Source organism: Pseudopodoces humilis, chromosome 8, assembly GCF_049639895.1.
Source record: "Pseudopodoces humilis isolate 2021_Gansu_Grassland_sample_001 chromosome 8, ASM4963989v1, whole genome shotgun sequence".
In the NCBI taxonomy this organism is placed as follows: Eukaryota; Metazoa; Chordata; class Aves; order Passeriformes; family Paridae; genus Pseudopodoces; species Pseudopodoces humilis.
Window position 1 is genome coordinate 21,032,878 of NC_142207.1, and position 58,654 is coordinate 21,091,531.

Consider the following 58,654-nt stretch of genomic DNA (forward strand, 5'->3'; position numbering starts at 1 on the left):
TTTATATGAAAGATGTATGAACAGATGCCAGAGTTCTTACTAAATCAAATCAACATTTTTATTTGAATTAGCATATCTTAATAAACAAATAATCAGAATAAACGTTTTAAAAGTATACCTGCAAAAATATGATAAAAGTTGTACTTCAGTACTAATTAGTTACATTAGTTATATCAAATCCATGATGAAAACCAAAAGTGTAAAGACATTTAAACATCAGTTCACCAATTTGAACAATGGAAATATTTAATATGCCATAATGTAAATTGGAGTAAAAATAGGAATCAAAATATTCTAAAATATTTCCTACCTTATTTGATAGTAGTGGCAGAGTAACTTAGTCCACAAAGTGCTTTAGTGGTTTTAAAAGGGGGAAAAATATTAATTACAAAACACTAACCAAGTATGTCAGTGATTTCAGCATTACTTTTTTTTTTTTTTTTATTAACATACTCTGTAGAACTATATCCATTAGTATTTCATTTTGGATAACAGATGGAAATCTTGAAGGTCTTAAGGATCTGGAGAGGTTTGCAAAAGTAGACCATCAATTCCAAAAACATTTATAACAGTATTTACAATTGGCTACAGTCTCTCCCACCAAAATAAATGTGTCTTGTGGTATTAATTAGAGGAAATCTGGTTCCTATGTGTCCTGCTTCCTTCCATTTGAAACACAAGTATTGAAATTCCTTGAAGTTCTTCTCTAAGGAAGCCAAGTGAGAAATGTACCTGTTGGTGGCTCCAGCTAACCGCCCAGGGGCTGGAAACACTGTCCCCTTCTCACCAGGGCAGCTGGTGGCCTGGAGCAGGTGAGCCATCCACAGAACTCCAACCAGGCACAAAGGGTGACAGCAAGACCAGTGGGAACAAGTTCACCATAATACCCGAGCAAAAAGAGCAAAGCAGGTTTGGCAATGGCAACCAAGATTAGCCAGAAATCATTCACTGCCAGAAAAATCAGTAGTGACAAAACAGGTGTGTGGTCAAGCCAGGTAGCCAAGTGACAACAGACTGGAGATTAGACCACGTGATCTTCACAGGTCACAGAACTAGGAGCTGGCACACCTGCAACCTCACATCTGAGTGTGAACATACCTCTCAACAGACAAGAAGCCCCCAGTGGGAATGTCCCACAGGCCTATTTCACAGCATCTGATCCCAGGTGACAGTACTGCCCCGAGCACAGGCAGCCAAGCTCCTCAACAGGTGGACAAAGGTTGTCATGACATAAGTGACCCCTTATGCTTCACTCAGGGTCCTGACTCAAGCAGCTTTCAATAATTGGCACTCCTTACCTTGGTGCCTTGATACAACTGAGAATGCTTGTATGTCCCTCTCAGTTTATCTTCCAAAGAGTCAATAACTGTTTAATAATTTTTGTATTAATGATTTCTTCTTACTCCATTTCCTTACAGTATGAGCATAGTGCCCCGGTGACAGCTATTTAGCTGCGCTGTTGGTTCAGTGAAAAGCCTTGGGAAGATCGCTAATTTATGATATGTATCTGCCAAATGATGATCCCACTTCAATTTTCTTCCCTCACAGTGTTTTGTAGATTGGAATGCGTAGGTAGGTGGCCAAGTATGAATAGCTGTGTTATGTTAGTTCAGTAACAATGAAGTGTCATTATTTTTGGCAAATGTTAATGTGTAACCGGTGTATGGCCTCTCAGATGCATCTGAAACATTTACAGACTCTTGAAAAGAAATCTATAGTCACTCACAGAACTGTCTCCAGACATTTTAATGAGAAGATGAGATTGTTTTGCAGGACAAAATGGGAGAGGACTTACTAGAATCAGCCACAGTTTTAGTGGTGCCTCTGCTTCAATAGCCAATTCATATCAATTTATACCCAATTTTCTTAAGTAGATGGTTGAGAAAAATATTACTTTTTTTTTGGTCTTCCAGGTAAAAGGTACTACTCTTTTCATTTTATCTGGGGTAAGTTATGAAGTGATTTCCCAAATGCAAGTTTCAGTCTATCATTAAATACTAACTCAAATGATTCTGACTGATTGATTGCTTCTCTTTTCTTAACTCTTAGACTGGAAACTTACTTGCCTTCTCTGAATCTGCAATTCCAGTCCTCATCTTTCTTTGTTTCAGAATAGTACTAGGACAAAGAGTATGCCCTGATCAGCCTTAATTCCTATTACAGAAAACAAAAGTTATAAATTGTTTCAATGTATCCAAGTTGTTTTCCCTAATTCAGCAGACTCCAGATGACATTCTTGATTTTACTATGCAAAGAGACAAACCATGTCTTGTTCTCAAAGCAAAAGAAGGATTAAAATACACAAATTCACACTGCAAAAACTAAGCTAAAAATGAAGAAAATACACTTCAAAACAAAAATAGGGGCTCACACATTCATTTTGCATGTTTCACTGAAAAAAAATCTAGATGACTTCTCAGATGAATCTGAGATAAAGTTAGCCATTTTCACTGCAATTATCTGTGTTACTTCTTATGTTAGCTAATGTTTTATTCATGATCCCAGCAGAAACATGGGCTACTTTTAAAGGCATTCAACAATCAAGGAAGATTCTGAAGCACTGAAAGTCCACCCAACGCAAACCTCAACACACTTACCAACTCAGATTTCCTCATAGGAAAATAGTAATCATACTTTGCCTATATCTTCTACATATTTTTGAGTTATTCATGTGTGGCAACACAGGAAACATCCTATCAGTTCACTTTCAGTCTCATGGGTCAGGTATTCAAGGTAATTGACAACAGCAGCAGCATCATTTGAGAACTCACCTATCTGCAGAGCAGGGTAAGAACTCCTATTGATTCAGGTGATTTCAAGTCTCTCCTGTTATTTCTTCTGTAATTTCTGGGGGGTTTTTGTTCAGTGCTTGGTGCCTCTCTGGATTTCAATGAGACTGAAATACCATTTGCCTCAGGAGTCTTTCAAGCTTAAGATTCCCACTTCTCTGGAGAGGTGTACTGTGAAGCACAAAATGCCTAAGAACAGCATTCAGTCAGGAAAGAGATGACGGTCACCAGTGCGAGTATTCACCTCATTGCTGTGATAACACGGGGGGTAAATGACCTCCACAGAACTGAAGCTATGTCTGCTGTTAGACTGACAGCTGTGCTAGCCACAGAACTACCTTTAATAGACATATTTATTAAAAAGAACATGTTGTTTGTAATATACACAAATCCCGGCCACCTTCCTGGTCTGTACCTGAAAGTATGAACAGCAGAGTAATCATGATACACTATCCACTTCCTAAAACTAGGAGAGGAATAAGGCAATTAAAAACATGACTGGTCTCTTATCTAGACTTACTACACTTAGTATCTGCTTGAATGCCTTCTGCCCAGCTGAGGAACATCAAGTTGTCTTAGAAACATCCAAGTGAGGTCTTTCAGGAAACAAAGCTCAAGAGATCTTTGGCCTAGAAAAGAAAATCAAGGAAGCTTCTCTAGTGTTTCAGGAAACTACAAAATGAATGAAAACCATTAATTGTGAAAGTGATGTTCTGTGGATGAACCTAGTTTTTCAGAAAATTTCCGGAGATTCTTTTAGAAATAATCAGCAGTCTGTGAATCACAAATAGTGCCTGGGACACACTATGTCCAAGAGTATAAAGTGAATAAATGCAATCATTATATTTATCAAATATTTTCTGGCTGGACCTTTTTCTTACTTCAGAGGTCAGTTTCACATAAATACTTTCTAGTGCACAACATAGTATTATATGTAATGCACTCAGTTTATAAATTAATTTCAAAAGTAGTTTTACTTCTTTCACTTTCTCTGCTTTAAATTGAATATATATATATATATGCAGTCCATATTCAACTATCACAGAATTCAAAAATCCCCCTGAATTGTGACTGCAACTTGAAAATAATAAGAACATGTAGCATTTTGAAGGAGGGAAGAAAGGTAAACCAATTACTTAATTTTTGATTTTTGATATCTCTAAGGAGATCTGATAGCTCCTCTTTAAAAATTTCTGCCTTCAATGAATTTGTAAATATGCCTGGCTGCAGCTACAAGTGGGATGCAGAAGCTGCAGGATACCGAAGCCACTCCCATAACATTTAAGCGAGGGTGTACATCAAACCGGGAGATTTATAGTAATCCCCTGCTATTAGACACACTTTTCTTGAAAGTGTGAGTTCCCCTATTAGCTACTCAGCAGGGGACTCCATTTACCCTGCAAGTGGTCTGAGGCATGCAAAATGTTTAAATTTTGAGAGAATCACAAGCAGCAATATCTCCAGAGTACAACATATGACCTATTTTTTTAATTGCTCACAAAACAAGACACGTCCAAAGTGACATGGATACAAATGGCTTAACTTGAACTTGCCTAGAGCCAGCTCTCTAACTCACACACCGTGAGGATTTGGTTGTGAAGCCTCATCAACAAACCATCAGGTGAAAAAACGATGCCTCAGTATCTCAGAGACCAGTCTTTCTGGAAAGATGAAATTGGAACAGCAAGGGTGCCTCAGACTTTGATTAGCCTTCCCATACATGACAAAGAACTCAGTACTAAAAAGCATTTTATCAGAAACTTCACTACAGCAGTTTTAAACTTCTGTAATTCCCGGAGACTGCATGAGTTAAGCACCTTGAAAATATTTGATATTTTAATGTTTTTAGGGTTTTCCTCCTTTTTCAGCATGTACTTTTCAGCATTATTGACTAAAGAAATACCAGCCTACTTAGTTTTGAAATTTGAAATTGCAATAGACTGTGAGCTGTGGTAGGTATGTGCATCAACAGATTGGAAATTCACCCACAGAAACTATTTAAGAAAAAAACCCCAAAACTAACTAAAATGTATTTGTGCTTAAGAATTTTGAGAGACTATCTTCTGTTTACTTGAGATTAAAGATGGTAATCTACAATCTCAAAATCTTTAGGATTAATCCATTAATCCTAATCTCACAAAGATTTGTCATATTCCTGTTTACTAAAATGTTCTTTTAAATTTTTTATTAAATTATATCTATGGTGGGGTGAATGAACACTAAAAAAGAAGTTCTGTAATGATTCTGAAGTTGGATTCCAGTCATTAGATAATAATTTGGCTATAAGACTCTTACTTACTATTTACATTTTACTTTTGTAACATTTAGCTTCAACTCTTCTGAAAGAGATTAAATTGAGACTGTTTTTAATGTTAATTCCAACAACTGCAAAATAATCCTTAAGATTTAGTAATACAAATCCACAATTAAACAATTTGTAAATATAAGCTAGACATAACTAGTAGGGCTTGCTGAATGAGCTCTTTTATTCACATTTTTAAAATTCATGCCTACATTGATCTGAAAACAGAATAACTTTAATTTCATTGTCCATTTTACATAGTGCACTGCTGAAAGCAAATTCATATTGCAACCACTTTCCATCACTAATAGAGACCTGCATTTTCCTCAAGGAAGTATTTTCCTCAAACTGATAGATCAAATGCAAAACTGCTCAGAAATGTAGGTTATTAATCTTTTCCACTGTACATCTCTACAGCTACCCACTACTTCCAACAATTAAAAACAACAAAGAAATGTTTGCATCAGTAAGAATTACAGATAGAGCTCATCTTCCAACAGTGTTATGTCTGGACAGGTGCAGCATTGCAATGGCATGGCAAATGGCAACTTGCATATTCTGATATTAATGTATTCACATCAAGTAGTTAACTACTTTGTATTTTGCTCCTGTTATTTTTTTTATTTTTTTAAATCAATGCTTTTAGCTTTTTTGAAATCCCTTTTGGCTTACCCTAAAATACAGATTACAGCTACAAATTTTTTCTGGTTTAGAATTTAAAAAGTATACATGCAAATGGGGTATAGATGCCAGAGTTGGGTTTTCTACTTTTCACTTATTAAAATAAAAACTCATATGCAAACATCAGATAATATACACAGCTAATATGTAATTACTATGGGATTAGATGCGATCCTAATCTAGTGGTAATGAGGGTATAAATGAGGTGGGATTTTTAAATTAACCCATCAGTGTAGGCCAGTAGAGCATATCTTAACATTAGTTAAAGTCCTGTCATTGCAAAGACTCCAGATACAGTAGTATTTGCTTCCTTAGGCAGAGTAAAACTTCTTTTGGCAGAGTACTCTTTTATGAGAAAAGTTTCAACACTGAGAATAGCATGAAACTCTACAGGAATTTAACAACAGTGAAATGTACTGAGGCCTTAGAACTGATTGCAGCATGAGCATTGCTCTTCAAGACTGTTATACTCATCTAGATTTCCTAAATTATTCACATATTACTATTTTAAGAAATTAGGCTAATATTCCCAAACTGTTGTCTGCTGACAAGTCAACGTTAACCAAATCCAGGGTTCTGCAGAGTCATACAGTATGTACACATAAAAAAAAGCAACAGTAACCCAAACTCCCTATTCTGCTGAAGTAGCATCCTCTTCAACCATGAATTCAGAGGAAAAGTTCTGGCACAAGTAGAGACAACAGTATAATATATTCCTAAACAACAGTTTAATTGGCTCTGTATAACTATTTCCCTCCTGCTCAGATATTGGTATGCCCCCATTCCTATTCTCCTAACCATGTGGAACACATAGTCTTCTGCCACATGTTAGATTTCAAACTTTATATTATTTAAATACCGTGACACTGTATGTTATTAATCAAAATCTCAATATTTTGGAGCTGTTTGTTAAACAATTTTCTAGCATCAAAACCTTACAAAATCACAATCTGAGGCACTCAGCTGCCTTGAAGATCTCTTCAGAGAACACTTCAAAGAAGAAGTTTTTGTAGAGGTCACTTAACTATATTCAACCCTATGAATACAAAGAAACATTTTTTGTTTTAAAAATTGGAGAAAAAATGTTATGTAATTGTTTTAAATGGTTGGACTATTTAAAAAGTCATGTTAAAATAGTTACATTCCATGATGAGACTTGTCTTATAACTTCTGACATGCATAAGCTATAAAGCATGCCTATTATTCATTTCAGGAATAGTTTTAGATACCTACACTGAATTAAACTATCACAGCTGATGTAATTATTAAGCAAGATTATAGACCATGCTCAGAAGTTCAAATAGTGCCCATTTCCAAAGTCCTCTCAGTAGTTATGAGTCCAAGAGCAACCTACCATGACTGGTCACACTCCTGGAGCAGGGTATAAAAGCTCTTTCTGTTTAAAGCTTGTCTTCTCAATCCTGCTTACTCAGAGTGGTGTGAATGCAAGAGATTTTTGTTGTTAACTAATTTACTGCATCTCATTAACACTTGTTACATGCACTTACAACCAATACGGAGAGTAAAAGAGGAGCATGCAGTAGTTGTCACTCGACTTCAAAACTTCAGATTTGTTGCCCACATGAAATGATCTCAGGTTTAGTAACCTCACTTCATCAAAGCAAATTGAATGGACAGTGTGTAGATGAACATTCTTAACATTATCAGTCAAATTGCAGACATCTGTAGTACCACTTTCACCTTTTTATGTTAAATCACGAGTGATCAAAATGTCTTAGTTAAACCTGGCACAGCTCTGTTGCTAAACCAGAAACTCCAGCAGACAGACCAATGCTGGATTTGTTGCATTCTTAAAACTGGAACTAGCATTCTTAAAAGTGGAAATACATCCAAGTGTGTATGTTTTTAAATACACAGAAATATGGGGGGAAATAATTTACTTAAAAAACATTTTCAGCTACACATTGGGAAAGAAAAATCTGAATTTCACCCTATCTATTCAGAATTTGAAACAGAGCAACAGGATTTGTGATGTTATTTTCAACACTGCTGTCTTCAGGTTCACCGAAATGTTTTATACCTTCACAAATAAACAGAAGATCTGATGTTCTGGCAGTAGTCTCATTGAAGCCTTATAACCAGATAACCACTTTGTTTTGTAGTGTCACTTACAGTTGTACAGATATGGAATGCCCTCTCTGGAATTAATTTAAACTACTCTTGTGAATGTAGATTTACATAAAAGAGTATGGAAATTAAAGTACTCTGTTTAGCAACACTGTTTTAAGATTTTTCAATATTATTTTTAGCTAGTACAAAGAAAACATGGGCACACATGTGCACATATCGGGATGTACACAGTAACACACCTTCCTCTGCAAAAGTAGCATGCCCTATGGGCTGGCTAGCTGCTACTCATTCTGATCCAGGTCATTAACACAGAAATAACATATAGCAATATTTTCTTCTCCTCTTTTTATAAATTTTATATAGCATTCAAGTATTTCATGGAACCTTCTCTTATTCTGCATTAAATGCTTAAAAAAATTCTAACAACTTACACTAAAAGATGGTCCTAGCTGATTATAGAATGAAAAACCTGATTATAAAAGAAGCCTTGCAAAAATAAAAAGTTGGGTCTCTGTTTCCAGAAACAAGATGGTATTAGCAGATGAATTATTAAATATAATAATCTGGACATGTTTGCCACATTGAAGAGTGTGGAGGGGCTGGAAAAGCAATTATTTCTTAGTCATGCAAATTACTTGAATCCAAAATAAAATTGCTAGTGTTGCTGGGGCAGCATCAATGTTTAAAGCGGATTCCTTTTCTTTCACTTTTTCCAATTGTTTTTACTTTTGTTTGATAGAGATAAACCACTTTCATCTACAGCATTTACAATAAGAATCTAGTAAAATATGTGCTACAGAATCAGAGAAAAACACTGGACTCCTAAAGGACTTTTACCTCCTTTCTCCCTCCTTCCCGTTTTTTTTTGGGTTTTTTTTTTTGTTTGTTTGTTTGTTTGTTTGTTTGTTTTGTTATATGCATGGCTCCAAGGTCAGTCTCTTGGTGCTTGGGACACTATTGCTATGTTAAAGGAGAATCTTTACAGCGCAGTCTGAGATAGTTTTTCAGGGGTGGGTCACATTCTGCTGACACGTATCACACACCTTGTCTCCTAGCAAATGATCAGCTTGGAATCTCATCCTAACTGATATTTGCTCTTTGGGGATGGATGAAAAAAAACAACATGTTCTACAAAGCTCAAATTTGCCTTATCAAACAAAACATCTGCTAGATGTGCGAGTGACTTGTGACAGCAGGAGACATCAGCACTGGCCTCCCCAACAGAAGACAGTGCTATTAATGGAAGCTATTATGGAAGAATTCTGGCAAGAATTTTTTTTTTTCCAAACAGCTAAAAAAAATTTAAAGAAAAAAAAATGTTGTTATGGTAACAGCTATTTGAAAAATACTGTAACAATAGGCAATTTAACATCAAACTACCAAGCTGCTAGTTTGATTATTTGGTTTTCTTTTTAAGCAGTTTATTTACAGAGATCCCCTCCCTCTCCATTATGCAGTTACAAGTGTGAGTGTGCAGACACTCACACTTGCAAGTAAGGTAAGGCACCATCTGCAAATAATTAGTGTTTGTAAAATTTTGGTCTTGGAGCTCCAAAATTCCAGATACTGAAGGGTTTTGCACACCATTAGAACATTCAGTGTTATATGGGCTCAGTCCATCCCTAACATGGCAATAAACCACATTTTGTAGCATCTCCAGTACATACTTTGGGCACAAAGAATTGTTCCTGCTCTCCTGTTGCTTCATGGAATGTAGCTAGTCAGTTTGTGGGTACCACAGCTACTCCCTGGAAAAATGCAGTATTGCATCTCTGTGTTCTGGATATCAGCACTCCCCACACTGCTGGGAAAAGAGGGTTTCAAAACAGTCTGTGGAGGTAAAGCATTACACAACTTATCTTTCCAAAGCCTGCAATTGTATTTTACACTTCACACTGTTTTAGAAAATTTCCTCTGAACAAGCACAAGTTTCTATGTGCACTAACTTCAACATCTTACTTTGAATAGGGGCATGTAATTCTCACTCAGATAAAGTCTCTTTTGAAGTTAGTGCATAATACCTTGGGTACTGGCTGAAAGGTCTGGCTTCATGACTTTACATCCTGATGTATGTACAGTGATAATAGGAAAGAGCTGGAGGACACTGCCTACTCTTCCTCCTAGAGCTGTACTTTCAGCCAGGATGCTTACAAAAAACCAGACAAACAGGACACATTTTTTTACATGTTTCAGGTGAACAAACCTGGGAGCTTTGCTAAATTTCCTCCAAAATACATCATAGAGGATCAAGTTACACTATGTTAAGTACTGTGTGGAAATTGTGAACATCCTATTTCTTAATTATGGAGAAGATGTTTTAGAAATGTGAAACTTGCATTTTGTTTCCCTGCTTTCAATCCCTCTGAGGTGCATAATGATCTGCCCTTACAGAGAATCACATTTCAATTAGAGTAACTAGCATGTTTTATCTAAAAAGATTACAAATAGAGGGGTGTGATTATATAGATTTTGGCTTCTGTTTTTTTTTTTTTTCTGTAACTGGGAATTTTGCCGACATGTTGTTTTCTAAATAGACAAATATTTTTATTGTCAATATAAGAATTTAGTTATGCTGATGCCCAGTAAAAGCCATGAGAACTATTAGATAACAAAAATCCACTACAGCTTATTTTGCATCGTTTTGCAAAAGAGAAAGTGACTTATTTGTTCTCAGTGACAATCCAAATTCAGTAACAATGCGCTCTATAGGTCCTACTGACACTCCTCTGCATATATGGGAATGCATTTGGAAACTGAGTGCAAGTGGTGGTATTTTCTAACCTCCCCCGCAAAATCCCCTGAGCATTTCAGACATTCCACTCAAAATGATTTTTTAATGTGGGACCTACTTACCACATTTGTTTTACATTATAAAATGCTGTATAGGTTGTTTACATATGGAAAAGACAGCAGGGAGAGATTTCTGTAACTGTTCAGAAAGAAAGATTGCAACGTTACTGCAACAAGGACAATTATGGACAGACAGGTAATAGCTGTTTAGAAAATGTTAGGAGCATTATTGTGGATAACAGACATTCTTTTCTTAGCTGTGCCCTCGCCCAAGTTTAATTTTCCATTGGTGGTGTCCACCTAGATTGTTTAAGACAGCTGTAGTCTTCTCATTTACATTAAGGTAACAAGAAGTTGACTGCTGAGTTGTCCCAGGTGGAGTTCATCTGTACAAAGGTCTGAAACTATGAGGGAACACCTAAAATGTCAGATATGTCCAGTATCTACTGCTGCAGCAAATTATCACCTCTATCAGGTCACAAAGGTCAAAATAATTTCCAGCTCTATTTTTCTAAAAGCCATTTTCATTTAATCTGTCCTTTACAAATGGTAAATTTAATGAGAACTTCAGGAATAATTCAAACTAAAATTAAGAAAAAATACCTTGATATATACATGTTCAATTCAAATATATTTTAGTAAGCAACAACATGGCCACTATTAAACTAGTTCTCAAATACTATTGAAATAATAAGTATGCTCGCAAAGGAAACCTGCTTTCTTTTAAAGTGACTGCATGCATTATTCCAGCTTCTTCTGATAATAGCACATTTAATACCGAGGCTAAGATGCAATCAATCTTTTTTGTTGGGAGAAGGTGTTATATTGTACCTGTATGCTTATACCCACCTAGGAGTTCCAATCCACTAAATGAATCCAGCCTGAAGTTCAGGAGGACTGCTGCTGGCTTGGCCTCCACTGTGTTCTTCTTGCCAGCTTTGCAGAGCAGTGGGGAGAAAATCAGGTGAGACAGGGAGCAGGGGAAAGGAAGAGCTCTGTCTCTAAACAGACACTGAATTAGACTGGAGTGAATAGCTGACGTCCTCTGTAATTATACACACATTGAACCCTTTATAGTTGACTTAAGTTACTTCAAACTGCATTGGTCTGGTCCTCCATACTGATTAAAAGCAGCATCTATTTACCTTAACAATAAATGTGGAGATTAGTAAAAATTCACTTGATCACAATAAGAAGACAGATAATTAAAGGGCAATGCAAGCCAGATTGGAATGTAAGGGCCTGAAACAGCATATTAGGAAGCATAGGCTGCTTTTGTATATGTGTAGTTAAGAACTGCAGAAATCCCTTAAAGTAGACTGTTTTTGTAGCAATACTTAAAGTAGAGGAAGGCCAAGACATGTCCTGAGGAGATTGGCCCAGCAGCTCTCCTGGGCAAAGTGACAAATACAAAGCTTTGGGAAAGGAAAAAGACTTTAAAGCACAATGTGACTAAATGGACAATTTCTACAAAATCTTTGACAGAGGCCTCCAGATCTTTTATTCTTCTTTGATGTCTCCTCCATGATAAAGAGCAAGTTTAAGTTAAGCAGGACACACTGCTGATTCTATGGGTAAAGCACTCGATAGTGTAGGGTCTACAAGAAAGGGAAGAAGTGGATTTAGTGTGTGACAGACTCAACAGAAATGCTCTTCTCTCAACATAAACGTTCTTCTCAATGTGGGCTTTCCTTTGGGGAAGGGGGAAGGACTGCTCTTATTCCTACTGCAACTATCATTTGGTTTTACATGGTACACCTTGTGTTTTACCCTGCTAGCAAGAAAGAAAACAGCTGATAACTAAATAAGTGAATAGTATTGACCCCATATGGACAACTTGGAAAATCAGGAATGGCTGTATCCACGTTTTGTAGCAAAAGAGTCTTATGTCTTGACAGAACTTGACACTCATTCCTTGTTTCTTTTCTTTGTACCGATACTGAGGAGCTCTGTGCTTACCTCCTTGTAGAAAATTATAAATAATTAAAACGGTGATAAACGGCAACTTTTGACAAGCATTGCAGCAATTTCCAGAGAGCAGACTGTTGCTGAAACACAAATAATAATTGGAATCTTAAATTAATAACATTCTCGTATGATAGTCCAAAATAAATTTCCAGCTAACAAAGACTTACAGATGTTTTGGCTTTTTTCTAACAATGTCACCAGTTACACTGGTCCTATGAAAGTCACTTTTTAAAGAATGGCTTAGTTAGTTCACATGTGTGGGGTTTTGTTTCTCAGCAGTTTTAATTTTAAGCATTTCAGAACTGTTTAACACCAAGCCAAAGATTCATTCAGTAACTTAGTATGTGCAGAGACTAATTTTGGAGTGCTGAGTATCAAGGTAAATAAGATTAGCAAAAAGGTTAGAAAAATGCAAGAAACAGAGGGCATCAGTTCAATGAATGGTAAATCATGGTCCTATTCCTTCCTTCTGAACTGAATCTCTGTCCCTCTAATAAATTGGTGGCAAGGGCAAAGTCACCAGTCTCTCCCAACCCTTCACTCTGGGGTTGCCAGGAGCTAGGAGGAATTTTCCAGGTGTGAGAGTTTCCCTGGGTCTTCTGAAAGGAGGCAAATAAAGACAGACCTGAGGCCTACAGAATAGCAGCTCTGGCTTTCATAGAAGCTGATGTTTTGTAGTTTCTTAGTTGTAGAATGGTTAGAATAATCACCTATGGTAGAAAAGACTGCACCTACCCTTGTCCCTCCATCAGCAGGCACATCCCAGCCTGCTTTCCACTCCTTAGCTATCTTGGAACTTCCAAGGATCATGGTTCTGTGTCTACACTGTCATTAAAAGGCTACAATAATCTAACCAAACACTTCATTGAACACATGTGTAAGCTACTGCTTTCCTCTTTGTGTTGCATCTGCACAGTAGATTAGTGTCCTCTTTAGGAAGCAGTCAGGGATCTCTTTGTTTCCTTCTTTCATGTACAAGGTGAATTAATCCATTTGGAAACCTGCAAAATCTACCCCTCCCTTCCCACCCCACAAACTCGAATTCTTCCAGCCTATATCTCTTGACAATAAAGAGATAAAGCTCGGATGCCCAAGATGACGAAGAACTGAGCCTGTTTCTTTGCATTTAAGTTTTACTAAATAAATTGCTTTTGTTGTTTAAAGCTGTGATGAATGGAGACAGAGGGCCAGGTTGGTCGCTGGAACAGTACAATGGATGTAGGAAGGTTTTTTTTCTTTGCCATATAAATCATTCACATTGTTTAAGGTACATTGATCAATCTAATGGCTTGTAATAGGCTCCTAATTGCCACTAGGAAAGTATTGCAAGCTTGCATCTGAACGTGAAATGGTTCATGATCTGAGCTGAAATTCACCTTAAGACTGAGTTCCAGTAATTACAGAACACAGAAAGAGTATAATGAATGGCTCCCCTTCTTTCCTTGCCCTAATCCCAGGACAGGGTGAGGGGGAAAGAAGAGAACATAGGAATGGGGGTCTGGCATATTTTCCTCTACCAAAATAGCAATTCATTAAATGACAAAAGCTGCAGGGGGATTTATTGGTCATTGTGGACCGAAGAGAAGTTTGTAATGTCAATCATCCTGCCTATTACGCTGCCACATAGCTCTATCTCTAGATAGACAGCTTGCTTAATCGCAATCAACATTCTGAGTCACGCCTGGCTAAAAACGTGATATAAAAAGCTAGGAGGGCACCGGAAGCGGGATGCTAGGAGAAATGTGGGGACAGGACTCCCCCGCGGTGAGGCTGCTCCGGTGAGGCCCCCGCCCGTTCGCTGCCTGCCCGCCCGGTGCTGCCGCTTCCCCGCGCCCCGGCCGGCGCCGCCGGGGGAGCCGCGGGGCGGAGGAGCCGGGCGGGCCGGGGCGGGCCGGGTGCTGCCAGGGGCCGCCGAGCTCGCCGTCCCGGCCGCCGCTACCCTGCTCACCGCACACACCTCATTACCGAGTCAGCAGAGCCGCTTTAATGGACTTGTGTGGAAAGGCGGTTTTACGCTCTATAAACGTTGGGTCCAAGCGTTTACTAATTAAACTCTTTCTATTTAGAAACACCTGCGTTTTAAGAAAGCTCTCTGAACGCTAGCACTGGCTGAATTTCCAACCTGCTGCAGTCTGAGCTTGTCGTGCCTAACCTATACATCGTAACAGCACTGGAAAGCATGTGAACCAAGAGGTAAAATCCTCGTACAATGCTCCTCGCACAGTGCTCCTCAGACTTTCCTACCAAGGCAGAAAACAAATCTACGATGCTGTTGAATAATCTCCCAATAATTGTAGTAATTAAAATCATCATCCAGTCTGCAGTCACCTTCCTTCCTTTGACACTAGTCTTCCCTGGGATTGTTAACGTGTCTCCGGCTGAGATAAACAGAACAAGGGAGCTTTAAAATACACGGTCCAAATAAATTTAGCGGAAGAGAATTAATTCCAAAGACACGCTTTTGACTGCGTTCAGCAAGCGACAGGATTTCTGAAACTATGGTGCAGATTTTTTAAACACAGGGTAATATGGGTCTCCCTGCTACTCCTACAGTGTCACCTTAAGGATCGAGAAAAGATAAAAGCCCAGCCTGATGCTCCACCTCGGGGCTCAGTGTGCAGGGGGCAGGAGGAGAGGGGAGTGCACCATGTAACAAACATCATATGAAAGATCAAGCAGAAATTGTGGGAGAGTGCCATAATTTTAATGTAATTTCCATGATCTATTTGATCCCAGTGCTCATTCTCTTTTTATTAACGATAAAAGATTTCCTTCTAATCAAAAGCTGCACTTCATCTTTACCCACAAATGAAAAACTCAATAGTGGGAAGAATTCAGTGGACTCAATAGGCACCAAGGTCTGTATTTTAACACTATCTCTATATATCCTTCCCCCTTGTAGTATCTAGTCTTGGGCAGAATAGGGGGGAAGCCGTCTCCTAACTGAAGTTACTAATTTATCACCAGGTACCCCTCTGAATTGCTCTCATAATCAATGCTGGCTTCTAGATCACGTAAATGAATGTGCAATTGAGGGGGGGGAGGGGGTTTTCCACAGAAGGAACTGTTGCTAAAAAAAAAAAAATTCTGGCAGGACGCAATTATTTATCTCGGCAATGAGCACTTTGCCTGTTTCCTACCCATGTTCCTTCTGTTTAGCAGAAAATTAGGCTGCTTCTCTTAAACTTGGAAGGGTTTTCCCCCTTCCCACCCGTAACATCCATGGGTAAAACTCCGTGCCCCTTCTAGAATGCAGGGGAAATTGTACAGCAACCTTACGTTTAACTGCTGCTAAATAGATTTATTTGGAAATTATTTGGCAGCTCTTTTCCAGAGCTCTTTTTGAACAGACGAGCCATTTCATCTGATGCTCTTGAATATAAACCCAGGAGCTTCCCAACCATCTGTAATGAACGAATTGTTTTCCAGCTCTCCCTCCTAAAGACAGCAACTTTAGTAGTTGCACAGATCAAAAGACACTCGTAGAGAGAAGATGGGAAACAATATTGTTCAAAGAAAGTGAACTGTTGCATTTAATTAGGCTATTCTTTATTAGTATTCATATTGAGATTTTTTTTTTTTTAGATTTATGTTGATTTAACTGTAATGTATTTATGATGTAAATATATTCTGAGAGGAAAACGTCACGGATCAATTGTAAAGGACCCGGATACATAATTTTAAAAAATCAGTTTCAGTTTATATGAGGTTCTCACCCCACTTTCGCTTCTTAGTCAGATTTGTTTATGCAGAATCGACATTTAATAGTGCTAATTGCACTCCAGTTAAATTGCCCTGATTGCAGAAAGGGAAGCAATTTTCGTGCTCTCTGTCTGGGTTTGGAAGAAATTGTTTTATATTCACCTCTTTATAAAGAAGTGGAGATAAGGCACCGAGCCTTTGCACAAATTGCACTTATGGGCTGACTGGCAGCATTCAGGCTCTATAATAGAGCATTATTTGGCCGTTTTGAATAATGTAAAGCATTTGCTGAAAGCTATTCTCCTGAAAATTGCTTTAACTTTTAAAAGGGTGATGATTCACTCCAAACCAGGCCTTTGTTACATTGTCATTATCCCCCCAAATGTTTTAACAGTCAGCTCAACACTTTAGCATAACACATTGATCTTTGTTTAAAAACTCGATTTTTGGAGTACGAAAAAAATCTGTCAGAAAATACTTGACCCCCTAAAGATTTTAGCAGCGTTCCCCCTTCCGCCGCCATTCGCTCTGCCTTTCCACCGCCTGCCTCGTTCCTGCGGATTTTAGTTACTTTTCCGACTACAAAGGGGCGAGGAGATGGATGTGCGGCAGGCAGAGCCGCCCGCCAGTCTTCAGGCACAGCAGAATCCCTACTTTGCTGTGGGAGCGCAAGCGGGCAGCGGATGCCTTTACTCGCTGATGTAGAGGCAACATTTTTAAACGTCACGCTCTCGATCTGCCTTCCAGCCGTATTTTATTGATGACTTTCCCCAGGATGAGAGGAAAGACCCTCTCCCCCCGCCGCCCTGGGGTTGGCTAGAAGCGCCGCGCTGCCACTTGACGACCACCACGGCAGGCTCCTGGGAAGGGAATGAGCGGGTTTCCCCCGGAGAAAAGGAAGAAGGAAAGAAGGAAGGAGGGAAGGAGGGAAGGAAGGAGTCACCTGTTGGGCGATGGCTCCCGGGTGCCCCTGTCGGACTCCTCGCCTCACCCGTGGGGGTTATGTCGCTCCCCCGCCACCGCCTTTCTGCCGCCTCCACCCGCCGAGCGCTGCAGCCCCCCTGGGTACAGCCGCCGCTCAGGATCTGCTCCGGGCAGACCTTTCGAGGGAAGGGTTTGCCATGCACTACCCGGACCCCTGCGCCGGCTGCGAGTCAATGTGGAAAGAATTAAGCGCAGAAGAGTATTTTCTCCTACTGCCCCGACTCTGTTTAATACGCGGCGACAGAAAGGCGAGCGCCCTTTGAAAATAGCCTTAGACGTTTAAATAAAAGATAATCTCCAGGGACATCCTTCCTAGCATACCAGTCGTCCTATAGATTGCATAACACAATGTGGAAAAAACCGCAATGCCCACCTTATTTAAGCGCGCGCACACACACACACACACACATATATATATATATATAAACATGTACAGAAAAGCGAAATCATAATCTCAAATTCACGGTTTCTCCATCTTGCTCCTAACCGATGCCTATTTTGCATCTTCTAGAAGGTTTTACACTGGATGGCTGAGGCAGCACCGAGAAGGAAATATTGACTGAAATGCAGAGCAAGGGCCCGGCATTGCTTGAATGCACTCATCATATTTCTGGTTCAGAATTGTACTCAGCTGCAGTGGGAACGACAAAAAGGAAGGGGAAAAGCTCCTATTCCCATTCTCACAGAGCCGACCGTGATGATGAAAAGTTGCACGCCTATTGATCTTCCGCGGGCACAGTACGGGCAAGTTCTAGCCAATTACTTAAGAAGCCTCCAATAATTAAAAATCAAAGGGACTAGCTTTCAAGACATTGAGGAGCCGAGGTTTGGACTTACATTTCGCACATGCAGAGAGCAGGTAAAGTCTCTGTCGCTCACTGGGTGCGTGGAGTGTGCACAGTGCAGAGGCCACAGGCAAGTGATAGGGAGGCTTATTCCAGCAGCGCCCTAGCACTGCTAGGAGGAAGCAAGCCTTCTGCCATTAGCAGCACTGCTTCCACGGGAGTATATGAGGCTTGAAAAACGTGCTGCAGGCTGCAAATTTGACTTTCAAAGTGTTTTGCTGGCGATTACTTTGTAAATTAATATCTTCTGTCTTAAGCGACAGGATGTCAAATGCCCCTCGTCCCCTCTCCCGCCCTGGTACAAAAGCAAAGAGATGCCTGGCGGTTCCCTGCCTTTGGAATTTTTTGGCACTTTATATAACCACAAAGCCTCCTCAGTTCCTTTTGCAATGAAAGAAAGAGATACGTTGTGCACGAAATCACTTCTGGCATTTAGGAAAGAAAACAACAAAAAAAAAATAGACGTGTTTTCACAGAAAGTCATTAGGCGCTGTTAGGTTATTTGTATCCAACACGGACAGCTCCCAAACGGCCTGAAAAGGAGGCAAAGGGCCTGTTGAATAAAAGCGACGCAGGTATGGTTTACGGGCCGCAAGGATCGCAGGTGACTACACCAGCAGCGCGGGGCATCGGACACCTCCTGCACAGTTTACAGGAGACGGCGGAGCGGCGTCAGGCATGACACCAGCCCTCCGCCGGCGCTGACCTCGCTCTCGACTCTGCCCTCTGCGGCTGGCCCCGCTCCCCCGGCGGGCAGGCGGTGCGGGCCGGCGGGAGGCGCGGCCCGGCGGGAGGCGCGGCCCGGGGCGCGGGGCCGGCGGTAATTGCGGCGCGGCCGCCGCGGGCCGGAGCCGAGAGTTTTCTCCCCGCGCGCTGACTGACACGCGCCCCGCGCCCCCGCGCCGGCCCCTCCGCGCAGCCTGATTGGCTGCCGGGCCGCTCCGGGCCGCTCCGCCCGCGCCCTCATTGGGCGAGCGCCGCCGCCAGCGGTACTTCAAAGCGGGCGCTGCCCGCACTTAGGCAGAGTTTGGCCCCGCCGCGCCGGAGTGTCCTTAGCGCCGCCGGGCAGCGCGGGGCGCTCACCGAGCGCCATCCCCTCCGCCCCACCGCCCAGCCCACGGACGTGCTATGGCTACGTCTATCCTCGGGGTAAGTCGCACCGCGCGCTTCCTCGCGGCTCCCCCCTGGAAAAACTGTCGTTGCCTCCGCGTTGTGGCTGCCCCTCGCGCAAATCGCGTGGACCCGCGGATGGGAGGTGATGCCGGCCCGCCTCGGGGGATTTCATTGCGGGCTGCCTATCGGGTCGTTCCCAAAGAGTTTAGCCTGGAAACTCGCTGGGCCGGAGAGAAGCCGCGATGCTTCCGCTTTCTTTTGTTTAGTTGTCGGTTTGGTTTGGGATTTTTTTGTTTGTTTGTTTGTTTTTTTAACTCGAACTACGCTCGATTCCCAAAGATTTTCGCCGGCCCGGCGTTGCACGAGGCGACAGTCGGAAAGCTCCGCACGCTGCTCGCCTTGCTGCCATCTCTTTTTTTCCGTCACTCCTGTACGGTTTGCTCGAGGAGACGCCGCATTTCGTTCCCACGGGATTTTTGGTTTAACGGCGGTACGCTCGAGCAGCCCACTCGGAACACGCGTGTCGCTTGTCCCCGTCGGGACCCGCTTGCGATGTAAATTTCTCGGGCGATGAGACCGGTCCCCGGCGGAAAACGAGTTGTGTCGAGCGTGGCAGGGCTGGAGCCTTCCTCTAAAATAAGAGAAAACTTTTCCGCGGTGCCGCTCGTTGTGCCGCGGTTCTACCCGCGCCGCCGTGTCCCCGCGGGAGCCTGGCGAGGTGGCAAGGGGTTAGGCTGACGGGCCGGCTTTGTCTCTTCCCGCAGGAAGAGCCGAGATTTGGAACGACTCCCCTGGCCATGCTGGCCGCCACCTGCAACAAGATCGGCAACACTAGTCCCCTGACCACCCTGCCCGAGTCTAGCGCCTTCGCCAAAGGGGGCTTCCACCCCTGGAAACGCTCCACCTCCAGCTGTAACCTGGGCTCCAGCCTCTCGGGCTTCACGGTGGCCACGAGTAGGGGTTCCAACGGACTGGCCAGTGGCACGGGCACCGCCAACAGCGCCTTCTGCCTGGCTTCCACCTCGCCCACTTCCTCGGCCTTCAGCAGCGACTACGGCGGCCTCTTCTCCAACTCGGCGGCGGCGGCGGGCGTGTCCCCGCAGGAGCCCGGCGGGCAGTCGGCCTTCATCTCCAAAGTGCACAGCTCGGCGGCCGAGAGCCTCTACCCGCGGGTGGGCATGGCGCACCCCTACGAGTCCTGGTACAAGTCGGGCTTCCACTCCACGCTCTCGGCGGGCGAGGTGGCCAACGGAGCGGCCTCCTCCTGGTGGGATGTGCACACCAACCCGGGCTCCTGGCTTGAGGTGCAGAACCCGGCGGGGGGGCTGCAGAGCTCGCTGCACTCGGGCGCCCCCCAGGCCTCGTTGCACTCCCAACTGGGCACCTACAACCCCGACTTCAGCTCCCTCACCCACTCCGCCTTCAGCTCCACCGGCCTGGGCTCCACGGCCGCCTCGCACCTGCTCTCCACCAGCCAGCACCTGCTCACCCAGGAGGGCTTCAAGCCCGTGCTGCCCTCCTACACGGACTCCAGCGCGGCGGTGGCGGCGGCCAGCGCCATGATCTCGGGCGCCGCCGCCGCCGCCGCCGGGGGCGGCTCGGCCCGCTCCGCCCGCCGCTACTCGGGCCGCGCCACCTGCGACTGCCCCAACTGCCAGGAGGCCGAGCGGCTGGGGCCGGCGGGAGCCAGCCTGCGGCGCAAGGGGCTGCACAGCTGCCACATCCCCGGCTGCGGCAAGGTGTACGGCAAGACCTCGCACCTGAAGGCGCACCTGCGCTGGCACACGGGCGAGCGGCCCTTCGTCTGCAACTGGCTCTTCTGCGGGAAGCGCTTCACCCGCTCCGACGAGCTGCAGCGGCACCTGCGGACTCACACGGGCGAGAAGCGCTTCGCCTGTCCCGTCTGCAACAAGCGCTTCATGCGCAGCGACCACCTGAGCAAACACATCAAAACGCACAACGGGGGCGGCGGGGGCAAAAAGGGCAGCGACAGCGACACGGACGCCAGCAACCTGGAAACGCCGCGCTCCGAGTCCCCCGACCTCATCCTGCACGAGGGGGTGGGCGCCGCCGCCCGCGGACCGGGCAAGGAACCTACCGCGGGGCCCGGCGACTCCTAGGGGCAGCGCCGCCGGAGCCGCTCGGACTGTGCCCCGCGCCGGACGGAGGGACGCGAGCTGCCCCGCCGCCGACGGCGCCCCGGGCCGCCGCGGGGGCGGGCCGGTGGACGGCGGGGCCGGAGAGGCGCGGCCCTCGTCCCGCCCGGCCAGTAGGTACCGAGTGACACTTTCTTCCGTTTCCCTTTTCTCTTTCTGTTGGAAGGCAAGCATCCTAAGAGAGGCTTAAGGTGAGAAATACAGCTGCAACTCTGAGACGGTCCCTCTGTATCTCATAAACATCTGTATAAATAGGGTTCAAAAAAGAAGAAAAACAGAAAAAAAAAAAAAAAGAAAACCAGATCGTGTTCCCTTATTTTTCTTGTAAATGTTGATCTGATAGGGGGTTGGGGGATTTTTTTTATTTTAAATTGGTGAATTCCTGAAATTCAGGGAGGTTTTCGGGTTCTGATTATTTTTTTTTATTATTTTAAATTTCTGATGCACTTTGTGGAAGTCAGTATATATGTAAAAGATATTTAAAATGTTGAGTTAACACTTCACTCAAATACACGTAAGTTAAGGTCTCTTAAAGAAATTAAATGCGTTTATCTGTATGGAAAAAAATCTTGACATATTTTCATTTTGGTATTATTAAAGGACTCTGAACAATATACTGACGGGTTTGTTCTTCTTCGTGTCCCCTCCTTCCCCCCCCGCCCAGTCCTCGCAGGGGTCACATTTTTAGTGGGAGCCTTCGTACCCCTTTCCATGGTCCTTACAGTCACTGTGATTAAAAATACAGCCAGCAATGATATAGCTGGGAGGGGATGGGACCGGCCCCCGAGCGAGGCGCACTGAACCACTCTGCTCGATCTTTTCAAACCGCCTTTGCTTTGATTTACTTAAAAAAACCAAACCAAAACAAAAAACCCAAAGAAACAAAAAACCAAATTTTAACCGAGTCCGAGCCCTACTACAGCCGGAAACCATGCTGAGACCTAAGTGTCTTTGGTGGAACCGTCCCCAAAATCGAGTGAAGGCAAACTGTGCTGAGGAAGTATTTATTTAATTTTAAAAGCCTTCAGCGGCACAAGGCTGCCTAGGCTGGGAGGTGATCTCGGGGGAATAAATCGCTAGAGTCAATACTCCGGAAAAGACATTTCATGCCTAAATGAAAATCTTGTTAAATGTTATTAATTTTGACTTAGAGCACACAGCAGCCCCCTGTGCCTTGTATTCCCTTATTAGGGATTCATGTCTTATCAAATATCTAATTAATCTCCTAGACATCATTTGTTCTGGCCAACTTTATCTCAGCTGGTCCACGGGGAAAACTCCGAATATTCTCGGTGACAAAGCTCCCTTGAAGATCCTTTTAATTGTCCAAATTAACTGCACCAAATTTGCATGTCAAACGGTAAAGGGCAACCTAAGATAAAATGTAAACGTTTTAAAAGCCCCAAACTAAGCACTTGATTTGATAACTAGGCTTTTTAATGTTATGGAAGACAACTGCTCCTTTCCTTTTCAAAGACAGTTGATCTATGCAAATAGTGAATTGGAAATGCTTATGTCCCCATGCAGTCAAATGGTCCTTGCATGTTATTTGAATATCAGTGGCTTTGCTATTGAAAAGGTTCAAGGATGCTCTCTGACTTCTTTGTGATTACTCAGTGCAGCGTCTTATTCTGAAGAAAAAAAACTCAGGAATAATTAAAGGCTGGGCTAAGGCCTGGGAACACATTTGGGACAGGAATCTCATTTAGACAGGCTCTTTCAAAATAAGGCACAGTTAAATTGACCAGAAGGCAATTATTGAAATGAAAATTATTTTCACTCCCTTTGTCTTCTGACCACCAACCTAACAACCACAGTATTTTTTTAAAGGCAAATTGTTAAATGAGATAATTGTGTTATTAAAAAAAAAAAAAAAAAAAAAAAAGAGGCTGAGGAAAAAAAAGTTAATTTACTCTGGCCAGTACAGATTGGATGAATACAAATATTTTAATCCTCCATAAAACAGGGAATGCAAATAGCATCGGGAAACGGATTCTGCTGTCGGCCACCAACTGGAATAAAGACGTTGCGTTAAAGAAAATACATCTGCCGTGAATACTAATAACCGCGTCCCACCTCCTCCGCGCCACTGTTGCACAAAAGCGGCCGGGCAGCGCCGGCACCGCCTGTGCCCTGGGGCGGCGGCGGGAGCCCGGCGGGCCGTTCCGCGGACCGGGGGAAGGGAGCCTCCCGGGAGCGGCACCGCGCATCACAGCTGCCGACAGCACCTTCCCCGAGAGCCGTTCCGGAATTTTCTTGGCCAAAAGCATCCCGGCAAGGTGTCTTTCCTCCCTCCCCCGGCCGGGTGCCGGCAGGTTTCCCGGCGGGCAGGGGAGGGGAGCGGGCGCGGGGGACGCGCTCGGGCGGCGGGACCTGTCTATCCTCCCTGCCGGGCGGCCTGGGGGCTGCGCAGGAATGCACCCGCGCGGGGTGCTGGGCAGAAGTCAGCTTTGTTTTCGATTTATAATAAAACACATCAAAGGACACCATCCAGGTCCAGTTTCTGCCAGGCCGAGGTTACAATTCTCAGCTCAGTGATCAAGGACCTTTTTGCATTGCCTTTGCCCCTTCGGGTCAGAAAACGTCCATCACTTACAGACTCCCCAGAAACGAGGAAGGGAGCAGCTCTGGGCCGCAGAGCCGGTTCGTTTAACCAAGAAAATAGAAAGCGTGTCACCTTTTTTGAAAATAAATGACACCATTCTTTCGTAAATGTTGGAGATAATTATATGGTCTGGGGAACTTCTACAAAAAAAAAAAAAATCCAAAACCCTAAAGAACAAACGGTTTGAGAACCGAAAAATAAATCTGATTTCGGTCTTTGAATCCGTAGTTCACCTTTTTACTAAGAGGACGCTAACCAGAGAGCGGGAGAGCACCGGGAACAAGAAGGGTGCCCTCTCGGGCTCCGGCGGGAAGGGAGGCACAGGGGAAGACGGGCTCCCCGCCGCCTTGGCCCCACTTGCCCCGGGCTCGCCCGTGAGCTGAGCCAAGCTCCCATTTACATCCCGCTCCAGCTATTGCTACCCATTCCCATACCTCGCGGACAGAAACTTCCACCCTGCTCCGTGAGCCCGTTAAAACACGGCAAACAGCCAGCCAGCGACGGCAACCACCACAGAAGGGAGCAGGTAAAATGCCAGGAAAAATTATCTACTAAATGTCATTCGATCGCCAGGTCCCCCGTTCGCAGGAAGCGTGTCCCTTGCCCCCCGCGGCGTGTTACAGACACAACGTCTCGTTTTATACTTAAAAGGTAACATTAATGTTTTTGTTCTAATGAGATAATATATAAACACCCGATCTTGTGCCTGGACAGCTTCTTAATTGCGTCTTTTAATTCAAATGGAAACTTTATCTGCGGGAGCTATAATTTATTTGCAGCCAATATCTATCCGTTCGCCAGGATGTCTCCCACCCTTCCAAAACGCAGATGAAGGGAAGCTAACAGACAGCCCGCCCCTTTGAGTAATTGGTGTGCTAAGTGTTTATATTAAGTGAGAATAATTTAGCTACAAATTTCCTCAAGGAATAACATCCTTCACACATTACAGAAAGGCGAGCAGGAACAAGACGGAGCCCGCACACCGGGACGCTCCCGGCGCTGCCCCGCGCGGGGTTGCACGGCGGCTGCCGGGCGCCACCTAGAGGCGCTCCCGCGGCGGCCGCGGGCTGGGGGGCGCGGCCGGGGCGGGCGCGGGGGCGGCGGCGCTGCGCGGCCCGGGCCGCGGCGAGGAGCCGGGAGCGGGAGAGCGGGGCGCTGCGGCGACTGGGGCGGGACGGGGCCGCGGCGGGGCCGGGGAGGGCCTCTGGGAGCGGGCAGGCTAGCGCGAACTTCTCTGGAAGACGGCGGGGCGGGACGGGCCCGCCGCGACCGCGCGCACACCCAGCCCGGGGCAGCCGGCCCGGCCTCGCCGCTCCCCGGGCCGCCAACCGGAGGGGCGACCGGGCCCTCGACGGTCACCGCTCCGCAACCTCCGTGCGGCCCCGCACATGCGGCCGGGCGCGGCTCCCGGCGGACACCCGCCGGCGGGCCCCGGGCGCGGCTCTGCCGCCGCCGCCGCCTCGGCGCCGCTGTTGTTCCACAAACGCGCGGCAGCGCTGCTCCCGAGATGTGCTAATTGGTACCTGGCTGGCAGGGCGCGGGGTCCCTGTCCGCTCCCCGGCACAAAGTAGGCAGCTAGAAAATTTGAAATTGCCTTTCAGCCTAAAGCTGCCTTACCTGAATGTCATAATTACAGTAATTATGTACATCCAAATTACATGCTAATTAAATTAGAATCAAATCGTTCTAAATCGAAATCAAATGAGGTAGCGAGAATTAATCAATGACAACAACATAAATAGAGAGCTTCCTTCAGGGATATTTATTGTACCGATACGAGCAGGAGCCCCATCTGGGAGTCACCCGTCTATTTACTTTCGGAGTAGCAATAATTTATTGCTCGGCGTTAATTCTAAGCCGTGGGTCCGGCGGGGCGGCACACCAGAAAAACGGCCCGGGACCCCTCGCCCGAAGCTCCCCGCCGCCCTGCCCGCCCCCAGAGCCGCCCGACGGAGTGGCCGGGAGCCCAGCTCGTCCCGTCCCGACGCAGCCCCAAGACCCCGGGCCAAGCAGCAGAAGAGCGCCCGGCAGAGCCGCTCGCCCGTCCCGGGAGAGCCGCCGGTCCCCGCTCCGACACCGGAAAGTCCCGGCCACGGGTCCCGCCCTCCCCGCCAGGCTGAGGGAACCCCCTCACCGCGCCGCGGCCCCGCCGCCCAGCCCCGCAGAAGCTTAACCCTATTCCGCGGCTTTAACGAAAATAAATAAATAAATACTGGAGCAGAGCTATCGCTAGAGCTGCTCTTACCGCCATCCGCGGAGCGACAGCACCTCCTGCCGGACCCCGCCGGCTCTGCCGAGCGCCGCGTTCGGCCCGGGGCGGCGGTGCCCCATAGACCCGCGGGCCGGGGCGGGGCCGGGCGCGCGCAGCCGCCCCGCGCCGCGGGCGGTGCCGGCGGGGCCCGTGAGGGCAGCGGGCAAACACGGCCCGGACCTGCCTCGGCCAGGCCCCACAGCGGCACCGGCACAGCCCCGCTGCCCGGAGCACTCCGGCCGGGGCTCCCTGTGGCTTCCGTGCCGGTGAGGGGACATAAACCGGTCTAGGGAAGGTAGCGGGATCAGTGAGACACTGCCAGCACAGCCACATCAACCTTCCCCTGGGAAGATGAGTGGTTTGCTCCAAAGCTCTTCCATATGTAGTCTAAGACAGATACATCCAGAATGTCATTACTTTTCTGCCAGTCTTTTTCTGTGCGAAAAGGCAGGATATGCTGTTTAACTACAAGGAAAGGAGTGAAGTGCAGAGCCCTCCAAAGAGCATACAGCTGTGGATGTCGAGCTGTCCACTCTTTTTCAGGTGGGAGTCAATTGCATTGTAGTTGGCAGGATTCCTGAGCCAAACACAAAACAACTGGAGAGACCCTTTTTGGAACGGAGGCGCCTTCCCGATATTCCTATCTTCACTACTGCACTTAACACAAAAATGTTCTCCCAGAATATGCCTTTTCCCCTATCACATTACTCTTAGCTTACACGGAGGTTTTGTTTAGATTGCTAAAACAAGCATTTTTGCAGTCTCTGCCTGTTCTTTCAGAATCAGAACTTCCACACATCAATATAGGGGGGCTGACTCTACTGCAGGGGCTCTTTAACTCCCAGCTACTTCAGCAGGAATGCCCAGAGCAACCTAATGCAGACACACATTGAAAGAGGTGACATCTCTTAATGGCTCACCCTTTCAAACTCTTCACATGCACTTAAACGATAAGCCAGGTCACTTTCACCATGTATTATTATACTCTGCAGTGCTGAGAATCTTCTGAGTGAAGTGGAAGTGGACTGGTAATAACAGATAGTCCCATTTGTCCTGTGAGTGAGGAGGGTGAGAAAGTTGCTGGAATACCGAGTACAGTGACTGTTTCATGTGTCCACTAATGAATACTTCCATCTGCCACCCTGAAAGAGCAGAGAAGCCTTTCCTTTGCAATAAAAACCTTGTCAAGTGTTGCCTTGTGCATTTGTACTGACTCAGAACTCTAAAGAAGACAGCAATTATTACTGGTTTTAAAGAATAAGGTATTTTATTATGGAAGTTCATCTTCATAACAGTGTATGCAGAAAATGACTGACAATCACTAAAAAAAGGAAAAGGTTCATGAAAACAAAAGGATGACTATTTACACTAACTTACTACCACAAACAATGACATACATGAAACAGCTGAGGCAGTAAATATTCCTTTCATGTCTTGAGAGATTATTGAACAATAGCTTGACATTGTACTGACACATACCAACAGGGGTTCAAGATGTTGAGATAGCCCTGACCAAGCTGTACACTGCAGGAAGCCAAAAAATGTTGGCTATACGCTTATGTGAACTATGTCTCTCTGTTGTTTTAACTCCTGAAATTGATCTCTTACAGGGAACTTTAGGAAAAATGTTTCAGTATGAAAAAAACAAAACACTCTACAAGACAATGCTTTGATATCTAAAGCAATGATCTTATCCAGGACAATCTCAAATGCTTTCTCTGCTCCCCCTTGCAGTTGCATCTAAACAGAAATCATGGATGAAACCAAGAGTATTGCATACTGCTTTTAAATATTTTAAATTTCTAAACTCAGGTCTGTGAATTACTGCATGTATACAAGAGATATTTGCCAATAAGCGTATTTAGACAGTAAAAAAATACCTTAACATTTATACCTAATTTACAAATATTCCAACACAATAGAATTGATGCTGTTGGCTTTATGTAGGAAATGCTAGTTACAGAGGTTGGAAAATGAAGAGCAGTATGTAATTGAGCCCTTGTTAAAAGGTATTCATCAAAACCCAGAGAAATTCTTGTTTGCACCTGTCCCCTATACTACCTATTTCTTTTCCTCTCTCTGCTTCTGCTTCTACTGCGTCTGCTCCTTTCTCTGTGTTCCACTTTACTGCACTTGTCCCCATAGCCTTCTCGACATTTTTTCTTCTCTCTGTGAACATCTGTGCTGGGGCTTCTGGTTTCATTTTTCCTGTGCCGCTCTTCACCAGGGCTTTGACTTGGACTTCTTCTTATGTGCCTTTGCCTGGAACTGCTGTGATTTGAGCATGGGCTTTTCCTGCTCCCTTCATTCATCTTTTGGCTTCTACTATCCTCCTTTCTTTCAGTGTCTCTTGTGTTGGTGCTACGGTATCTGCTTGTGGACTTTCTTTCTCCCTCACAGGAGTTCCATTTGCTGTTCTCTGCAGAACTGTCTCGCTTTAAAAGCTTGTACTTCTCCCTATCTTTGTCCTTGTTACCGTGACTACTGGAGAGATCTTCATAAAGTTTTTCCTTCCTCGTTTTTGCCTTTCCTTCTGAATCACTGCTGCTGCTAGCCTCTGAAAACTTGTCTTTTTTTCTTTTCTTAGAATCCATCTTCTTTTTTGCTTCTTTATCTCTGTTGTCAGTCTCACTATCACTGCTGCTTCCTGAAGTCTCACTAGAAGATGAGGAAGAGGATCTCATCTTATGTTTCTTGTGTTTACTTTTGCTTTTTTTCTTTTGCTGCTTTTTCTTCTTTCTATCTTTCTTTTTCTTTTTCTTCTCTAGACGATCCAACTTCCTTTTATTGTCAAAATAAAAGAGTGGCACAATCAGACACATTAAGATGTACTAAATTACAAAGTCATTGTCTTTTAATGTTCACTACTTCTGATGACCTACACAGTAAATACAATCATTTTCATTAAAAAAAACATTGAATTCTTTTCCTTTTTCAGCAAAGTTTCATTTTAAAACTTCTAACCTGGCATTACCCATAGTATGTAATTCACAGCTGCTCCCTCAAAACAGGAGTAATATGATTTTTTAAATCTTTGATTTTCAAAAAGATAAGTAACTGTCAATTTGGGCCTTGTAACTAGGAATAAATACATTCAGTAGTGCTTTTTTTCCCCCCTTGTCAGGCTGCTCTGGAGACTTTAGAAAATCATTGCTGCTTTTGTTTGTGCATTTTAAAAAGGTATTTTGAAAGTGAAAAAAATGCAATTAGTATTCACTTTCTATTAATGATGAAAACTGAGATTAAAACATACATCTTTGAGTTCTTTAGGCAAATAATACAGATATTTCCAGTAACCTCTTTTTTCACAACTAGTAACTTACACTTCTCTATCTGTAAATGTACAATATTCTATCATGCACATGTATTCACTGCTATTCCACTACTTCAGTGTAGTTTTTATTTAGCTTTCTGTATTTATGCTCAGAATATCAGTGAGTGAATAGTGAAACTGCTTCCTGTATATGAAAAAAAAAGCTTCAGACTAATAAAACCTAAAGGACCCAAATACTTACTAAACTTCAGCTTCTCAAATATAAAGGATTATAAATATTTAAATGTGTTGGGCCAGCAGAAGTTCAAACAAAAATAACATTTTAAATTATTCTAACTACATACACAGTCCTTACTTAAAAGGAACATAAAACATGTTGACTATTTTCAGATAATTATTTATTACATATGTGAATACCGTGTGTACCTATCTACTCATGGACCTACTTAGCCATTCACCTTCCCCTCCTCCCACTCCCCACATATCTGACATCTTTCATCCTAAAAGCTTGTTTTATCTGCATGCCTCTATGTGATCTAGCCAGTATTTTTGATTTTAAACATTTTGAGGTTATTTCAGGATAATGTTGCAAATGAAGAGACAAAAAAACCCGTAAGTCACTTGGCACACAACACCAGTTGCATAAAAGCAAAGCACAAGAACCACATTAACTCAGACCCACAGGGAGCAATGAGCTGCAAACCCTGACACAAGCACAGGGCGCAGCTGGGCCAACCTTGGCCTTGGGGTACAGAATCAGGCTCAGTTCAGCCACAGGGAGAAGATAAACTTTGTCAAGTTGTAAACCAGTGAACAAGATCACAGAATTTTTAATCCCAGAAGAAGATACTGTAAACAACAGAATGCAGAATAATATTTTAAAATAGCAGCACAGCGTCTCTAGTGAGCCAATTCGTACTTCAGTATCCCAGTTAAACTGGAAATGAGCCCCAGTCAAAGGCATCAAAACTAGATTAAATAAAACAAGTAGATTAAAAATCATGCTACATGATGCCATTTGTGATCAAGTGTATTTAAACTAAACTCATTTTCTTCTGTACTGATGGTACTAAAAGGCACCAAGGAGTTACAGTGGCAATCATGGATGTAGTCAGAAATACTGGTGATACATATCCCCTCCACTAGGTACCAGACATACCTTAGAAGCTTCTGTTTTTGTTTGGTTGACAGTGATTTTAAAAATTCAACTTCTGGATCATCATCTCCTTCACTTGTAACAAACTCCTAGAAAAATGCAGTAAGACATCAGGTTCTTATAGATAAAAATAATATCTTCAGTCAGATTTCTGTTTTAAAAGTGGTGCCTCTACATACCTTATTTTTGCACAGACACAAATATTTGTATTACTAAGTCAGCATAAGAGACTGGTTAGAACAGAATACACTCTACCAAGTTGAAAAACCCTGACATTCTCTCTCAGAGCTGAGTAGGTGTTATAATGTGGGGGTTATACAACAGGAGTTATTACTAATGTATGAAAAAATCACTGCTAGGGAAAGAAACATTTCTGAAATAGTTAATAAAAATGAGCCAGTTTTGAAGCCCTTGATTCCCCAGGATAAGTCACTCCATTGTTATCACGCTTGGATGAATAGGTAAGATGCTAGTCCTGCTCGAACTCAGAGTAATTTAAGCAAATTACTTTTCTGTCTCGGTTTAGTCATTAGGAAAATGGGTAACACATCTACTTCACTGTAGTGTTATTAGTCTTTAAATGTGCACAAAGTCTTCTAGCAATGCAAAATACTGTAATCATATAATCTACATACAGTAACGTAATCAGCAAAGCAAAACTACTTTGAAGACCCTGAATTCCTCAAATTATGCACATCTGGTACACGACAGTTCTCCACAGTGATGTTTTTCATTTTAGCCACACTCAGAAGACGAAAGAAGAAATAAAGATTAAAAGCTCTTACAAAGAAATGCCAGAACACCTAACATAAAGCAAACATACTGATATCAACATGATTCATTTAACAGTGCCCATATGGTACATTTTTTGGGGTACATAGCTTTTTGAAAGGCAAAGGTACATCCATCTGTGGAGACACAATGAACTGTTGATTTACTGAAGATTTCAAGACCAGTTTATAGTCATCCCCTCTTTACAAGTGGTTTGACTATCCTGCCATATAAACACAGGTTACTTCAAGGAGTGTATATTAATCTTTCATTTTACACTTTTATTAAAGCACTTCAATTAGTAATATACTTTGATCTGTCTAAGTAAAGGCAATTGAACCATTTTCACTCCCAGAAATAAAAACTGGAACAATAGTGAATCAAGTAAAAAAAACCCTTCAGATATAATATTCCTGGCAGTAATTATTTGTGCGTACTGCCTCAAACTTCATCCAAAGGGTAGCACTGCATTACAAGTATGCAGCAGAAGCCCTAACCACCCCTTTATGAAAAATTCAATTTCTAGTCACCCAGAAGAGGGATTTAATTTATCATATGTGGTTTTAAAAGAAGTAATTTATGATTCACCATTCTGTATGAAACAAAGCTGGAAAACTAAGTTTTTTGACATTTTTCTACTAGTATAGCTATTCAGCTTTCCTATGGATATGCATATTTGAAAACATTAAGTAACAATTCACAAGCAATCACATTTAGATCTACAGACATTTTCAGCTTACTGGTAAAAAGGTATTACCTGTGATGGATCATTTGCGGTCAAGTTTCTCCCCAGTACATTTTGTTTCAGTGCAAACCCACTGTTTCTCATCTCCGCTATTAGCTCCGAGGGGTGCATTGATGGCCCTGTTCACAAAAATCACAGTTTGAATATATCATTTATATCTCTCTACCTTTTTTGGACTCCACAGTGGGAATTCAGTTGAAGCTTTGTTAAGTAAAATCACAGCTAAATCAACTCAATAATCTTCTGCTGAGCAAATAATCAGATATGATTTTCTAAAACAGCAGTCTGAAGATTCAGAATGGAAAATAATTGCATTTTTCTTTAAGTACAAGGGGATTCTCTTATGTAACTTTGTCATGTTGAAAACAATGTATTAGATAAGTCTAGTAATATATTTTTATTATAGTAAAAAAGCACAGGAGATCTAAATAAAGCACATTAAATAAGACTCAGGTGCCTCCTTTCCTTTAAAACAACGAGAAAATGCACCTCTAATATTTCACTAATAACTCATTTTTCATAATGACACAACATTAAAAAGTAACATTAGAAGAATACTTATAGAATATAAAACACATGAAAAATATTGATGTCCTTACTTATTCTAGGGATTGCTGAACAGATGTAGCCTCTAGACTGTTATCTCCTCAGAGATTTCTCGTTTTATTAGCTTAAAAACCATGTTATATTTTTCATTAGACTAGGTGTTGGCATTAGGCACATGATTTCTTTCTTTACAAGAATCTAACAATGAGTAAAATAGGGGATGTATTATGTATCATTCAGACTTGACTGCATAATTTACAAACCTTGTAACTCACTCTTATGCTTTAATTGAATCCCTGTGATCATCATAATGTAGTGTACTTGTCTGATTAGATACTTTTTCTTCACCCTAAATATTCACTCTCTTGTGAGGTCACTTTCAGTAAATTTCCTTCCCAGTTCCTTCACTAACCTTACTGTCAATGAACTGTGTAAGGTAGATCTAAATTTAAAAAAATGTAAAACAGGGCATGGAGCACACGTTTACTATTACTTCAGTAAACTACTGTAAATGGTAAGATTAACTAGCCTTATGAATGTACTGATCCTGCTCTGTAAGGCTTTCTTAGTTGTGAAGACTGACAAAACTCATACATTTTTAACACAGACAAATATGGAAAAGTAAAGTGAAATTTTTGCTATAAAAAATATATGGAAAGTAACATTGCACTTTCTTAAAAAAAAGTAACCTTTTTCTTAGTTTTTCTGTATAATATATTACCTCACAGAAACAAACAGAAAAGCAGGAGGGAATTAAACAAAACTTTGGAAATGGTTTAAGGAGCCCTGCATTAATGACTTTCTTTTCACAAGTTCCTTGTTTTGCTGGGCAAAAGAATTTTCAAATGAGATACTTTTTAGTCTTCCCTTGAGTTTACATTTTTTTTAAGTAGGGGGTTATTTCCCATCCCCCCTGTACTTTACCAAAAGTGCTTTTTCATTTTATGTGTTATAGTGTGCTTATAAACTCACAATTAATGAGTGTGTATAGGCCCCCATGTCTACATTTTTACATATTTAAAATTTCACACCTTGGTCTGCCTGCTGAAATCTAGTCTGGCTGGAACCAAAAGTAACATTAGACAGACACCTAATGACAGAACTTGGTACCAGAAGAGGCCTTGATTTGAAAAGTCCATATAAAACAGCCACACAATTCAGTCAAAAACCGAGTATGAGGAAGCCAAACAGAAACAAAGCACAGAGTCATGAAAGATTTCTCCATACCAAAGAAACCCAAACACTTGACCAATTCAAGCCTAGAATACCTCTATTATTCAAAGGCATTTCCTCCCTATTATTCCAAGAGCCACTGCCTAATGAAGTAACTTAACTAACTTCTTAGGTATTCCTCTTCAGTATTTCAGCATTGTATCTGTTTCGGTGTGTATCCAATACTTAATTATTCTCATTAGTAGGATTAGATCAATAGAGAAATGCAACTTGTCCAAATCTATACATCAGACTTGCTAAATAACCAAGATAGAAGCCCTAACCTTGCGGTTCCCTATGAGGACTATGGTCAGAATTGAGACCAGAGAGACATGAAGGCATATTGGCCTTCAAAAGCACAATTCAAAATTATTTTCCAAAAACAAACCTTTTTGGCATTTCTTGTGCATAACATTGGAAAGAGGCAAGCAAAATTATTTCTTCTTTTTTAAGAAAAAGCTTGTAACAAATGCCCAACACTACTGATATTTGTGTATCTGTCTCCTTGTATATTAATGATGTCAAAGAGAAATTCGTAGCTACACCTACAGTATTTTAGTTGCAACGCAGTATTACCATGATAAGGACAGTTACCAAACTACTGTTATTCCTTTTTTGTGGATGTATACAAGCTACATCAAATGCACCCACAGAAACTTGAGATTAAAGCTGTTTATGAAATAAAATTATTCCTGTTTTGGTCTCTCTGCAATTGTAAGGGAAACAGTAATTTGGGCTCAGCCTAGCTTGTGAGGAGATGCAAGAATCTCCAAGAAGCTTTATTAAGTATGTTATTTTTACTATAACTAAAAGCTTTAGAAAACACTAGGAAATGAGATTCAGAAAATAAACCAACCCCATAAATGAAAGTAGAGTCAAAACACAACCCTATTTCACAACCTTTCTGTGTGCAGACCCCAGGCAGGCATGACATGGGCAGCTGTCCAGAATGGTTGATTATGGAAGACACTTCCTTGCAGTATGGCATCTTTGCAGTTTGAAAAACATTAATATTTTTTAGGAGGATGAAACAGATGCATAAAAATCTAGACATCTGGGACATCTAGAGATTGTTTTCTACCTGGTTACAAGTCCAGGCTGATAAGTTCAATTAAGACATCATATTTGACAATGGCTACACAGCTTAACTGCAAACCTCTATTACTATTTACTTTCAGTACAACAGAACAACAATCAAGAAAATGTTTATTCTCATAATTAAACACCTCTACTTGGAATCAAAGGAATCAAATGCTTGGTGACTTCTTTCTCCCACCTCAACAGAACTTTTGATTTATATTTTAATGATGTTGATGAGAAAATATGATTTTCTTTGAAATAACAGTGATAGGTTGAGGTCTCTCAGGATTCCTGGGCACAGCTGTTTTATGTGACAGCATTGAGGCATGTAACATACTTACTTTTGAGATGCTTTTTCACAGAGTCCTAAAAGATGCCTAAATCTGTGAGTAAACTATCACATTCTCATTTCCATACTATAAAATTTATAAGGGTATTTTTCCTGGCTAATGTAAATGAGAGGGACAAAGCCTGTAAAAGAAACACTAAAAACTGAACCTCACTTAACAGAGATTAGAAAAAAGCAACTTCTCAGAAGTGTCCTTGGCTTACCTATTAAGCAGTTAAAGCTTAAACCTTGATGCCACCAGGTTGCCTGGTAACCCAAAATGGTAAATCTTTTCAGCCTGCCTTTGGCTTATGACCACACTTGTGTCTTCACCCTCTAAGACTGAGTCTAGTACTAGGTATACCTGGCAGCCCTCCGCTCCAGCTGAGTCTTTAAATGTAAAACAGAGGTAAGATTGAGCTGAGAGGCTCTCAGTTGGCTGAAATCTTTGGCAATGATGATAGCTTACTATTCTTGAACAGCACCCATCAACTTGCAGAATCATTCCTACATCAGGAGTGACATAGAAATCCTTTACATGCTATGAAAATCAATCTACTCATATAGGCATTCCTTACACACTTGTGAGACAGCCTGTGAAGAAGCTACCTCTGTGACCTCATGCCGGTGAAAACACCTGGAGATGTTATACCATGAGCTGGCAGAACTTTATATGCAGGTATCCTACAAAAATAGCTGATTGCTACAACTTCTGACAACTAGTCTCTCAGCATTCTTTCATCAGCAAACTAAAAATAAGTTCAAAGTTACAAAGTTTATTCATCTGTTTATTATTCTTCCTGAAACAAGTCAACAGTACCCTGCTATTTTTGAATCTGACTGTCAAGGTTATTTTCTGAAATTTGCATTTTGATAGGGGAAAAAAAAGAAAAGGGGGAAAAAAAAATTTCAAACTTTCCCAGACACCACTTGGCTAAAACTAAACCATTTATCTGCTTTAGAACTAATTAACAGTCTTGGAAAAACTTTTTGTCATATAGTGTAATTAACTGGTTTTGCATATGACATCACCATAGTTAAAGACCCACCAACGGATTTTTAAAGGGGTTGGTTTTGGGCTATTGTAATTCTCAAGAAACAGTGTTGTCATGCAAAAAGATTAGAGTTTCTTCATTCTTACTTTGCACAGAACTTCTTGCTGCACTAATTCTCTCTGTTATCTTCTGTTTAAGGTACTATTTAAGGATACAATTCAGATAGACTCAAAGAGTTGGGGCACAAAATCTAGAAACTCAAAACATGCAATGAAGTGTGAAAAGAATTTGAGTCTTCACAAAGCACTACCCGAGTACAACCTCAGCTTGACAGCTTTTGGTGCATCTTTATAATACTTGTACAATTAAATAAATAGAAGAGATGTAAATAGTTTTTTCTCAGGCATATATGAGCATCAATTACACTGGATTGCAGAAGAATATCATATTAGGATTTCTATATTAGAAATTTGCTTTTTTAGAACAAGGAGCATGCCAATTTCTCATCACAGATCTGAGATGAATTTAACAGAATCAGTTCTGCTTCTATTAAGCCATCAGGAGGGGAATACAGCTCTGGATTTCAATTACTTAAGTGCCTGCCTTACAGCAAGCTCTCCCACCCCACATCAATATCCCATGCCTGTCCCAGAAATCAGAGAAACCTATAGCTGCAATTAATTTTCTATTCTGTCTGTGCTTCTCTTGATGCTACAAATGCAGAGTGCATGTAACACTCCATTGTTTTCAGACTGTTTCCTCTAGGAGGCATGGTCACCCTTAGGAGAGCAATGCCAGCTGTAACACACCATCTAACAGGCCTCCACTACGTGTAAAACACATTTTTCTTATCATTCAATATGAAGGAACAGTATGCTAAAATACCTTTTTGTAACTACTGTGATTAAATACTACTTTTTCTGCAACAGCTTCAGTGGCAGTGAGGACAGACAATCATGTTGTGTTTGCCAGTATCACCAAAAACAGTAGTAGTTTCCACCTACTCATGATGCACAGTCTTGACAGTATTTGTCCAATTTACTGATTACAGCTTTCACTACTCTCACCAGTGCAGATAAGCAAACTGAATTACTCTTTGCAATCAATCAGGTTTTAAATGGATTTTTATTGTGGAATATAAATGGAAAGCAAATACATAAGAAACAATACTGTAAACATTACTGCCATTTTTGGCAGGGGAAATGACTGTAACCAGTTGTACTTACATTGTGGCTGCAGTTACAGAACTATATGATATATAAGGTTGTATGTATTTTTTGATTTGTATTCTATGTATTGTTACACAATTAAGTAGAGTACACTATATAAAAGTTAACTGGAAAATTGTAGAAAATACTGGGAAAAGTAGATTCTTCATGGTGACATTTTAATTGCAACTACTTACCTTTATTTTAAGTACTGCTCATTTTGCGTATCATCAAAACAGAGTATGTAGAATATGGCTTTTAGAACTTTAGCCTATTTAGAATAGGCTTTTCTCCCTTTCTGAAAATGTGTTCTGGCATGGGTATCTTTTAGTTTACAAATGTGATCATTTTAATCTAAAAACATCACCATCATCACCCATCACACTTCTCCTGACTTGGTAAGAGAGGTAATTTACGTGAAAATGTAAACATAGCAAACTTGTGTATCTGCTATCAATTTGGCAGTAGATGTCATGGCCAGTAAGCTCCATGCTCCCATGCTTAAAACTTAATTTATGAATCAAGGACAAGATACTCTCAAGGCTTCTCTTTTATTGCTACACATTTTTTGTTAACAAAGTAGGCCTAAAGCATGTTGTCAACATCCTTTCTTATAGGTGGCTTGGACCACATGAGACCGTAAGGACTCCAAACTGAAATTTATTTGGTTTTCTACACAATAGTGATACTAAAGCCATGCTTTGCTGTGGAAAAGAAGATAAACAAATACCTAGGGAGTACAAAAACATCTCTTTTGAATTAACTAGGCTTTAGAAAACATTCTGCTGGTGGGTTTCAGTCTGGCACATAAGCACATGAAGGATAAATGTACTATGAATGCAGAAGGCTGCCTTTTCTAGGTGAACATATGATACAATGCTTTTAATGCTTTGCTTTATTAAAACAGAAACTAACTTTAAAATCAGAATAGACAGTTGTGTCAATACATCCATATAACTTTCTTGTTCTGTCCACTGAGTTTTCTATGGCTTTTGTTAATATGGCTTAAAAGGAAATTGAGCAAAAATGGAAAAAAAATTACTGACTGAGTTTAATCACACTCCACAGTCTGTGAACTTTTACTGAGGTTGTGACAGAGATGAGAGTAGGCACTTATTTTATCTAAAGAACAAAGAACTATTATCAAAATTATGTGATCATGACACACAGTAAATTTATGCTGCCTCCACTAATTTAGAATCAATCATCTTTTACTGATAATTTTTTCATCTGTTTCAGAGATGAGTGCATTCAGACCATATTTACACTTCAAAGCAACTGCTGCAGTTGGCATTGAGAGAAATCAATGACTAAAACCTCTGGCTTTTAATTAGCTCTTCTTCAGAGGGCCTGCAGTTTAACTGTATTTAACACTTCAGCACAGAATTTTGGTGTAATTTGCCATGCTTTTGTGATGTGGTATTTCAGAGAAACCTGAGCTTCCTTATTACTTTTTTGGAGTAGTGAAAACCACTTAACATTATCAAACTGCTTTTGGAATCCATATTTATTGTTTAAATGCTAAGCACAACATTACTGAAAGAATCTGTATCTTATGCATTCACAACAAATACCAAGGCTTCTGAAACATAAATGGAGGATTATTCTAAAATGTGACAGTTCTTAAACTATGTGAAGATTTAGTTAAGGTTCCTACTGTTCACAATCAAAGGTCTCAGCTGCAGATCATAAAGGAAGGTTTCACACACTGTATGTTTCTACAGATGACCATTTATATAAATATTCACAGTTAACATATTCAAATACATTTTCTTGGTTATTACAAATTCAAGAGAACATTTTAAAAAATTCCTGCATTCCCAATACAAAGCAGACTTTTCTCTTTTGGGGAAAAAGGTAGCATATTTGTCACTGGGAAACTGCAGTGAGATGCAGTCATAATGTAACATAAACATAGATTTCATTTTTTGCTGTCTCCATGTGACTGGTAATTTCAGTGATCACTCTGTAAAGGTATTTCACCTAAAGGCACTCAGGAGATGAAAAGAGAGAGTGCAAACCCCAGAACTGGGTAATGAACCTTCAGAAGGCTGCACCTGCACAGCCATACCTAGAGTGGCTTTATCTTGGTAGACCATAAGATACTAGACACCCACACATGTTGCTCTATTAGATTTTACCTTTATTTGCCTGAATTTTCCACAACATGATAAGCACTTTACAGTACTTTTTCCTTAGTAATTCCATGGCATGGATCACATATGGAGCCAGTCAGCTGTAAGATATGCAAAGTAGTCCACAGCAGAGGAGGATGGCCAGCACTCTCCGGGCTTAGCTTTCATAGGCCAAGGGTGCAAGAACATCTTTTAACCTTACCATCCCACTTTTAACTATGCTATTCAAATAATTTGAGACACTAGCCTCACTTCCTAAGATAGTAATATCTTTCTTCATAAGAAAGAAACATATCCATAGTGGGTTGTTTGTTATAAAAACCATGTAATAGAGGTTGTAAGCATTCAAGCTTTCATAGCTTTTTAATCCCTCCCCCATCTGCCCAAACCATCATTGAACAGGACAGATTGTTTGCAGGAAAGAATGAAAGGAAAAAAAAAAAATTCTGTTTGTCCTAACTTCACCTGACCAAGAAAGTCACAGGCAATTTTGAAGTGAAATAACAGTATTATTCCAAAACATTTTGCACAGGACACCTAATGATATCTGTTCCAATCAAGTCAATCGCTTTTCAGGATTCACAACAAAACCTCACAAACCCCAGCAGATGCTGCTGGTTAATGAAAAAAAAGGATTGTAAAAATAGGCAAACTTTGAGATGCTAGAGAGCTGGTTTTTTTGCTGGTATGCATTCTGTATTTTCTACATGCATATATACACAGTGGCACATAAAGTCAGAAGCACAACCTATATTTTCATCTTGTTTGAACTTTGAAAGTTAGGATTTTATCAGTAAAACACTCTGCAAATCAGTTTAGCCCAAAGAAGCATTTTGATTGCCTAATTTACCTTTGTAAAGGAAAAGTAAATCTTCTAAGTTAGTCTCCATAAACCTCACAGCTGGAATATTCTAACACTACTTTGCAGTTTCCAGTGATCAAAGTAAGTTACTTTATACCTAAAACTAAGAATTTCATAATAGAAATAATGCAACACCAGGGGGTGCAGTTATCATGCAATAATTACACTCCTGGGAGATTACAGACAAGGCTGTACCCCAGGGATGTGATTATCCCATGATAACCACATCCACTGAAATTGCCTTATTGCAAAAATAATCTCTATTCACTGGTGAGATATTATTCAATAGGTGCTTTTTTAATGGTAAGATTTTTTTGTATGAATTACCAGCTAGATTAGTAAAATGGTCCCAGAAGCAAAAATAACCAAGCCACCATACCCAAGTTAAGGTACTGTAACTATTTTTGTTTGCTGACAAAGACAGCAGAACACAGTTCTGTGCCACAGACACCCTCTGCCCTGCAGTGGTTTCACTGGAGGAGACTGAAGGATGTGACTGGTCTTTGCACACAAAATATTCAACACCAAATCCAACATGGCAATTGCCAACCAGTTTTATGTGTTAAGAGGAACAGCACAATGTTTCACATCAGATTAAAAGGCAGCTATTCTGCTGAAATGACAGAATCACAACTTATAAAATTGATGGGAAAGAAAAAGCCTATACTGGCTTTTTTTTTTTTATATACATGATGTGGGGGAAAAAAATCTCAGTTTATAATTCTTCTTTTTTCCTTATGGAGAAACAGAGCAGGAACTTTAGATAAGTCAACTATATCAGACAATTTTTTCATTTATATGCAGTCAAATGTTTCCTCTGATACTGAAAAAAATAGTGAGTCCAAACAAGACATTTTGTTTCACTCTTTCTGAAGCAGGAAAAAATTAGAACAAAACACAAACTGAACTTGTATCAAGGCCTACTACCAATCTTTTACAGGGAAGCCAGAACATTTTTTAAAACCTACTTCTGCAGAAATTACTGATGCCAGTGTCCTTAGCACACCAGATTCAGAACCATGAAGCCCAATGTTCCCACGCACTGACTGGGCAAAGATTCATCACCAGCCAGGATGCTCAGCAGCACATGGACCAGAGCCTTCCAACACTGTGCTGATGCATGGTGTGATCTAGCAAGGGAGAGTATTTGCAAAGTTTGAAGAATTCTAACCTAAATTTAGCTAGGGTAACTACCACGCACTGCCTAAAAAAATTATTCCATTCAATTTGCATGAAAAGGATGTAAGATCGACTTCTATTAGGATGAAAAGATTATAAATCAGAAGAAATAAAGCACTACCAAGTAAGTAACTTCAAAGCAATAGAGCTCTTTCTAAAGAATCTAAAAAAATGCCAGAGATTTGCTCTTTAAAAAAAATGTTTAGTTATTTAGAACTTAAATCTGGTCCTTCTAATACAATTAATTTCATAAACTAATTGGAATCCTTGTACATTGACTACGGTACTAAAATTTTACTCTGGTTTCACCTTTCTTCCTTATTATATCTGTATTTCTCAGCTGTACACTTTCATTTATGAGACAATAGTTATATTTCAATTTCCTGAAACACCAGCTAGAAAGAAGTTTTCAACTACTTTCTAAATATGGCAATACTTCCCAACCTTTGAAAGTATCACATGATCTAGTAATTTAGCTGAACATTTTTCAATGCTTTGAGAGTTCATTGCAAACGTATCTTTATACACTGAGTTATTAAAAATTCAATAAATTTAGTACACATTCCAGACTGGCAATTACTATCAGTAATCACTGGCTATCCTTGAAATCCCTATTCATTGCTCTGTTCAGAGACCTGTGTTTAAACCTCTACATTTTACAGACAAACAAACAGCTTCAGAAAATTTGAATGAACTTTACCTGACCTTAGAAGCCAAGTAGTTTTGTACTTTTTTTTTCCTGGTGCTGACAACCATGATAAATGAAAACTGTGGACTATTTACATGTGTTTTACCAGCTTTCTAAGCATGAGGAGACACTTGTGACATGTGGAGGAGGGGCTGGTTGGGAAGCAATTCATGCACAATTCAAATTGTTTCTAGTGCAAGGGACTTCTTTAAACCTAATCATCAGTTCACAAAACACAGAAAGGTTTCATAAGAAGATGATCTCATAAAAAGTATTTGTCCCTCCCAAAGTAGCATTTTCTGGAGCTCTAGCCAGTTTAAAGAACAGTGTGGCAATGGATATTTTTGCTATTGTACTTTGCATTTGTACTATAAAACAATAAAAAATAATCAGGAATTTAGTCTATAAAGCAGCTTAGGAGTGCATGCAATTACTGATGAAGAGAAAGAAGCAAGAACAAACAGAGCTTGAGGAGGTGTATTGCAGAGAACAACAGAAGAATGTTCTTCTGATGGAGGTTGGAGGTGGAAACAGATGCAGCAGAGCTAACTGTGGATCTGCAGCACTGTAACAACTGGGCTGAACTCTCAGCAACGCAAAGTAATTATTCCCATCCCAGCCTACACATGACTGCTGTCAGGGTTTCAACAAAAACAAACAACAAAAATACTGTACTTTTTTTTAAAGTATATGACATAAGCTTCAAATACCATGTGGATGAATTATGAGTCTTAAGAGAAGCAAACTCTGAACTCAAAGAATTTATGTTGTCACTTAACTGTAGTGCTTCATTTACACACATTTCCAGAAATCATCAAAGGAGCGTAACTTATCTTGTTATTAAATCAGATGAAGTTTTAGAAAAGTTGATGAAAGGTTTGTATTTCTGAGGCTTGAAAAAGCAGACAACCTTTTATATGATGTTGTAATTAATATTACCACTTTCTCTAAAGCCTTGTATTTGCTATTAAATCAAGAACTTTAACCTACAGTGTTTTTACATAGTTTCCCTGGGAGAAAGAGAAAGTAGCAGTATCATTACAGCTGACTATTCAAATTCAAGAACAGCGTCTTACAAATTATATATACAAATCCTGATCTGTCGCCCACCCCTACTCCCTAAAAATCCTTCCTCAGCCTACAAGAGTCTAAGCTCAGCATAGCACACTGTCTTCTAAGTTCCAGAGTTGAAAATGAGAGGGCACTGGAACAGACTGAGAACATCTAAGTACTTTTACACCATTTTCCTTCATGCAAAATTCATCACATATGCTAAATGTTCTCTTTAGGCTTAGAAAGATTGTTTGAAAAGCCACCTGGGGGACATCTCTTCAAGTGGGAAACACCCACAGCAGTCAAACGTTGCCTACACCTATATAGATAGTTCAGTAAGGTTTGAAACAAGTAGTTATCCTTCTACTGACACTGCAGAGTGTCTGTATTACACTGTAATGAATAATAAGGAACACACATTCAGGTTTGTGCAAACATGTACAAATATTTTCTGCTTTCTCAACCAAACATCCCTAAAATTTACCCACATAATTTGAACTGAGGTGTGGACAGTGAGTTCTGTAGCACAAAAGCCTCTCTGACGTGCAAGAGCTGCACAAAATAATTCCACCATCAACAAATGCTCTAACCACAATTTTTTTCTAAGATAAGATTCATGCAAGAAAGTGATTTAATTTTATAACCAACTGAACAGAAAGGCTGAGCATGTCAACTACAGGTTGAGTAATATAATGGCATGATCATCAGACAATGCCTAAAAAGACAGGAGAGTAAGAGGTACCGTTTCCCCGAACTCAACTCTTCCAGGCCTCATCCCAAAGAAACTATGTATCTATGTGATCTAATTCTGAAAAACCAGATTGTTGGTAGGCTAAATATGTAACAAAACTAAGAGCTGCTACATAAAATAGATAACCTGAAGGAAGACAGAAGAAAAGCAGAAACCATCAAGTGTGCAACTCTAATGGTATCCCTGAAAATCCAAGACACAACACATGACTTTAAGGCACAGTGCAGCAAGGCTGAAGAGTCATCCATGCTACTGCATGTTTTTTTAACACACCCACATTTTAAGAAACTTAAAAGCATTACAACTTGGGTTAACTCACTGAAAAAAAGTACTGTATGCAAAAAAAAAAATTCAGTTTGAATGTTTATACCCATTTCTTCAAACATAAGCTAGCGCTAACTGCTGTGTGACTTCAAGTAACAGGAGAGCTAATAGAAGAAAAAAAAAATTGTAGTTCAAGAAGCAAAAAGAATGAAAGGAATGAAAGGAAACCAGACATTTGGAAATCTAGGTTTCAATTGCTTATCCACTTACACAATTACATATTTTAAAAAAAGCCCACAAACCTCTCCTTTTTACCAAGTGATTAACAAAGATATAATGACATATTCCATCTTATCCAAGCAGTTTGCTTAAATTTGAACTGGGACAGTCTTTGACAATCCACTCATTTTTTTGGTGACACAAATTTTGTCATTCTGATCTAATGTCTCATTGCAGCTTCTCAGTTTTAGGCATGGATAGGATCAAAGCAATACAGAATCTTTTTTAAATGAGTTGCTAAAAAATTAGAAAATCCGGTCCCAGTAATTTGATACAATTAACTCAAAATTGTGGATCCTACATTTGGAATTAACTATTTTCCAGAATTCACCAACTCTCTGAAATATGATAAAACTTCTAAAATTAAACATGATGAGCTTCCCCCATACGTCTAACAAGAACCTTTAAAAACCATTCATTGCCTACCTGAACCGTCACTGGACACTGAACTTGCATTGATTCCAGAAAGGCCAAATAAGGGACATTCTCGATCGGTGTTTATGTGACCCCACTTGTGGCATTTAATACATCTCACATTCCGCACCTAAAGGCAATAAAGCCAATTGACACAGTTCAGTTACCAGTACAGCCAAATGTTCACAGCAACGTCTGTGTCATTAGGCATAAGAGAAGCTTTTAAACCCACTGAACAAGAGATGATAAAATGTAGTGAACGTTCTGCATAGACAACATTTGAAATACACCCTAGACATCCACAGAGTGAAATTTATGTGACTTGCCTGGATGCCAAACGGCTGATCTCTGATGTTCATATCATCCTTAGCATATCTGTTACACAAACACGAAAGAAAACAAATACTCAATTCACTATTGCTTTTTAAAAGACACCATATACAAAACTACCTTCTGTTGATAAGTGTGCACCCATTTCAGAGGTGTAATTCCTGTAAACATTGTTTTTCATGTGTCAAATATGGATGTAAAAATCAAACGGAAATAAAGCTGAGCAAGGAAATAGTTCCAGGTTAACAGGTTTTACTAATTAAGAGTCAGGATGTGACAAGATCACACAAGTGACCTGCTCAAAAATATAACAGGGGAAAAAAGGGGACAAATAGAAAAGTATGTGAAAAATCCAGATATCTTACTTTTCTCGAGGAGCAACTTTTTGCCATTCAAATTTATATTCAGTCTCTCCTTCTTGCTATAAAACAAAAAATATGGTAAGTTTGAAGTTTTTCAGAATACATTTTAAGTAAGCAAGAAGAAAACATAAAATAATGTAATGAAATACCTCTTTTGTTTCCTCTTTGAATTTTCAGAAAGCAGGCAAAGAAAAGAAATGATGCATTAATTACATATGTAAAATGCAGATGGTATTCCCCCCTAAGCTAAAGACAAAACATTTTATCGTTTCTACTAAACAACAGTGCAAATACTCAGAAAGTAGCTTTATTTAGAGTGCACTTAAAAATAACCACTCTCTAGTATATAGCTATAAATCCTGTAAATCCAAAATCACCTTCTAAAACTTGTTACTTCTAAAATTTGTTACACAAATAAAAACTTCAAACATTTTTTGCAAGAGTAGCAACAATACTTACTTTTAAGATATTAAAAAAAAAGTTTAGCAATAATTGCTACTTTGAAATTACATTTCCTCCAAGCTTAAGAGATTACCACTAGAGCTTCTAAAGTTAAATAATTGCAAAACCTGGTCTACAAGAATGAGTCCATCCAAGCATTTCCAAGGGATTTCATGCAAATGGGAAAGGTGTATTTTATAGGGAACATGTTTTCTCTTAGAGAGAACATATTTTCTTACTTCTTCACTTACATTCAGATCTTGCTAAAATTAAGTGATTGATATGAGTGTCCACCAGGTATTTAGAAACTTCCATTTATGACACTACTAAACAGTCATAGACTCACCAGACACAGGACAGGCAGCACTTTTGACTATCGAATTTCAGCATTTATTATTTTTATAACTTCTGATAATTAATTTCTTGCTCTGGTATTTCCTGTGCTTGACAAGCACCAAGCTGCATTATGGGCGCAATGTTTAAACAAAAGCAACGTGCTATTTCTGTAAAGGAGTGCAGGCAGGCCAAAACAGGTTTGTGCAGACATGTCTGAGTTGCTGCCTTGGTGAGGTCTAGTCCTCATCCAATGGCTTTATAACTGGCTAAAGAAACACCCTTGGTTGAGGACAGAATCTACATTGTTTCCTGGAAAGATATTTTATCTGGTTGTACACTTCACATTGAACTGTTGCTTAAAAAAATCCCAACCATTGTCTTTGAATGAAATTAAAGTTTTGTGAGATCAAAATTATTACATACTGTATCTATATCTACCTATGTCTGTAGAGTCCCATAGAAAGAATTAAAAAAATCACACCTCCTATCATTACCTCACCATGAACATGTTATTTTCAATAACATACATTGTGCTTATTTCTTCAGAAAGTTTTTAGCTTTGCAGTACTCTCTGTCCACAATCAGGAAATTGCAATACCTTTCTTTGCTCCAGGTGGGGCCTCATACATGAAATTAAGACCATTCTTCACACGCTCATCACCCATAAGCAACCTAAATAAAAAGGGCATTTGGGATGTTACATGCAAAACAATCACACTGGCAACACTCACAAAAAAACCCAAAAACAAAAGTAGGAAATTGTTGTGATAACAAACATTTTTTTATTTGTTAATAAAAAAATTTATTTATTTGTAACAAAATCTGAGTATCAAAAAACCTGAGAGACCAGTCAATGCTTTTGCATGACCCACTGTGTACCAAAATTCACACATTTCAATCTCAACTGAAAAGTAGTAGGTCCAGAGTTACAGATTTCTGTGTGATACAAAAGTATTGTTATACAAGGTTACTGACTGTTCTATGAAATGTAGCATATTTTGAAATTAATTAGAAGATGGACACAAAACCACTTTAAAATAGTTCTTGTGACTTCTGCTTAATCAGACATCACTTAATGAATCAGTGCTCTCCTACTACTACTACAGTCAATGGGAGACAGTACTTCAAATTGCTCACAGCAATACGACCTTCACTACCATGAAAACAAGACAGGAGGAAGAAGTGTGCGATCTTAAGCCAATTCTCACCTATTGTCATAGGATTCCTGTTCTTTCAGATACTGTTGCATTAATTCTTCTTGTTTCTTCTTATCATATGAGATTTTCTGTTCTGCCATCCATACCTAGTTAAAATAATTAAGCTTCTACTTAAATACAAAAACTATTGAAAAATATGTTAGTGTATAAATAACTGGCTTACTCAATTAAAAATGATTAACAAGGGATGATCACCCTTCTAATTGTATAAAATACATTATTTTCATGCAGTATTTTAAAAACGAACTTCCCACAGCAGTAATTTTGGGAAACTCCAAGTTCCAACAACACTTATGCACTGAAAAGACAGGACAAAATTTGTTAGCTCAAAAGGAAAAGTAAGCTCAGAAAATACCCTGTGGGTGCCACTGCCTTCCCTGCAGTGACCCTTGCTCGGCAAAGTCTCGATAGACCCCAAGCCCCGGGTCCCCTCGGGGGTTCTTGGCATGGGCACACTTCTGGAGAGAACACCTGCAACCAGCTCGAGGCAGGTATGAAATATTGGGAAAACATGGGCACATCGTGACAGGTGGGTTTTTCCTGGACGGTGTACGCTGCCTGTTAGTCCTGATAATCAGGCGTTGAAAAGCCTGGGCCAGGAAAATGCGACACCCATACACACCTGGGAACGAGGAAACTCGAAGCTTCAAGTATTTCTTAGCTACTTTCCCTGCCTCCTCTTTCCTCTTTGCCCCAGCCCCGGTGCCACCCCACGAAGGTGAGGAGCACTGCTCGCGCCGCTGCGGTATCGGCAACCCGTCCCCCCGGGGCATCCCCAGGCCCCCCTCACCTTTTTGATGTTGGACTTGGAGGCGGGGTGAAAATCCTTCTTGCACATGAAGTTGGCGAATGACTTCCCCATGGCGGCAGAGGCGCGGGAGCCGCCGGCCCCCACACGGACAGGGACAGGGACAGGGACGGAGGTGCTCCGGAGCGGCCTCGGCCGGGCCTTCCGGGTCGGCGGGCGGGCCTTCCGCGGCTCCGCCGGCCCCGCCCCGCGCCGCTGCTGCCGCTGTCCGCGCCGGACCCTCAGCCCTCAGCCCTCAGCATGTTCCCCGGGCCGCCGCCCCTCTCCTGCGACACCTTCGTGGCGCTGCCGCCCGCCGCGCCCGGCGGCCGCGTGGTGTTCGGGAAGAACTCGGACCGGCCGGCAGACGAGGTGCAGGAGGTCGTGCACTTCCCGGCCGCCGAGCACCGGCCCGGCGCCGCGCTGGAGGTGAGGGCGCGGGGCAGGAGCGCTCCTGCGGGAGGCGGCGAGAACGCCGCTCTCAGCCCTTATCTGTGTGCTTAGCCCGCGATTCGGCCGGCGGATTTGGGACGGTGACTCGATGTGTGCTCTGACCTCTTGCAGTGCACCTACATCAGCATCGAGCAGGTGGAGAGGACCCACGCCGTGGTCCTGAGCCGCCCTTCGTGGCTCTGGGGGGCCGAGATGGGCGCCAACGAGCACGGCGTGTGCATCGGCAACGAGGCGGTGTGGGGCAGGGAAGAGATCTGCGATGGGGAAGCTCTCCTCGGCATGGACCTCGTAAGGTGTGCACGGGCTTTTTTTTTTTCTCTTCCTTTTTGGCAAATGGTACCGAATTTGGAATTTACGTGGAAACATGTGGTTTGAGTCATATGGAGAAACAGTACTTTCACTTTCAGAATACACTTTTTCCTCTGTTCTAGCCACGGGTAAAAATAAGTATTTCTTGGCATAAGCACTAGGTTTCTGCCAGGAGCCCATGAGAAGTATCAGGCACTAGACCAGAATTTGTCAAAGAAATTAGCAAACATTTTTCTTTCTATAAAATTTATACTAAACCAAAAGAAGACTTTTTCAAGAGCACAGGTGGGCTTCAGGCACTACTATTTGTGCCTTTTCCTAGGGTCTATGCTCCTTTTCTATTCCCCCATCTTTCACATACTTATTTTAAGTTTTGGTCTTAGCTGCCTATTTCCAAGTTCATGTTCCAAGTTCATGTTCCTACCCGACAGGTGCTAGTGTAACTCTCATTAACCTACAGCAGTCAGTCAATTCTTTTGGTGGTTTCCCCCCAGTCCAATACCTGCACACAGGACTTGTAAGCATTTTGTAGGATTCCTCTCTTTCTGTATTTCTATTTGGTGTTTTTCCCCATGTCAAGTTTGCAGAGGACCCACTTCAAAGAAGCCCTTTACCTGACTTGTGTTTCCCTTACCAGATCATACAACTGGCAGCTGCATATAGAAATATCAACTTGAATACTCGGGCTGAATAGTACTATATGGAGTTCATAGTTCCAAAAATAACATACTCCTTTTGTTTTAGGCTTGGACTTGAGAGAGCAGACACAGCTGAAAAGGCTCTTAGTGTCATAGTTGATTTGCTGGAAAAGTATGGACAGGGAGGAAACTGTATGGAGAGCAACATGGCATTTACATACCACAACAGTTTTCTGATAGCCGACAGAAAGGAGGCATGGGTGCTGGAGACATCAGGAAAATACTGGGCAGCAGAAAAAGTAGAAGGTATGGATGTTGATCTTCATTCTAAACATTTCAAGTGTGACGACCACTTGGGGTTCCCCAGTTTTCATTTACCATTTCATTAAGGCATCAAACTAACCTCGAGCTGCATACATGTGCCTGTAAACAACAGGTGTTGCTTCCTGCAGCATGAGTGTGGAGTAGCTGGTGGTTTGTCAGAGGAGCTGAGTGACAGGGGCCTTTTCAGAGCCAGAGATAACCACTCCTGCTCTTGGAAAACAGAGGACAGCAAGAAAGTCAGCATGAGAATGACAGCATGTGTGGTCTTAAGGATGGTAGTAATCCATGACAATTTCATCTGGGGACAGGACTGATGTACTGTGAAGTGGCTGATGCTTTTAGTGGACTTAGGAGGACAAGCTCGATCTCTGGATGTCTCAGAAGAAGAATGTAAAGGTGGGAATAATCAGGACAGAACCTGAAATACAATGTTGGCAAGAAAAGCAAATGAGTCAGAAATGAGTGATGGTGAAAATTCAATCAGAAAAATACATGTAGCTTGGGAGAGATGGCCAGAAATACACCACCAGACTCACTGATCCTGTAAGGAACTCTTCAGGGCTAGTTTGCTTTACTAAACTAATTGTAAAGAAAATACCAGGAAAAATCATTCAATATATTTAAAAAATCTCTCTGCAACTTGCAAACAGGAGGTGTACGGAATATTTCCAACCAGCTCTCTATCACAACCAAGATTGACAGAGAACACCCAGAACTGAAGGAATATGCCAAAAGCAATGGCTGGTGGGATGGGGAAAAGGAATTTGATTTTGCTGCAGTGTATTCTTATGTCAATACTGCCAGAATGACCACGTCTGGAGGCCGATATTGTGAAGGCTATAAACTTCTGAATAAACACAAAGGTATCCTTTTAAATTATTTTCAAGATGTGCAGAGTATTTAGTGAGCTACATTAATTTAAATCATAAATGATTATACATCTGATGCAGGCAATCATTCACATAACTTGGTGAACCAGAACTTACGAGAATGATTTTCTGCCTAAAACAGAAACACTGAACTTGGAAGTTTTTATTCATTTTTTTCTCATTTATTGAGGAGGAAAAATTAAAACAAGGGTCATGTATCAAATATACAGAGCTATAGTAACCCTGAGAGGTCACATTATGACCATACCACTAAATGCCCTGTAAGACATGTTCTGAAACATTTTGATAGGCTACATATTATTACTGTACCACTAAGGAAAAAAACTAAAGGCTAAAACAGATTCTCAGCAGTTTGCAGCCACAGAGAACCTTATGAACAGCTTCAGTCAGGTACCATTTATATAAGGCAACAGCACAGCATTCAGATACATATCTTGCATTTATTTTTGACATTAATTTTTAAATCTTTGTAGTTTCACTATAATGGCTACTTTAAACTTGTGTAATCTACTAAAACACACCAAAAGCAGAACAAAATAATTTTCTGTACTCTAAGCACTCACTAGCTCATATGCTTGCTTTTCAGACTTCTTACTTCTCTTCTAACTGCATCCATCTAGCAGATTTTTGCTGTAGTTGTATTCATGTGCTTATTTGAAGTAATTAATCTGAATCAAGATTACATTGCACCCCTTTGTTTCTTTTATTTATTTGGCTGAACTCTAACAGACCAGGTTTAGCATTTAGTTAATGCATCAGAGTGAATTACTTTTGCTATCTTGTTTTAGTAATCATGTAAATCCTGCATTTATTTTCAGAATTGCAGGTTCTGAATACTGAAAGCATTTTCATAATACCTGTATTTACTTGTATTATAACAATGCTGAGATTGTATCTGTGCTTTCATTCTAAATCCCCATTTTCAGGCATTTACCTGAGCCATTTTAAAAGTCCCACTAGGTGTTCAGGTTATCAGCCTCATATGGTTCACTTTGTTTAGATTTATTTTAAATGGGTGCCCTAACTAATAGCTATTTGGTTTACAGCATCACCGAAATCACTGGTTTCTTCATCTATCCTTCCCTGCTTTTTCTCTCCATGGCCTTACAGTTGTGGGGTTTTTTCAAGCTGCCCACTATGTGAGGACCATTTTTAGAGAAATATTCATATTTCAAAAAATAGGGAATGTATTTCATGCATACAAAATAGTAAGAGTCTAGTGAAAAATATGCAGTACCTTCTTCCCTGCTGGACAGGTTGCTAAACTGTAGCTGTGAAAATGACCATTGATTCTTTTAATTTCTTTGATTTGTCTAGCTTGCTGATTTCTTTAATTCTCCAGCCTTGCCAGGCAACTGTAGGAATACTTAAGTGTATAAGTAAAATTGCTAAAATGTAGTGCTGCATGCCTGTCCACAGGCAGCTTGGGTCATGTATGAAAAAATAATATCAGAGATGTGTGACTTAGCAGCAGAGTAACTATTTTAAGAGGAAACAGCAAGGCAGTTAAAAATTTTTTTTTTTTTTTTACAGTTAGAACTCAGTAGGGGAAACACTGAAATATTAAAGTGGTAGATGGTACCTTCCAATAAAAAATAAAGAGTGAGCAAACTGATGTTTTTCTGCCATAAGCATACCCTCTAGTGGTATAGCAAATGTTAAAAGAAAACCATTCTGCAAGAACTGCCTGTTAGAATATTGGGTGGCGTGGCAATACCATGCCAGTATCTGAGCTTCAGCATATGCTATATAGCAACATTTTCACAGTGATATCACCTGAACAGGCTTATGTGGAAAGGGTTTCGTTCCTCCTGGGCAGAAGTTATTTTCATAGACCCTTGGCACTATACCTCACACAGGTTGCTGATAAAGACTTTTCTACAAATGGATGTACTACTGTAGCTTCTGAGCATAGAATATAATGCCACTCCAGTGCATCCTTGAAAAGGATGAAAATAAAACACCCACCAAAACCCTACCACGCAAAACAAGTGACAGTCTTGGTGTTTCATTTTCAAAGTTTCACACAAAATCCATGCATGGCTGTTATTATTTTTAATAACATTATTATTATAATGATAATTTCTAATAATTATATATATAATTATAATGCTATTATAAATAATAGTTTCTAATAATATATAATATATACTATACAATAATATGTAATAATATATAACAAATAAGTCATTATAATGATTATTTATTATTATTATAATGATTATTCTTAGCTCCACAGAGTGCTCAAAATTCAGCATTTAATCCAAATTACTATTTTTCATCTGAAAAGTTACTTTGTGAATGACCATTTGCTAGCCCTATGAAATTTACCTTTCTGGGAAATACCTTTTGTCTTTGTACTCCCCCTTTTTTAAGGCATGTTCTTATCACCACCTCTCTTTGAAATAAATACTTTTGGGAAAGCAATGCAAGTGTATTCCATATTAAGGTTTGCCATTAGGATGACTTTTTTCTCCTGCCAACACAGACAAACTAAAACTGGCATTTGACTATTAAAGGAAAAAGCAGCCAGTTGTAGGGAACATGTCATTCTGTTGGTATTATATTAGCTCTGTGGCTAAATAATTGTATTGTATCTTGAATAGGATCTATCACTTCTGAAATAATGATGGAAATTCTTCGTGACAAAGAGAGTGGCATTAACATGGAAGGTGGATTTATGACAACTGGCAGCATGGTGTCTGTACTGCCTCAGCAGCCTAATCTTCCTTGTATTCACTTCTTTACTGGAACTCCAGATCCTGCCAGGTGATGTAGAAGCAAGTAAATTGGATAAAAAATTGTAAATATCTAAGTGGAAAAGTGTTGCAGTTTGCCTAATTATGTTCTTTTTTGCTTTGGGTTGGTTTTCTTTTTCCCCCTGAAAAAGCACAATCAAAGTGTAGGAGGAACATCAATGTACATTATATATATTAATGGTATCAACCTACTTAACAGAGCACTGCTGTGACAATGACTTCAACACCAGTTAGATTTTTTTTTAATACTTCTTTCTTAAAAGAAGCAAGTAGAAGAATGGGGAAAAAATACAGCAATTTTCTGACTCAACAGTTTTAACAAAATGGTGTCAGTAAAGGATCTTTGTTCTATTTTTTCTTCCTAGATCTGTATTCAAGCCTTTCATTTTTGTGCCTGGTATTACTCAGTTATTAAAAACTACATCCCCTACATTTGGTCATGATGATCCAGTTAAGAAGCAACCACGTTTTCAGAGTAAGCCAGATCGAAGACATGAGCTCTATAAAAAACATCAAAGTGCTGCTGTAGTTATGGAAACTATCAAGGTACGTTGATTAAATTAGATTTCAATGCAAGCAGGTGGTTTATATAAGGTCCTTGCTCACATTTTGTTAATGTGATACCAGTTAATGGCCTTTGATGGATTGCAAAGAACAGTGCAGTACCCCAGAAGCCCAGTGTGTTGGCATCTGGCAGGCACGTGTTTCCGACACTGGAAATTGCAGCCAGCACTGTGCTGTACTGGCAGGATGAACCCCAGGTGAGGATCCGTGTTGCTCACCTTGCAGAGCAGCCCCCCACAGACTCCCACACCAGTCAGATAATGGAGAAATGCTCGAGCAGCTGCAGGAAAATACACAACTCCTGCTAAGAGTTCTTGCAGCTATTCAGGCCCTTGGTCTCAGGTGGAGAGCTTGCTTGGTATGGATAGGAAAGGAAACAAGATGACAAAGATAGCTGAACACGGATGTGAAGCAAGAAGGTAGCTGCTTACTTTTAGCAGTAAAATCTCTCCTATTTACAGATACATCTTCTTAAAAGTAAGTCATATGCCCACTAAAGTTTTGGTAACTAATATCTAAAGGAGCTCTAATATTTCTTCAATCTATCAGACAAGGGAGATGAAGTGAGTGCTAGATATTAGGAAAGATATCTAAGAAAACTTGTCATGATACTGACTTCTACCAACAGAAATGTGTACCCTAGAAACTCTTAAAAGATTAAAATAAGGACAGTAGAACAGAATTTTGTTAGGGTGATTACTACATACTCTGTATAGTTTTTAGTGAAATAAATGTTTCTTTTTGCAGGACAAAGGTAAAGAAATGCTCAAAGAGATACAGGAGTTGGAGAAACAGAAGATAAGTCAAATGGAATCAATCCTGCAAAATGGATGCCTTGATATTAACCAAGTAGTTAATCTTTTTTCACAGTGTGTAGAAGAAGAACTCAAAATATATAGCTAATAATATTATTTGAATGTGGTAAAATTTGGATTATAACTGGGTTTTCTAATGAAGAGGCTATATAGATTAACACCCTGTTTTCAGTATACCACATAGCATGGACAGTTTTAAAGATTCAGATTCTTATTCAGGACAAATGGCTTTTGATTATAAGAAGAATGCTGGAAAGGCTCCTAAGAGCCAGACAGTGACACTGTACGTGGCACAAAACTGTCAGCAGAGATTGATTTTGCTGAAAAATAGATGCAATTAGAGTGCAATAGCTTGACTAAATTAGGGAACAACCCCATCTCTGAATGGAATACTAACTCAGCTCTGGAGAACTTGGTTCTAGCGAACACATGTGTAGCTTTTATAGTCAAGAGAACTGTAGCAAAATTTCAGACTACCTGAATTAAAATGGTCATGCTTAAGACTATCTAAAATGTAGAAGCTATGATGAACAATGAATTAAAAAGAAAGTGACACACAAACCAAGTAAGATTGATACTCAGTTGCTTGGTAAAACCACTCTAAGTTACATTTCATATATGAACCTTCTACTACTTCAATGTAAAACGAGGCTATGAGTTCAAGGTATATTAAAAACAACTCACAATTACAAGAATATTTTGCTGTGAGTGATTGTGAAATCTTTTTACATGGAATTCAACAATGCAAGCATCCTGTAAGTTATCCACAGATTTCACTTTCCTATCTATTTTTCCCATTCTGATAGTGAAAAATAAACTTATTTATATACAATATGATTATTGTCAAATTAATTCTGCAGTGCACTTTATAACATCATGGAGTTCTAAAATGTTTCTTGAATTCTTTTAAATTGGGCAACTAGAAAGGAAGAGGTTGGGCTACACAAGTATATACATATACTCAGCAAGATACTTAAAAGTATTTAAAATTTTTTTCATTTCATATAAAGCCTTTAAAATCATGACTTGTTTTACCAGAACTAATAGACTATGGACTTAATTTAATCAAGCTTTTTGCCCTGCCAGGAACATTTCCCTCCTGATTCTGTTTAAAAGTAATGATCAATGTATGACACCACTTTTATTATCTGTGGCAAGGGCCAAACCAAACAAACAAAGAAGATTGTGATTTTATCTCATGATCAATAAATCAGGATAACAAGCAGGACTAAGAAAAAACAAAAACAAGCACTCAAAATGCAGAACACTTCTGCAAACCTTCAGAAGAAAATATGAAATGGTGCACTAGAACTGCAGCAGCAGTGTGGGACATGATACTGCATCCTCACAGACACAGCAAACCACAGAAAGATCATTCTTTGATGATTTTTCACATGCGGTTTTCTCATTCTGTAAACTGTTCAATACCCCAATGGTATTGAAAAATGGTAAAAAAAAGGTACCATTTTTTTACAATGGTAAAAAAAAAAAGTTAAATATAAAGAATAGATAGTCAATGAAGTTTGCAGAATTAATACGAAAATTAAGAGCTTGGTAGAATTTCTTCTTTCTGATCCTACAATGAGAGTAGGAATTAATTTGGGATGCTGGTGTTCAGATTCACAGCAAGAGACAACTGAGCTAGGAAAGGCTCATGAACTTTCTGTTTCTAGCGACCTAATGTGTACCACATGGCAGTAGGAAGCAAGACTGAGTGGGAGGTAAGACAAAGTATGTTTGAATTGACTGAACATTTTGTGCTTCTGTTGACAACAAAATTTCTCAGAAGTTCAGTAACACAGTGGTTCAATACAGAAGTCCAATAGTCCAGCTTGTTAAGCAGAAGATAGATTTAATAAAAAATTGCTGTATTTATCTGTTTTCCTTATGGGATGTCCATATCTAACAATTATATATCTTTTCCTATTTTTGATCATGAGCTGTTCTACACTAATTCTTTCACAGCATCAGTAAATGCCAGTGCTGGAAACCAAGGTATGAATCAAGTTTTCAGGCAGCATAGCAAACCAAGTGAAATTGTTTTATGCTACAGTGCAAAGATTGAAGTTATGCAAGAAGAACAGTAGTAAAGTTGGAGCAGACCTTTAAGCAAACTTCTTGGCCACTTAATCGCAGGGTGGCAATTAACAAGGTTAAGCACATTGGTCCAGTTGTGATGTAGGCAGCTACAGTCCAACTGTCCCTCTTAGTTATGTGTCTTTTCCTTAATGGTCTACAGGATACAAAGTAAAAACAGTGTAATGTGTGGGGACAGTGCAAGTGATGGCCAACAGAATACAGGGTATTTCAGTACCTTTTTCCTTGGGATTGCATCCTCCTAGAAGACATGCAATGTAAAAACAGAAAATAAAGATAGGATCAGGAGAAACAAATAATCCTCCCTACCACAACCTTATATTAAAAAAAAAAAATAAAATTAAAAATCAGAATGTCCCCTAGAGGGCAATCTTCACAGGGATTTTTACTTAGGAATGCATCTAACTGACTTTAAAAGGCTTAGAGCTTTATGAAGGATAATTATTGCAATGAAAAAGTCCTAAAATTTTGTACTAGAAAATGAAGTGTTATATTCATTCCTGTTCCTTATCACAATTATTTTGAGATTAGACTAGAAAAAAGATCCAATTTTTCACTGGGCATTCCTCTAGATTTGTTCAATAGATGTTTTCATGGAATTTAGCTTCCAAGAGATTTATCCCAAACTAATCCACCTTCAAAATAAAGGAAGTCATTGCACCACTGACCACATCTTTAAAGAAAAGCTGTTTCTAACTACCAGAAAACCGCATAATAGTATATCAACTATTGACAGAACATCAGCTTGTCAACTGTTCAAAACTTGCCAGTGTTCCTTGGTGGAAGCAAATATTTACCAGATAAAAGGGTCACTTAACTTCCTAAAGCAATTCAAAGTCTATTATTGGCTTCCAGAAGTATCCAGTGATTTAGAAACAAAATATTATATCCTGTATTTAATTTAATAGTCTATTTATTAACCATCACAGACTCATCAGACTAATGGGTATGGTACGAGCAGTCACAATGTTATAGCAATAAATCTAAGAGAATTTGGTGTTGGTTGATAATTAAAGGTGCTCTCTGTATTAGATTTTGTCAGAGAGCCTTTTCTACGCAAAAATTTTGAGCAATTTCTTATTTAAAATGGATATGTATTCAAATATAGGGGAAAG

At 40.6% G+C, this 58,654-nt stretch overlaps 3 protein-coding genes across 4 annotated transcripts; 2 read left to right on the forward strand and 1 right to left on the reverse strand.

Moving 5' to 3' along the window:
* Positions 1–19,183: 19,183 nt before the first annotated feature.
* On the forward strand, positions 19,184–21,385 carry SP9 (Sp9 transcription factor). Its single transcript, XM_088059011.1, has 2 exons — positions 19,184–19,301; positions 20,030–21,385. The coding sequence occupies exons 1-2, from the start codon at positions 19,281–19,283 to the stop codon at positions 21,383–21,385; spliced, it is 1,377 nt and encodes a 458-aa protein (XP_087915137.1). The 5' UTR covers positions 19,184–19,280.
* A 6,139-nt stretch (positions 21,386–27,524) lies between these two features.
* CIRSR (corepressor of RBPJ and splicing regulator) lies at positions 27,525–48,851 on the reverse strand. 2 transcript variants are annotated; one of them, XM_005519811.3, is made up of 10 exons: positions 48,694–48,851; positions 47,895–47,989; positions 47,285–47,358; positions 46,059–46,072; positions 45,913–45,968; positions 45,544–45,592; positions 45,230–45,347; positions 32,236–32,342; positions 30,711–30,796; positions 27,525–29,058 (listed from the first exon to the last, which is right to left on the reverse strand). In XM_005519811.3, the coding sequence occupies exons 1-10, from the start codon at positions 48,763–48,765 to the stop codon at positions 28,335–28,337; spliced, it is 1,395 nt and encodes a 464-aa protein (XP_005519868.2). In that variant the 5' UTR covers positions 48,766–48,851; the 3' UTR covers positions 27,525–28,334. The 2 variants fall into 2 exon arrangements, with proteins under 2 accessions (XP_005519868.2, XP_087914641.1); XM_088058515.1 differs by lacking the exon at positions 46,059–46,072 and having other exon boundaries at positions 48,694–48,737.
* A 41-nt stretch (positions 48,852–48,892) lies between these two features.
* On the forward strand, positions 48,893–56,276 carry SCRN3 (secernin 3). Its single transcript, XM_005519812.2, has 7 exons — positions 48,893–49,119; positions 49,255–49,436; positions 50,197–50,396; positions 51,065–51,277; positions 53,911–54,073; positions 54,429–54,609; positions 55,375–56,276. The coding sequence occupies exons 1-7, from the start codon at positions 48,952–48,954 to the stop codon at positions 55,528–55,530; spliced, it is 1,263 nt and encodes a 420-aa protein (XP_005519869.1). The 5' UTR covers positions 48,893–48,951; the 3' UTR covers positions 55,531–56,276.
* The last annotated feature ends 2,378 nt before the right edge of the window (positions 56,277–58,654 follow it).

Excerpts from the sequence above, each read along its gene's own strand:
- SP9 (XM_088059011.1), top strand. The coding sequence starts at position 19,281 with ATGGCTACGTCTATCCTCGGG. Across the intron at positions 19,302-20,029 it reads TGGCTACGTCTATCCTCGGG|GAAGAGCCGAGATTTGGAAC; the intron begins GTAAGTCGCACC and ends CTCTTCCCGCAG.
- SCRN3 (XM_005519812.2), top strand. The coding sequence starts at position 48,952 with ATGTTCCCCGGGCCGCCGCCCCTCTCCTGCGACACCTTCGTGGCGCTG. Across the intron at positions 49,120-49,254 it reads GGCCCGGCGCCGCGCTGGAG|TGCACCTACATCAGCATCGA; the intron begins GTGAGGGCGCGG and ends GACCTCTTGCAG. Across the intron at positions 50,397-51,064 it reads GGCAGCAGAAAAAGTAGAAG|GAGGTGTACGGAATATTTCC; the intron begins GTATGGATGTTG and ends ACTTGCAAACAG.
- CIRSR (XM_005519811.3), bottom strand. The coding sequence starts at position 48,765 with ATGGGGAAGTCATTCGCCAACTTCATGTGCAAGAAGGATTTTCACCCC. Across the intron at positions 47,990-48,693 it reads CCAAGTCCAACATCAAAAAG|GTATGGATGGCAGAACAGAA; the intron begins GTGAGGGGGGCC and ends TATTTTAACTAG. Across the intron at positions 30,797-32,235 it reads CCGCAAATGATCCATCACAG|GAGTTTGTTACAAGTGAAGG; the intron begins GTAATACCTTTT and ends GCATTTTTCTAG.